This window comes from Panulirus ornatus, chromosome 34 (genome assembly GCF_036320965.1).
Source record: "Panulirus ornatus isolate Po-2019 chromosome 34, ASM3632096v1, whole genome shotgun sequence".
Classification (NCBI taxonomy): Eukaryota; Metazoa; Arthropoda; class Malacostraca; order Decapoda; family Palinuridae; genus Panulirus; species Panulirus ornatus.
In genome coordinates this window covers 19,550,885-19,622,973 of record NC_092257.1, presented here as the reverse complement: position 1 = coordinate 19,622,973, position 72,089 = coordinate 19,550,885, and the positions used below count along the sequence as shown (strand labels likewise).

Genomic DNA, 72,089 nt, shown 5'->3' with positions numbered 1-72,089 from the left:
TTTCCACATCCAGGCTCCACAAAACTTTCCATGGTTTACCCCAGACGCTTCACATGCCCTGATTCAATCCATTGACAGTACGTCTACCCCGGTATATCACATCGTTCCAATTCACTCTATTCCTTGCACGTCTTTCACCCTCCAGCATGTTCAGGCCCCGATCACTCAAAATCTTTTGCACTCCATCTTTCCACCTCCAATTTGGTCTCCCACTTCTCTTTCCCTCCACCTCTGACACATATATCCTCTTTATCAATCTTTCCTCACTCATTCTCTCCATGTGACCAAACCATTTCAAAACACCCTCTTCTGCACTCTCAGCCACACTCTTTTTATTACCACACATCTCTCTTACCCTTTCATTACTCACTCGATCAAACCACCTCACCCCACATATTGTCCTCAAACATCTCATTTCCGGCACATCCACCCTCCTCCGCACAACTCTATCTATAGCCCACGCCTCGCAACCATATAACATTGCTGGAACCACTGTTCCTTCAAACATACCCATTTTTGCATTCTGAGATAACGTTCTCGCCTTCCACACATTTTTCAACGCTCCCAGAACTTTCGCCCCCTCCCCCACCCTATATTTACCCTTCTCCGTTTCCCACGTTAGCAAGGCAACGACATGAAGGGACGAAGAAAGGCCGTATTCACTCACATCCATTCTCTTGCTGCCATATGCAGTAAACTGAAAGGAACAGTCCCCTATCCACAACTAAGCCCAACAGACCTTTCCATGGTTTTCCCCACTCGCTCACACGTCGACCCCTGTATACAACATCGTTCCGATTCACTCTATCCCCTGCACCCCTTTCATCCTCTAGCATGATCAGGTTTCGATTACGCCAAAGCTTTTTCACTCCATCCTTCCATCTCTAAATGGATCTTCCCTTCTTGACCCACCTTCTTCTGACATATATATCCTCATTATTAACCTCTCCTCACTCATTCTCTCTATATATCCACACCACTTAGGCACACCCTCTTCAGCTCTCTCACCCACACTCCTCTTATTACCACACATCTCTCTAACCCCTTTAGAATTTACTTGATCAAACCACCTCACACTACATATTGCTCTTAAGTATTTAATTTCCAACATATCCACCTTCCTCCGCGCATCATCATCTATAGCCCATGCCTCACTTGCATACAACACCGTTAGGACGTTTATACTTTCAAACATATCCATTTTCGCCCTCACAGGTAGCGACCTCTCTTTTCACACATTCCTCAGTGCTTCCAGAGCCTTCGCCCCCTCATCCACCCTATCACTTGCATCCGCTTCCATGGTTTCATTTGCTGCGACGTCCATTTCCACGTATCCAAATACTTCACCTTCTCCAAGTTTTCTCATTTAAAAGAATCGCAGCTAGCCTGTCCCTCTACCCTGATAAACCTGATAACATTGCTTTCATTCACATTTACTCACAACATCTTCCTTTCACACTCTTCTAGACTCTGTTTCAGCTTCTACAGTTTCTCACCTGAATCTGCCACCAGTGTTGTGTCAATGGCAAACAACAACTGACTTACTTTCCGGTCTCCCTCACCACCCTACAGACTACATATACTCACTCCCCTCCCCAAGGCTCTTGCATTTACCCTACCCATAAACAAATTAAGAGCCATATCGGGATCACGCACCCCTGCTGCAGACCAACCGTTTCCTGGAACCACTCATTCTCCTCACTTCCCACTCGAACACATGCCTTATACTCTTGAAAAAATTTTACACTACTTCAGGCAGCTTTGCTCCCACACCAATTATTCTTAACACCTTCCACAAGGCATCTCTATCAACCCTATCATATGCTTTTTCCAGATCCAAAGATGTCATATACAAAACACACACACACACACACACACACACACACACACACACACACACACACACACACACACACACACACACACACACACACACACACACACACACACACAGACACACACACACACACACACACACACACACACACACAGCCGAGAGAAGGGACTAGTACAACGTTAAGAACCTTAATTCGAAGTAGCAGGAGCCACGGGGAATGGGTCCCTGGGTTACATAACCACCAGATGTACTGTAGTACAGCTGCCCTTCCCCCCCCACCAAGAAAACTGACGCAACTATTTTTTTCCAACGAAAGACTGGGATTCAGATGCGACCAACCACCTTATAACCACACTGCCAGTGTTCTCCGGTATCATGTGGCAAGAAATCCTCACATAAATTCACTCATCGTGTGCAACGTTATCTCACACATTACCACACACTCACACACACACACACACACACAGGGGTACGCTTAGAGACCCCAAGTCTCTGAGTTCCTATAGCAACCGAACAGAGGTCCCTTTGCGAATTACCCTCCCCTTAATTATAGCCACATCCCACCTTCCCTAGCGTACCCTGTGCAGTCACCCCAACCAGAACCATCTGTAGGACCATCTGCGCCCCCTCTACCGTAATAGTTTTGCAGCGCAACGATGAAACTCCAGTTAGCTTTTAACGGGTATGTAAGGAGCAAGAAGAGGCCGCCATGGGTGTGATGATTTTATCCCAAGGTCGAGTGTTATATATATAGAGCAGCCTGAGGTTCAGCGGCTCCTGTTGCTGGGGCTACTTAGGGTACGGGGCCGGCCTAAAGGGATGGAGACTACACGCTCACCGTGACCTCATCCTCCTCCTCCTCTGTTAAACCACGGCGACGCGGGCTGGAGGCACCGTTTCGCTACCCTCTCAGTCGCAAGGTTTCGTGAGGGGCTCTTCCGACGCAGCCTTACAACGCGATCGCTAGGCGTGGTGCTTGCGACGCGGTCTGTCGATACGGTGTCATAACACCGTCAAATGAGACACTGTTTTACGTCACTGTCTCACGACATTGTCTTCCGACACTTTCTACCACCTCACAAGACGTGGCGTTTCGTCACGGACGGCCTCATGACACGGCCGTCTGTTCCCTCATGACACGTATTCATGACACGCTCTCCCGACACTGGCCTCACCCAAGGGCGTTCAGACCTAACACAATGGGCACGCCATCACACCAGCAGCTCACTGGTTCTCAAATTTCTTTGAGTCGTTACCACGTTTTTCGTATGGAAAACTATGAGCATAAGATAGAAGAGATATTTTTTTTATTTTTTACATTTTTAGCTGAGACGGAACGGGAAGTTGAAGCCCTAATCAAGGCCATCCCATTAACGCGATAGCCTTGAGCAAGGTATCCATCTTATAGACCTACTTTGGGGGTGGATGAACAGCTGGGTTGACTGTGGACTGACTGCCGTAACCAGGGTTCGAACCTGTGCGCTTGACCCTAGGCGGCCCGCAAATGCGTCGCAATAGGAAAGCTAACTGGAATATATATATATATATATATATATATATATATATATATATATATATATATATATATATATATATATATATATATATATATATATATATATATATATATATATATATATTCGGTTGAAAATACACAGTTGAGGTGTTACAGACTACACAACTGGGAGGTCATAACAGTAGCTAGTTAACTACGCACAGAAGAGTTTAAGATCAAGGTTAAGCTGGGTATATGTGTGTGTGTGTGTGTGTGTGTGTGTGTGTGTGTGTGTGTGTGTGTAATGATATGTTAAGTAGTTCGTTCAAGTTAACATTGGCAGTATCCTGGGGGCACAAACATTACAGTATTTTCTGAAGTCAGTGTGGTGGAAGATGATGAAGTATGGTAGAATCTTGAATCTTGAGTTTATAGACAGCATGATAGTGTCTTTTTGAACGCTTTCTCCTGGCCCACTGAGCCAGCTGATGGACTTAGACTTCTTAACAACTCCACCCTCTCTCTGGACGCCCTCTCCTGGCCCACTGAGCCAGCTGAGGGACTTAGACTTCATAACAACTCCACCCTCTCTCTGGACGCCCTCTCCTGGCCCACTGAGCCAGCTGAGGGACTTTGACTTCTTAACAACTCCACCCTCTCTCTGGACGCCCTCTCCTGGCCCACTGAGCCAGCTGAGGGACTTTGACTTCTTAACAACTCCATCCTCTCTCTGGACGCCCTCTCCTGGCCCACTGAGCCAGCTGAGGGACGTAGACTTCTTAACAACTCCACCCTCTCTCTGGACGCCCTCTCCTGGCCCACTGAGCCAGCTGAGGGACTTAGACTTCTTAACAACTCCACCCTCTCTCTGGACGCCCTCTCCTGGCCCACTGAGCCAGCTGAGGGACTTAGACTTCTTAACAACTCCACCCTCTCTCTGGACGCCCTCTCCTGGCCCACTGAGCCAGCTGAGGGACTTAGACTTCTTAACAACTCCACCCTCTCTCTGGACGCCCTCTCCTGGCCCACTGAGTCAGCTGAGGGACTTTGACTTCTTAACAACTCCATCCTCTCTCTGGACGCCCTCTCCTGGCCCACTGAGCCAGCTGAGGGACTTTGACTTCTTAACAACTCCACCCTCTCTCTGGACGCCCTCTCCTGGCCCACTGAGTCAGCTGAGGGACTTTGACTTCTTAACAACTCCATCCTCTCTCTGCACGCCCTCTCCTGGCCCACTGAGCCAGCTGAGGGACTTAGACTTCTTAACAACTCCACCCTCTCTCTGGACGCCCTCTCCTGGCCCAATGAGCCAGCTGAGGGACTTAGACTTCTTAACAACTCCACCCTCTCTCTGGACGCCCTCTCCTGGCCCACTGAGCCAGCTGAGGGACTTAGACTTCTTAACAACTTCACCCTCTCTCTGGACGCCCTCTCCTGGCCCAGTGAACCAGCTGAGGGACTTTGACTTCTTAACAACTCCACCCCTCTCTCTGGACGCCCTCTCCTGGCCCACTGAGCCAGCTGAGGGACTCTAACTTCTTAACAACTCCACCCCTCTCTCTGGACGCCCTCTCCTGGCCCACTGAGACAGCTGAGGGACTTAGACTTCTTAACAACTCCACCCTCTCTCTGGACGCCCTCTCCTGGCCCACTGAGGCAGCTGAGGGACTAAGACTTCTTAACAACTTACCCCTCTCTCTGGACGCCCTCTCCTGGCCCACTGAGGCAGCTGAGGGACTTAAGACTTCTTAACAACTCCACCCTCTCTCTGGACGCCCTCTCCTGGCCCACTGAGACAGCTGAGGGACTTAGACTTCTTAACAACTCCACCCTCTCTCTGGACGCCCTCTCCTGGCCCACTGAGTCAGCTGAGGGACTTTGACTTCTTAACAACTCCACCCCTCTCTCTGGGGGGACATATTTCAGTATCATTTGTCAGGCCAACCCTAGGACAAACCCCTTCCTAGAAATTGCCAAACGACCCCATCTATCTAAGGGGTGGAGTGAGGGAGGAGGGAGCCACGATTGCCACTTTAGGACACGAGTATTTTAGACGTTCACAGAACACGAACTTAACACATAGTCTGATTGATCTCCAGTTCTCATTAGGATGAGAACGAGTTTGCAGTGAAGCAACAGACGGATGTATCATGAGAGTTCCCCTTTGAAATTTGGAGAGTTTTGGAGATAGAGATGTGATAGTCGTCAACATTTGAGAAATCAAAAAGCTTGAATGAATTCTATACTTCTTTCTGTTTCTTTCTATTCATCATTCTTCTTTCTCTCTCGGTGCTGGTATACTTCATTTCAAATCCCGAGAAATTGATTCTGTATCTGCGCCTCCCACAAACATCCCCAGCGAGATAGAAGTTCCGCCCATTATCTAAGAGTCAGGTCAGGCAGCTGTGTGTGTGTGTGTGTGTGTGTGTGTGTGTGTGTGTGTGTGGATGGGTCTGTGTGTCCTCGAGTGTTGATGTGATTTTGTTTGCGCGTTACGGGGGGGGGGAGGCTTCTACTCTCGTGCTGCGAACCGTTTCTTGTGTTTATGCATCGTGTCCTTGTTTCTTTGTGCGAACACACAAACACACACACACACACACACACACACACACACACACACACACGCAGACAGACAGACAGACAGACAGACACACGCAGACAGACAGACAGACAGACAGACACACACACACACACACACACACACACACACACACACACACACACACACACACACACACACGCACGCATACACACACTAGCCTAAGTTTCTTTGTTTGTGTGGCTTGGAAGTGTATGTGTGTGTGTGTGTGTGTGTGTGTGTGTGTGTGTGTGTGTGTGTAAGAAGGGTGTTTTAATCTCGTATAGCCCTTATCTCTTGAACCTTCTCCACTATCATACAACTTCTTACATCTATGTACGCTGTCTGCCGTAACCATGTTCTCAGTCATCTCATAGAGCCATTTTCCCCCCTTATGCTATAAAAGTATTTCTTAACATCTGTTCTGAACAACTTTCTTGCTTAATTTCATGTTATATCCGATGGTTATTTAATCCTTACATCCTCTGTAGAACTGTTCATTCTTGGCAGTATCGAAATGGTTTCCAAGGAGAAAAAAAAAGTAAGTTTATGATCATACCAACTCTTACTCTTCTCTCTTCCATTCCGGACAGACCTAAGTGCCTCAAACCTTTCGTTGTAACTCAAAGAAAGACAAATTGACGTTGAAGATTCCAGACAGCAACAGACCACAGGGTCTTCTTTGTGAGTGTTTGTGACTGTGGATGAGTTCAGGCACCCAAGGATCAGTGTGGGGGCCAAAACAGGAGAGCATGTAAGACGAGCAATAAGTGTCAGGCGTGGACGCGCAATGAGCATCCTGTAGGCATAAGCTGTATAATTGCTGAGTCTATCATGAGCAACCATCGCTCAGAAAACGTATCTAGTGAAGTGGTGGAACTTAAGTTCAGTTAAGTATTTGTCAAGTCTGTTCTTAAACGTCTCTATGCTGCTGCTTCCATCCGGTCTAATAGGTTAATCATTTCATATGTAGAGACTCTTGTTGAAGAATATGTACTTCGCCTAATCTTGAAGTAAGTCGTCTGTTCCCGAGTGAAATCACGAAAATCTAGCCTTTCAGTAACTTTTATCAATCGAGGTTATAAAAGCCATTGGTGATTTTTGAAGACCTGTATTAAAGCAACTTTTATTAACTTCCTTTTTTTCAAAGACGTATAATAAGCTTGAGTTGTCAAACCGGCTTGTCGTTGGATTTGGTCCATAGTTCGGGCGTTGTTGTGGTTGCTCATCACTGAATTTGTTCTATTTCATGTGTCGTTTTCCTTTTCAGGTCGGATCAACAAAATTGAACCCAGTCTTAAAAAAGTGGGGACAGAAAAATGGTTGTGAAGATACACCGAGTCTTATGTGGATTTCACTTTGGTCATACACAACAGCATGTAGCAGTGTTAGTGTGAATGTTAATTCCTGGAGACCTAGGGCAGGTGGGATAAACTTACTTTTTTGATCCCTGTCAGGTTCAAAAAATGATGGAGTAATTCATAAAGCAAAGAGGGACTTCCCTGGGTAATGGAGAGGCTCTGAAGGTACTTACGCAAAGCCCGTTTGCAGAGGCTGGACAAGGATGGCCGAAGCGTTGGCCGGGAGCTCGAAGTCTGTCGGGGTGGAATCGCGTCTTGACCTGGGCAGCCCTAGGCTGACGCCCGCCATACACACTGGAATATACACACAAGGAGAGCCACTTGAGACGAAGGGTAGATGTTGTGAGTCAATGGCCCTAGTTAGGTGGAGGAAACCTGGCGAACTTAATGATATCATCTGCGACTAATAGTATATTTGTCCAGGTTTAAGGTCATGTGGAAAGGAATTCTCTTGCACGATCTCCACGCGTTATACCTGGGACGATGTAGTTCAGAGGGAATCGTCAGTAATCAGTACCAATTCACGAACGTCTCGCATACAGCAAACAAAGCGTTTCTGTGAGAATGATGGTGAAGGGTATACGTAGGTAGTAAGAGGGAAGAAAGCATATAACATTTACCAGGTCCCCTGACAGACCAAACTGTTGCTAAATATGATATGAACAGCGTTTGCACCTCATCTGGAGAAGTCATGGAGCTCCAGCAGGCTCAGGTTACGTTAAGAAGCTAAAGTTATCAGTAACGAATCTTAGTCAGTGATAAAGGAATATCAATAACACTATAAGTGGAAGGTGTTCATGGCAACACTTTGCAAAATGGTGTTTGGGCAAATCAATAAAAAGAATATTACAAACACAAAAATGAAAACCTTTTTTTTTTCTTTTTTTAGTGAATGGTATATAATCTGTTTGTTGTTGAACAACCTAAACCCGGGTCAAAATAGGATATTACAGCTACATGCTCCAGTACCACGTAACAGCCAATGAGCTTGCTGTTCTAATATGCATGTCCGTCCTCCCTCAGTTTTTCCCCAGCCTCACCAAGCTACCTGTAATCATTCCCCTCACCCGCTGCACTGACTGTCCAACACGTCTCCTGAAGAGGATCGCATAGATGCATATCCATAAGCCGAGACATCCATCTGAGGTACCTTACACAACCATGTTACGGGAGATAGGAGGCAACTTCAAAAGATCAGAAAGAATCTGATGACAATATACAGTTATGTGGCAGTTCGAACACAATTTGTACACAAGAAGAGCTGCTACCAATGCGCGTGCACACACACACACACACACACACACATATATATATATATATATATAACATTCAAGCAAAACTACGAACCTGTTAGAATTAAGCTTTTAACAAACATGTTGACAACAGTTGCGATGACTGGAGGTGAAGGAGATCCAGAGGCTGTGTGATAGTGACCAGGGGCAGAGTGGGAGTGAGACTACCCGGGCTGAACACCTGCCCTCACTTTTATACAGGCAACACCTCCCTGGAGGGAACGGGGCAGGCCACTCTAACTCACTACCTGTCCCTCCACTTTCTTCCCTCCTTGAATTCCATAATAGTTTGCCAATCCCTTTTTTTAAGGTTACTGTAAAACTTTCACATATTTTTCTCATTCACACACACACACACACACACACACACACTATGTATATATATATATATATATATATATATCATATGTATATATATATATATATATATATATATATATATATATATATATATATATATATATATATATATATATATATATATATATATATATATATATATTCCTTTGAGTCCGTGGGGAAAATGAAACACGATAAGTTCCCAGGTGCACTTTCGTGTAATAATCACAAGAGAGAAATATAAGTCAGTTGATATACATCGAAAAGTCGAAGCTAGGACGCCATTTGGTAAACATATATATATATATATATATATATATATATATATATATATATATATATATATATATATATATATATATATATATATATATATATATATATATATATATGTATATATATATATATATATATGTATATATATATATATATATATATATATATATATATATATATATATATATATATATATATATATATATATATATATATGAAGGTGAAATCGCACTTCAGTAGGAGTTCACACAATCTTATTTAACGTAATGTTTCTATACATGTGGCACGACATGTTTCGTGGAGACAATCCACCTCATCAGGTGCTAGTGTTTAAGAAAGTTATTTAAATCCCAACATCACACCAGGTTCCCGATGTCCAACACTAATCTTTCTTTCCATATATCTATCTGTTTATTTATCTATCTATCTATCTATCTATCTATCTATCTTTCTATCTATCTATATATAGGATAGGAGTTATAGGAACAGCTGTAGTGAGAGACTGGGAGACGGAATTCTCCTCAGTTCAAGGTCACGTGGAGACCAGACGTAAAGAGATACTCCACGAGAGAAAGTCCTCTCTCTCTCTCTCTCTCTCTCTCTCTCTCTCTCTCTCTCTCTCTCTCTCTCTCTCTCTCTCTCTCTCTCTCTCTCTCTCTTCTCTTTTTCTTTTTCTCCATATTTCCCCGTCGTTTCCCAATTTGGAATAGAGATGGCGGCAGGAAAAGACGTAGAAAGGCCACACGCGCCCCAGCCCGAGCCCTCGTGTAGGGTAAGCACACTCACTCTTCACTTGGCTCATTCTTCTGTTCGATCTGTAGAAACTGAGATACAAGAATGGGAGGGTTTCCAGTCCTCACTCCCGCCGCCCCTCTTAGTCGCCTTCTGCGGCACCTGAAGTTAAGAGTTGATAAGCAGCTCGTCTTATACTGCGTCAGGAGGAGTCGCATGTGCCTGGTGCCTCGTCCTCTACACCGTCGGGAGGAGTCACATGTGCCTGGCGCCTCGTCTTCTACACCGTCAGGAGGAGTCACATGTGCCTGGCGCCTCGTCTTTGGGCTGTCAGGAGGAGTCACATGTGCCTGGCGCCTCGTCTTCTACACCGTCAGGAGGACGGGCGGAGGAGCTGGGAGGAGCTGATGATAACGGCTGGAGCCAGAGAAGAGGTGGAGCGGGAAGGGAGAGTAGGTCTTAGGAGCCAGAGGACGAGAGGAGCAGACTAGGGGAGGGAGGATGAAGGAGTGGGAGGGAATGAGAGATATTGGAGGAGGAATAGGGTGAAGGAAGAGGCCCTAGAAGATGCAAATGGAAAAGGGACTAACGGAAAGGAAACGTGAGGGGGGGGGGGGGGAACAGAGATGATGGGGACTTTGGATGAGGAGAATATGGAAAGGCAAGGGAAGGGAGAGGGATGGGTCAAAAAATGAAAAAGAAAGATAAAGGAAAAGATAATGAAATGAGAGAGAGAGAGAGAGAGAGAGAGAGAGAGAGAGAGAGAGAGAGAGAGAGAGAGAGAGAGAGAGAGAGAGAGAGAGAGAGAGAGAGAGAGAGAGAGAGAGAGAGAGAGAGAGAGAGAGAGAGAGAGAGAGAGAGAGACACAAAAAAGGAAGAAGTAAAGGTGGTAGTTCGGTGGTGAGGTCAGACACCATAAAGAAGGCCGAACATTCCATCAAGGAAAGTAAAACCATAGATTTATATTCGAGTTACCATCTCTCTCTCTTCTTTTCTTCTTCCGTATTTTCTAAAAGTAGTTGAGGTAATCGCACACCCCGGTGGTGATGTGGTATGTGGGGAATACTGACGCGCTCCAGTACCCATCCTCATAGCTTTAGGACGCATTGTGGAAGGTCGTAAGGGTGTGGTTAAGCTACATGGAGACGAGATGGCACCAGAGGAACACAAGGTTTCTACACTGGAAGGTGAAGATGCGCCACACACACACACACACACACACACACACACGCCCTCGCCTCTCGACCAGACTAGACAAACTTCTCAATGACCTACGCACCCGACCTCTTCCCTTTGACAAGCCATATCTATCCCTCACGAAGACCCAGCAATAGTTATAATCGTACCATGCCTTCAGAGGTAACATATATATTTATTTCCTCCCATACGTGAACTGAGTCTACTCAATCTTACCGATAGAAAAGGAAAATATATTTAGTATACATATAAAAAAAAAGTGATCACTCGTGAACACAGGCCTCCGCGGTGATTGTGGTTAGCGCTACTGACTATGAGTCGCCACAGGCCCTACTTGGGGTCGGGCCCGCATAGGTTCGAATCTAAAGTGCGGCAGACGGCCTCCACTTAATCCAGGTGTTCACCCCCCCCCCCCACACACACACACTCATGGCTCTTCAATGAATGGGTACCTGGCTTAGGCAGGTGTGTATGTATGTGTATGTGTATATAAGTATGCACATAGAAGTGCACATAGAGATAATCAGACGAGCCCAACCTGACCTCAACTTTACATCCGGACAATAACGGTCTAGCCTGGCCCAACTTAGTGTATCTAGTGATGGACTTTCTATACTCCTGTATCGTTTAATATTGTTCTTCAGTGTTTCCTCCACTGTTAATTTTTTCTATGCTTCTGTTTCCATATTTTGTATTTAGATTGTAACTCATACTACCCGTCATGATATTGTCAATTTGTGTCGCTTTGGTGTTTTTCCTTACTTTTATGTGCTATGCACTGTGGGTTTTTAGGACATTTTGTTTGCGTTTTGCATTTCATATCAAAGTTTTGTGACGCACTAAATTTCTCTTGTTTGTAGATTCCTGAAGATGCCTCTGTGAAGGCGGTAGCTTGAGTGAAATAGAATGGATAATTCTAGACAACTGGTGTTTATATACCCACCTGATGGAAGAATGATATTGAGAAAATTAGAGAACACTAGAAAGAAAATCAATAACTCTAGATATGCTGCCGTTTTGAATTCTATGCTCATCATAGAAAACCTGGTCCCAGTTTACATTGATATATCTATATCTGTTTATCCATCTCTCTCTCTCTCTCTCTCTCTCTCTCTCTCTCTCTCTCTCTCTCTCTCTCTCTCTCTCTTTATGTGTGTGTGTGTGTGTGTGTGTGTGTGTGTGTGTGTGTGTGTGTGTGTGTATGTATATGTATGTGTGTGCGTGAGTGGAAGTGTCTTTTTTTGTCTGTTTTGTGGCGCTATCGGTAACGCGAGAAACGGTGATCAAACAGTATATATACATACATATATATAAATATATATATATATATATATATATATATATATATATATATATATATATATATATATATATATATATATATATATATATATAAAGAGAAAGTCTTCATCATGTCAGGTAATGTTTCAGTGAGGAGGGAGAAAGTGTATGGGGTCAGGTGTCTGGAGGGGCAGGTGAGCGGGACAGCCAGGAAAGGATCAAGGGAAAGCCAGGAACATGGGATCATTTACGCTTCGTTAGGAAGTCGCATAGTTCTAACCTAAAGCTAGAAGGATGACACAGCATAAGCTAAAGTTAGGACGATAGAATCCCTTGAGCTCGAGCTAGAAAGATGGGATCTTTTATAAGGTAAAGAAGGAAGGATGGAGTGTGGCTTTTAAGCGGAGCCTGGAACGTAAGCATTGGTTTAAGGTTAGTCTGGGGACTGGATTCGTTTAGGGATACAGCAAGAGAGAGAGAGAGAGAGAGAGAGAGAGAGAGAGAGAGAGAGAGAGAGAGAGAGAGAGAGAGAGAGAGAGAGAGAGAGAGAGAGAGAGAGAGAGAAGTACTTTTATGAGTCTGTCCATACGACCGTATGGGCGAAGCTGATGGGTGTATTACCAGGCTCCCTGAGTGAATGTTTACGTTAGTTATACTACCATTAGCAGAAAAATAGTTTTCCCCCCATTTCTCTTTTCCTCCATAAAGCCAACGATGATAACATTACACTGGGATTTGGTTGCGACATTGATCTGCATTTGAAACCTATAATGTACTTCAGGCACTGAAGCCCAATTCCTGAAACGTTTGTGCAGTCTGTATCCTCTTCTGCGTCGCTGTCCACAAGGTGAGTAGGAGTGCATAGTAAGATTTCCGCTCCCGCGGCCAAAATAGAGGAATGAAAAACGATTCAAATAAAGACATCGATAGCACATTATGAAAAAAGATAACCACATGAAGACTACATGAACACTATACATCAAGGTATTTGAAACTTGGTAATGTTTTATTATGCGATAAATATTGATATATGTCTTGAGTACCCATGGATGGAAGCCGAAATAATGATAATGATTATAGGGGATAGGGGATTAAGAATACTTTCCACGTATTCCCTGCGTGTCGTAGAAGGCGACTAAAAGGGGAGGGAGCGGGGGGCTAGAAATCCTCCCCTCTCGTTTTTTTTTAATTTTCCAAAAGAAGGAACAGAGAATTGGGCCAGGTGAGGGTATTCCCTCAAAGGCCCAGTCCTCTGTTCTTAACGCTACCTCGCTAATGTGGGAAATGGCGAATAGTTTGAAAGAAAGAAGAAAAAAAAAAATGTATTAAGTCTAATTTAGTTGATCCAACATTGTCAAGGTAACGTTTTCTATCAAGTACTCTAGGTCCATAAAAAAGTACACCATATCTAGGACAACTCAAAGTTTACATTCTTGGGTCCCTAGTAAACAAATCGAATTATGTTCTTCTCTCTTCTTTTCTTGCATTCACGTTGGACTATTAGTCTTAATGGTACCCTGCGGTAGGAAGATAAGTACACATGATTTATGCCTAAGATATGAAAGGATCAAAGAGAATAGATGTTATAATGTCTTTAATCATACAACGCTGAGAGGAGAACTTCAGAGAAATGACCCAATGATTCCAGTAGGCCAGAAGACACTGGCCTCAGAGGAGAAACAGCCCATACGACGATGGAAGAAGAAATCAAAGTACAAGTCTAAGGGCATCAAATGACTGCCTCATGGATTTGCACATGTTTATTATGAGTTATTTAGACCTTGAGACCATAAAACATTACTTTTTTATTTCGTAATGGTCGGTGACATGAATACTAGGATGATATGGGAAAATATGAGGTTTGATATATGTAAGACATATTTAGTCATGATGACTCTAGTAGATGGGAGTATCATAGCGTTTTGGAGAGGGACTGCAACAAGTTCATCGGTAACCTCATCCACCCTCAAACCCCACCCTCAAACCCCACCCTCAACCCCACCCTCAACCTCACCCTCAACCTCACCAAGTTACAGCGAAGGGTAAGGTATAAGCACATTAGTCCCGGTCATTGCTCTGGCCTTCAGACTCGCGCACAGCCTAACCCTTATCCTCACCCACAACATTAAACATGAACTGCACCCTGAACCTCACTCTTAGCCTCAACAAGTGGCCGCAAATTATAAGCAGCAAAGCGAGCAGTGCATCCCTCATCTCCCTCATCCTAAGCATTACCTTCAGACACACACACACACACACACACACAACCTCACCTACAATACGACAATCAACCTCACCTCACCTTCCTTAGTAACGGGTGTGACTGCTCTGTGATCGGTCTAATGTGACGGGGACTTTGCTAAAGACCTGCTGATAGAAGGTAAAGGTAGATTCATCATGTGTTATTTCTCTGATTCACACAATGGGTTATCAAGTAGATTGCAGACTTATTGCTCGTGTGGGGGGCCACCTCTAGTGAAATGATAGCTAAGGCTCCAGATTTGGTAGAGACAATGGAGGATGTAACAAGGAAAAATAGATGACTTAGAAGCTAGAATGGGTCACGGTGGAGACGTCTGTGGATAGATGCGGTAGATTTTCTTTTTTCTTCAGAAACGGGACGAGACCCAAGCCAGGTGTCAAAGTTACGGTAACGGAAACAATAGAGTTGGGTTATGATGTTAAATGATGAAAGATGGAAATGGACAAAGGACCTAGCATCATCCTTATCGCTGACTCTTCATTAATGCACTTCGCTAACGGAGTTTCGTGGCAGGAACGGTAATGGAAAGAGGCTTCGCTACACAAGGGATAGGTTGGAAGACACAGTCCCACAAGGTTGAGGATGTAATCAGGGACGTAGCGGTCTGTATTTCTTCAGTCAGTTTGATTTAGTGTTCAAGCTCTGTGACTCCATGAGTCCAATGCTTCATTTCCTCTCCCATTCCCTCACATGCTCATGTTCTTTGATGTCATCGTTCCTTGGTGACACCATCTCCTTCTCTGACTGCGGGTACTTCTGACCCTGCTTTTCAGTCACGTCTTCTGACTACACCAAACTCATGGTTTTAGTTGATTTAGCTTTTAATTCCTTAACTATTTCTATTGCTATCCTTTGCATTACCTTTACTTTCCAGCTTCTGTCTTATGGATCTGATTGCAATGCTTCGACTATGTTGCCTTACATCCCATGTCTGAACCCGCTCTTACTGAAAAATCAAATTCACCCTCTTTTGCATAGCATTTTCTTATGTGTGTGTGTGTGTGTGTGTGTGTGTGTGTGGAGAGAGAGAGAGAGAGAGAGAGAGAGAGAGAGAGAGAGAGAGAGAGAGAGAGAGAGAGAGAGAGAGAGAGAGAGAGAGAGAGAGAGAGAGAGAGAGAGAGAGAGAGAGAGAGAGAGAGAGAGAGAGAGAGAGAGAGAGAGAGAGAGAGAGAGAGAGAGAGAGAGAGAGAGAGATTAAAGGCCTCATTCAAAAGGGCTTCCCCAGATTTTACTCTTAGAAACACACAGACGAGAACTGAGGATGAGATTATAACAACGGAGCCTCCCAGAGATGTAGATCACTCACACTCTTCCCTGTCTCTCTCTCTCCCTCCCTCCCTCCGCCCTCTTTGTGTTATATAGGACTGGGGGAAAACTGAAGACCCTCCAGATCTTGAGAGGGAAAAAACAAAAGCAGGCTCCTGCTACTGCTGCTTCTGCTGCTGCTGTTAGTGTTGTTGCTGACGAGTGTGTGTGTGTGTGTGTGTGTGTGTGTGTGTGTGTGTGTGTGTGAGTGTGTGTGTGCGCGCGCTGCATAAACATACAAGGCTCGGACTGAATATGAATAAGAACAGACGAGATGTTTACAAGAGACAGTGTCGTATCGTATCGCTTATGAAGAAGACAGAGAAAAAGAAAAGATTTCCAAGATTTGAAGAAGACAGCTATCACAAACTGCTGATTTGTGAAATTTGATATACTGTCCAGAGGAAAAGTGAACTATCAACACGCAATAGATAGAATATTTCTATTTTTCTTATACGTATTCCCCGCGTGTCGTTGAAGGCGACTATAGAGGGGGACAGGAGCAGGAGGCTGGAAACCAAACCCCCTTCCTTGCATTTAACTCTCTAAAAAGGGATAGAAAATATATGTGAATGTGTTCGGTAATAAGATGATGCGACGCTTCGTGAAATAGATATACAGTACAGAATTAGACGCCTCAAACGATGCAAGTGTTGATGGCACAAGCAATGATTTGAACAGTCATATAACTATGGTTACTTTTCCCTATCATAAGAAAGATATTCCTTTATAGAAATGGACTGAAATCTGTCATAAGCAACAATGATTCTCATGGAGGAGCTGGTCACTGTATGTGAGGCCACGGATGCGTATGTTTAATGTTAAAGAGGTCCCGACGGTGTCTTATATAGGATGCGAGGCATGGACTCCTAGATGAAGCATTATGGAGAATAGTAGATGTGCTGGAACCTTAAGGAATAAAGAATATACCCTAGTATACCTTAACACCTTGTATGGTATCAGAACACAGCTAGAAGGGGATTGAGTGAGACTGAAACCCGCACTGAAGGAATTGTTTGCCTCCATTTAGTAAGTGGGGTTGAGGCGCGCCTTCAGCAGCACAGGAGTGGCGTTGGATACTCCTCTGGGTGAGGGGAAACCTCTTGGGAGTGGTGGGAGGGTAGTGATGCAGTGATCACTTATGATCACTAACCACAACCCCGTAAAGCGGCCTCTCATACCCTTACCGGCCCCAAACACTGGAGCTGCTTGCCACAAGCAGCTATTTATACATGTACACAGTGCTTGCACTTGAGATAACATCCACGCTCGCCTGATGCCTCGGCTTGCTTCTTCTATTCTGTCAAAAGTTTAATGCAGTATGATCGTTTTCATGGTATAATTACGACGATTTATCACTGTAAGTGATGCAATCAAAAAAAAATGTGTTTGTATATGTATTTTTTTTTTTTTTTTGGTTTATTTTTATAAAACTTGTTCACAGTTTCTCGCGTCAGCGAGGTAGCGCAAGGAAACAGCCGAAGAAACACCCATCCACTCATATACACACTTATCTACATACACGCCCATACACTTACATATATATAATCAACATTTATATATATATATATATATATATATATATATATATATATATATATATATATATATATATATATATATATATATAATTTATTCTATTATACTTTGTCGCTGTCTTCCGCATTAGCGAGGTAGCGCAAGGAAACAGACGAAAGAATGGCCCAACCCACCCACATACACATGTATATACATACACGTCTACACACGCAAATCTCAACGTATACATATATATACACACACAGACATATGCATATATACACACGTGCATAATTCATACTGTCTGCCCTTGTTCATTCTCGTCGCCACCCCGCCACGCAGGAAATAACAACCCCCTCCACCCGCATGTGCGCGAGGTAGCGCTAGGAAAAGACAACAAAGGACACATTCGTTCACACTCAGTCTCTAGCTGTCATGTATAATGCACCGAAACCACAGCTCCCTTTCCACATCCAGGCCTAACAGAACTTTCCATGGTTTACCCGAGACGCTTCACATTCCCTGGTTCAATCCATTGACAGCACGTCGACCCCGGTATACCAAATCGTTCCAATTCACTCTATTCCTTGCACGCCTTTCACCCTCCTGCATGTTCAGGCCCCGATCACTCAAAATCTTTTTCACTTCATCTTTCCAACTCCAATTTGGTCTCCCACTTCTCCTCGTTCCCTCCACCTCTGACACATATATCCTCTTTGTCAATCTTTCCTCACTCATTCTCTCCACGTGACCAAACCATTTCAAAACACCCTCTTCAGCTCTCTCATCCACACTCATTTTATTACCACACATCTTTCTTACCCTTTCATTACTTACTCGATCAAACCACCTCACATCACATATTGCCCTCAAACATCTCATTTCCACCCTCTTCCGCACAACTCTATCTATAGCCCACGCCTCGCAACCATATATCATTGTTGGAACCACTACTACTTCAAACATACCCATTTTTTGCTTTCCAAGATAACGTTCTCGACTTCCACACATTCTTCAACGCTCCCAGAATTTTCGCACCCTCCCCCACCATATCATTCACTTCCGCTTCCATGGTTCAATCCGCTGCCAAATCCACTCCCAGATATCTAAAACACTTCACTTCTTCCAGTTATTCTCCATTCAAACTTACCTCCCAATTGACTTGGAAAGGATCACAATTTTGCGCATGATCAAGATATTCCTATGAGTCCACGGAGTTAATGAAACACGATAAGTTCCCAAGTGCACTTTCGTGTAATAGTCACATCATCAGGGGAGACACAAGAGAGAAATATAACAGTCAGTTGATATACAACGAAGAGACGTAGCTAGGACGCCGCAATTGCACAATCACCACTGGAGAGAGAAAATAAAAACGGTGAGTACTTTCGTTTATTACATCTTCAGACAGATTAGAGGAGATCTTTATTTTTTTCTTTAAGATCGCCGGACCTCTGCTTGGTCCGACACGGGCCTTTGCCTGTTGGCGGCCCATTCCCTGGTTTCTATGCATGGACTTCTGATATGCAGGCAACTTTTTATGGAGATGATGCTGCTAGTTTCATCTGGGAGGTGGGGGGTATTCACCTATGGTCTTGAGCATGTGTTCCATACTGTTCTTTTGCGTCTCTTGAAGTAGTCAGGCCGCTGGTAGTACATGGTCTTCCTCACTGAAGTCAGGGACTCTTGCGTAGAGACTTTGTGCCACTTCGCAGTCCAGCATGTCGTGTACCAATGGACACGATAACGAACGGCTCCTGACAGTAGACGCAGTCTTTGATGACGCCTTCAATTCTATTTTTTGCCAGCTACATTGGTACCCCAGTCGTAGACGATACAGTTTGATCTAGGGTATTCCTGCTCATACCTCTGTGGTTATATGGTGGCACCAATAATGTGGCCACCATGTACCATTTGGCTGACAGGGATCCGGCATTGTAGGCGTCAAGGTGATTGCTCTTGGTCCTGGCCCTTGGTTGCTGCTTCTTATAGCTGGTGCTTGATTTGTTGGAGGCTCACTGGAACATGCACCTGGATGTTGCTAAAACGTGTAGCTGCTTTAGCTGCCTCATTTGCTGTCGCGTTTTCCTCGATCCGCACGTGGCTGGGGATCCAGTGTATGGTGACGGGGGCGTCCCAGTCGCTGTAGCTCTTGAAGGTGAGCGAGGATGGAGGTGACGAGCTCAACGTTGTCCTTTGGGAGGCTGTGTTGCAGCGCTTGGACTGATGACCTGAAGTCCGTGTGTATTATCAAGGCCTTATTGAGGTCCTTAAAAGCACAGAGGTAGCAGTGAGGCGAGGCTTCACTAACCCCCGTGGAGAGCAGGTGAGCACTAATGATGTGACCTGACATCTGACCTTCCTTACCTTAGCTAGGATTCGTCCTAGCTACGTCTCTTCGTTGTGTTTCAGCTAACTTGTGTTTCTTTCTTGTATCTCCCCTAAGGATGTGATTATTACACGAAAGTGCACTTGGGAACTTATCGTGTTTCATTTTCCTCTTGTACTCATAGGAAAATATATATATATATATATATATATATATATATATATATATATATATATATATATATATATATATATATATATATATATATATATATATTCCTATATTTGTATTTCTATATACATCATTTATCATATTTTGTCGCTGGCTCCCACGTTAGCGAGGTAGCGCAAGGAAACAGACGAAAGAATGGCCCAACCCACCCTCATACACATGTATATACATACACATACACGCACATATACATACCTATACATTTTAACGTATACATACATATACATACACAGACATATACATATATACTCATGTACATATTCATACTTGCTTCCTTCATCCATTCCCGTCGCCATCCAGCCACACATGAAATGGCATCGCCCTCCCCCCACACGCGCTAGGGGTAGCGCTAGAAAAAGACAACAAAGGCCACATTCGTTCACTCTCAGTCTCTAGCTGTCATGTGTAATGCACTGAAACCACAGCTCCGTTTCCACATCTAGGCCCAAAAAAACTTTCCATGGTTTACCCCAGACGCTTCACATGCCCTGGTTCAATCCATTGACAGCACGTCAACCCCGGTATACCACATCGTTCCAATTTACTCTATTCCTTGCGCGCCTTTTACCTTCCTGTATGTTCCGGCCCCGATCGCTCAAAATCTTTTTCACTAAATCCTTCTACCTCAAATTTGGTCTCCCACTTCTCCTCGTTCCCTCCACCTCTGACACGTATATCCTCTTTGTCAATCTCTCCTCACTCTTTGTGACCAAACCATTTCAATACACTCTCTTCGGCTCTTGCAACAACACTCTATTACCACACATCTCTCTTACCCTTTCATTACTTACTCGATCAAACTACCTCACACCCCATATTGTCTTCAAATATCTCATTTCCATCACGTCCACTCGCCTCCGCACAACTCTGTCTATAGCCCACGCCTCGCAACCATATAATATTGTTATAACCACTATTCCTTCAAACATACCCATTTTTACTCTCCGAGATAACGTTTTGGCCTTCCACACATTCTTCAACGTTCCCAGAACCTTCGCCCCGTTCCCCACCCTGTGACTCGCTTCCGCTCTCATGGTTCCATCCGCTGCTAAATTCACTCCCAGATATCTAAAACACTTCACTTTCTCCAATTTTCCCCATTCAAACTTACCTCCCAGTTGACTTGTCCCTCGACCGTACTGAACCTAATAACTTTGCTCTTATTCACATTTACTCTCAGCTTTTCTCTTTCACACACTTTACCAAACCCAGTCACCAACTTCTGCAATTTCTCACCCGAATCAGCCACCAACGATGTATCATCAGCGAACAACAACTGACTCACTTCCCAAGCCCTCTCATCCACAACAGACTGCATACTTGCCCCTCTTTCCAAAACTCTTACATTCACCTCCCTTACAACCCCATCCATAAACAAATTAAACAACCATGGAGACATCACGCATCCCTGCCGCAAACCGACATTCACTGGGAACCAGTCACTTTCCTCTCTTCCTACTCGTACACATGCAGTACACTCTTCATAAAAAGTTTCACTGCTTCTAGCAGCTTGCCTCACACACATTCCACAAAGCATCTCTCTGCTCCCTGTCGTATGCCTTCTCCAGATCCATAAATGCAACATACAAATCCATCTGTTTTTCTAAGTGTTTCTTACACACATTCTTCAAAGCAAACACCTGATCGACATCCTACTCTACCACTTCTGAAACCACACTACTCCTCCCTAATCTGATGCTCTGTACATATGTTCACCATCTCAATCAATACCCACCCACACAATTTTCCAGGAATTCTCAACAAACTTATGCCACTGTATTATGAAGAGCCATTACTCGTACATATACTGTGAGTGAACTTCGGATTATTTCCCAACCTCTGCTGCTGTAAACACCTCTGCTATCTGCAAGAGAGGGGAAACCCTTACGACACATACCACGAAGTGTATATAGTCGGCCTTGAGTAGTGGCGGGTTCGGCGAATGACATGAGGCAACCTCTATGTCCTGACAGTATTATAAGCGGTGGGAGCGCATTTTGTTTTTGGGATTTTCGTCGACGCTTGTCAAAAGGTGTTCAAGATTTTTCGCGACTGGACTGATGGCATTTCATGACCTCCCTCCCCCGGGCAGATGATAGGCCTAATACCCAAATGTTCACCAACTCAGCCATCCTGACGCACAACATTACTCATTGTCACTAACGAGAGCTTTGCTTGGAGACAGCACCGTGACGACCCAAGAACTTGTTACCAAGCGGCTGCTGGGGACGCCCCCAGGAGCCTGATGCAGTGTGTTGCGTGCATCCTTTTTTGACCTGTTCTCACCACAACGTGAATAGGTTACGTAGGGCGACACTATGATGAATATTAGCCTGATGCCTTGTCATGTCGTGTCCCCTACAGATACGAACGGGAAAGACGATCTCTTAAGCTATTCAAGTAGATAATAAAGAGGTAGATTTCATGGGCCTGGGGAGCGTCTGAAGCCTGGGCATCATCCCTGGACTGTGGTATATAACAGCCAGCCAACCGCCGGCCCGCCTACTCCCCGTGCGGCATCCCTACACTATACTGGTTTCTCCCGCCACGACCGCCTTACTCCCGGCTCCGCTGTGGATTGTCACCACACCACCAGCATGATGGTGGTCGTCCTCCTTCTTGCACTGGTTGGTGAGTGTCCCGGATAAGCTTAACCCTTCCTCTGCTTTGACGTACGTCCGCTCAAGGCTGACGGTGTCACTGGGTCAAATTGCTCCCCTGTAAAGTGATCAATTTTTTTTTCCTCTTGCTAACTCTCAATTAGGTTGATTTTCCCTATTAGTCTTAGCCTTACTTCACCTGAACTTTAGCCACCTATAAATAACACTTAGGATTATAGTCTACGAAAGAAGAGAGTTGAGAGTAGATGTGTATGAAATCAAATTCAAAAAGGCAGATTACGTGGAGGTGCGAGTTTATATGGATAAACTTAGAGGAAATGAAGTGCTTTGTGTACCTGGAGGTGGACATAGTACTGTATGGAAATATGGAAGTTGAGCTGAATCATAGGTTGGATAGGGGAGGTTCTGGGAGCACTGAGGAATAGGTGGAAATTAAGGTCATTTTCTTTAAGGGCAAAGATGGACATGCTTAATGGTATAGTAGTCCCGACGGTGTTGTATGGGTGCGAGGCACGGATGAATTTATGTTAGAGATGAAATGTTGGAGGATACTATGAGGTGGAGGAGGGTTGGTCGAGGAGATGAGGACAGGGTAAGAGAGAGGTGTGGTAAAGAGAAGAGTGTGGTTGAGAGAGCTGGAGAAGGGTGTGCTGAAATGGTTTGGACGTATGAAAAGCATAGGCAAGCAGAGGTTAACAAAAAGGGTGAATTTGTCAGTAGCGGAGGGGGAATGCAGAAGGGCAAGACCAAACTGGGGGTGGAAGGATGTAGTGAATATGATTTTGAGTGCTTGCAGGAGGGTGAAAGGCGTGCCTGGGAAAGAGTGAATTGGAGAGATGTGGTATACAGGGACTGAACCAGGGCATAAGAAGGCTTTTGTGGCTTGGTTGTGGATAGGGGGTTGTGGCATTGGATATGCTTGTGGTATTTGGTAGAGATGGTGGTCGTCGTGGTTTTGATGGCGGTGGTGGTCGTGGTGGTAGCAATAATGGTGGTGGGAGTGGTAGTGGTGGTAGAGACAGTGGTAGAAGCAGCAGTGGTGGTAGTGACAGTGGTAGCAGTAGTGGTGGTGGTAGTGACAGTGGTAGCAGTGGTGGTGGTGGTAGTGACAGTGGTAGCAGTAGTGGTGGTGGTAGTGACAGTGGTAGCAGTGGTGGTGGTGGTAGTGACAGTGGTAGCAGTAGTGTTGGTGGTAGTGACAGTGGTAGCAGCAGTGGTGGTGGTAGTGACAGTGGTAGCAGCAGTGGTGGTAGTGACAGTGGTAGCAGCAGTGGTGGTGGTAGTGACAGTGGTAGCAGCAGTGGTGGTAGTGACAGTGGTAATGGATGGTATGATCATATACTGTGTTATCATTGCCACAGGTTCCTGCTGGGGACTCCAACCCAAACTGGAGTACCAGTATCGCTACTATGGACGGGTCGCCTCTGGAGTCCCTTCCGTCAAGAACCAGTTCTCTGGTGCTGGCATCCAGGCTGACGTGACGGTACAGATGTCTGAGGTGCCCGTCATCCTCGTCCAGGTGGGTAACATTGACAGGTCCAGGTGGGTAACATTGACAGGTCCAGGTGGGTAACATTGACAGGTCCAGGTGGGTAACATTGACAGGTCCAGGTGGGTAACGTTGACAGGTCCAGGTGGGTAACATTGACAGGTCCAGGTGGGTAACATTGACAGGTCCAGGTGGGCAGGTCTGACCGACCCAAGTGGGTAAGACTGATGACTCAGATGGTCTGGTGTGGTAACGATACGTTATGACAATGTGTATTATGACCACATGGTCAGCAGACGTTGTCCAGGGGCTTGGATCAAAACCTCATTTTTCCCTTAACCATAAAGGTAATGAGAAAGCAAAGGTGACCACAAGAACCATACAGAGACAGGTCTCCCTACCACAACTAGTGAGATACCTGACTGGTCACAGGTTAATTATATCCTAACCCAGATATGTACAGGACTAGAATACTGTCAGGAAAGGTATGTACAGTAGGTCAATTGTATATATATATATATATATACACCAAGGTTACATATGTAGTTAACGAACATTAGGGAGGCTATAGAACAGATCCCATCCCAGTATTACACATTGAGAACAAGTGTGAAGAAGAAAACACTTTATACTGACGTACTTCTCGTACAAACTTAAGCAAAGGAATTATAAACGTATCATCATATTCCTTTGTACGTTATGGGTAGAGTAATCGCCTGCATGTGAGCCAGCAGGGGACAACCCAAGACACACACACACACACACACACACACACACACACACACACACACACACACACACACACATCAAGAACATTTCCTCATTTCTTTCATCATTTGTCACGACAGATCAGCAACGTTCAGGTGGGAGACATGCACGACGAACTCAAATGCGATCTCCGAAATCCCTTACCCATCGAGTACCATCGACTGGTGGAGGGGGTCGAGCTGCTGGAGACGCCCTTCGTGGTCCATCTAAATGACACAGAGGTAAGAAGCGGAGGGAGAGTGTGTGTGTGTGTGTATATGCAAATGGCCTATATGTGTGTATATCCACTCCAGTGGACCTAATGCCAGCCAGTTGCTAGGTTACCATTAAGCCAGCATCTGTACCATAGAGCCAGCCAGACAGACATGATGATAACAGATTTGCCTGACGCTCCTCATTGCCGCAGGAAGCTGACTACATGGAGGCGCCCGTGGAGCCAACCTGGATCACCAACATCAGGAGATCCATTGTGAACATCTTCCGTGTCGCTCCTCTCCGGGTAAGAGCCACACATCTGACTCGTCCATCTGCTGCAGCAAATGTTTCTATTTTCATTTACACTTAATGTCATATGTCGTTCTCGTGTTTGTTTATCTGGACAAAGACAATACTACAGAAGAAAACATAAACATCAGGACAGAAGCTAATCTTATGACACATCTTGATCATTTATTTCTCTTTCCAGGTAAACTTTGGCATCAGGGGTCAGGAATACCAGAGTCCAACGTTTGGTGTTACTGAGACAACGATGTCTGGACACTGCTTTAACTGGTGAGAGAGAGAGAGAGAGAGAGAGAGAGAGAGAGAGAGAGAGAGAGAGAGAGAGAGAGAGAGAGAATTTATCTTCGCGCTATGAAGTATGATTAAGCAAACTTCTTTTCATTTCTGGACATGTTTCAGTATTACGCTTGATTTTTATATATTCTTGAACTCTCTCACTATCTTCAAGCATATTTTATGCATGGTGTTATTTAGGAACATATCAATACACGTCTCTCATTCATCTTGTCATGATGGACACTGTATCAGCTATTACCTGACGTCATATCTATTGTCTCTGAAGTTTTTCTCCAAAAAATATACTAATGATGGTTATAGGCGTAACGATCGCAATGTTTCATACCTCGTTGGTATATATAGAAAGAATATTTGGATAATCCTTTACTAATTTTTGTAATAATTCTAGAGAACAAGAACCACAGAAGTTCCTTATTGAACATATATGATCATATAACCTGAAGGTATATGATCATATAACCTGAAGTTATATGAGGTACCATCAGGGAGACTTTTGATCCTCAACTTCTCTTCCTTGTGTATTTCCTGAAGAAGGAACATTCAGGATCTCTTACAATATTCACCCGTCTACAGGTACTCTCTCCTGCGACTGCCGGAGGAGGAAGCCGCTCAAAAGAACAAAGAGCAGGAGGCACAGATTGAGGACGACATCCAGAGAGACCAACAGGCCGACAGGTAAGGCAGTCACTGAGACGGTTCAGGGATTTCTCAACAACTTTCATCAAGATAGTGTCACACTTGGGATGAGGTCAGACGTATAAGATAAACCTAAGAAATCTAAGTTATGTGAGATGACGACTACAGGCATCTTAGTGGAGTCGGAGCGAAAGGAGTTGATTTCATTATCGACTTTTGTAAGGTCAATATCGCGTATGTGTGTAGGATGAGCCATACAGATGGTGGTCGGCTGGTGCAAAGTAGAGCGACGAACCACCGGGAGGGAAGTGTTCGGACGTCCACCAGTGGTTGAGTGAAGGATGGATGTTGAGGTACACCAAGTAAGAATTATAGGATACGTTTCAAGTACCGTTGGGCTAACAGCGTCGCTACATTAAGATTTGCCATATGATATACATAAGATACATGTATCGTCAGAGTGATGGAAAGTGTGATTATAAACTATGTCCACCAAGTCAGCTATACATGGAAGATTCAACACATAAGTGCAGTAAGATGCTGTTCATGTGATGTGCATTGTGTATGAAGTTTAGGCTACATATACAGTCTGCAAGAACTGTATCTCCCAGGTAAAGTCTATCAAGTAATGAGCACAAGGAATAATCCTCCAGGTTAGAAATAGTTTTATTATGGCTGTAACGGAGTAGGGTATGCGCATTGTCAGGAAACGCGTGTGATTTAGTGACTCCCGATGACGTACCACCGACGTCATCGGTCACGCCACTGAATCACGGCTTGGGATTGGCCGCCGCTGGACTACTCGAGTGGACCAAGGTGTACGTGGCAGGTGAGGGTGGTGCTGGCATGGACTGCGTCGAGCACAGTTGTCACCCGGCCTTGGAAACTGTAAAGTGTAACCTGAGCTTCTTGATCAAGCGTTGTCTGCCGGAGCTCCAGTCTTTATTTAACCCTCGACAGTCTTCTAGTGTTGTGCTGTTGTTTGACTATCTCCAAAAAATTTGCCTGACATGTTAGATCAGTTAGATCGTCCATGTGAGTGGGATAGGACACTTATAAACCAGAGATTTGTAAGAGTTGAGTGAGAAATGGAAGACTCGTTAAGAGCAGCGCACTATCCATTACCCGGCACGGCCATTAACCTACTGAACACGAGAGTATGATAATAATGCAAGAGGGTAGACGGCCCTTGAGCACGACGGTAAGGTCCTGGGGTTATGATGCAGCGACCATCAGCTCAGACCATAATGGGTCATCGTCCCGTCCTCACGTATGGTCAAAGGCCATACCATCGTGCTGCAGGCCCTCACCGTCGTGGTCATCCATGTCTCAATAAGACCCAGTGTCTCCTTAACGTGTAGAAGGTACAGGGGTGAAGGTCGCATCCAATATGTATAACACATACTTTTGGTTCTAGCTACACAGATGGTAGCAAGACTGGTGGCAGCAAATCTGGCAGAAAGAGCGTGCCTAAAGGGAAGACATCTCACGGAAAGACGTCCCAGACATCTGAGCCAGGGCGTCTCCTCGACATACCCGCCATTAATGACGGTCTCTGGACTATGGTTCGCACTGTAGACTTCAACCTGTGTGAAGATCTTGTGGCACTGAAAGTAAGTTTAATTCAAACATTGTTTTTCATATCTATGTCACTGGTCGGTTTCCTCCATCTTCGCGAGGTAGCGTCAGGCTGACTCCATGAGGGGGGGAAACAAATGCACGTTTGGTTCTTTCTAGGTTATAGCTGTAGGTAGTGATGATACAGGAAGGAAGATTTCCAGCCTCCCTCTCCCACCCTAATTCATGATAATGTTTAACACTTTAAATTGTTTTTTGTTTTACCATTTTACAATTTTAGACAAAAGTATTGCAATTTACCTTAAAGGAGAATCATTTGTCTTTGTTCATCGCATGGTATTATAACAAAGAACATGTCATATGAACATTCAAAGGCCTCATTATCAACACATCCATAGACTTATAGCAATGTTGTCCAAACTTGCTTGCCTATCGTACCCCTTCTTACATTCTTCTACCATTAAGTACCACTATGACTGATTAAACTCAATGTTTGGTATGCAAATCATATTCAAAGTTCACGTCATTTGAGTGCTGGACAATGCATTGTCATTCTGTATACGTAAGGAAAAATACTAACAAGAGAACATAAACTGCCTGAAAATTTCTTGCAACCTGATGTGAAATGTAGGGGTTGATGTTCACTTGAGGATTTTTGCCATTCTGGGCGATGGAGAGGTCACTGCAACTAATAAAGATACGGCTAAAGATGCGTCCAGAACTTTGCTCAAAGTTGTGGAAGTTGATACAGTTTGAAAGATGAAATTCTTTTTTTTTTTTTTTTTCATTATCTCTCACGTACCACCCAGTTTGACCAACACAGGACTATAGGATCAACCCATTGTTGGCCTTACGTTGTCAGATGCAGTAAAACAGTTTCCATTTTCCCAGCAACAACGACAAATGGGCAAGAACTGCCATCTAGTGTAAGGCTAAAGTAAGTACATAGTTGTATTTAGCAATAAGATACTACAAGCAGAGAGATGGTGAACAAATCGTCTTGACTGACCCCTAGGGAAGGAAAACATGGATTGTGACTGTATTGTGATTAGGCTTGTGAGTGTATTGTGATTAGGTTGTGAGTGTATTGTGATTGGGTTGACTATTGTGATTAGGTTGTGACTGTATTGTGATTAGATTGTAACTGTATTGTGATTAGGTTGTGACTGTATTGTTATGGGGTTGTGACTGTATTGTGATTAGGTTGTGACTATTGTGATTGGGGTGACTGTATTGTGATTGGGAAATATAAAGAGAAATGAAATGGTCATCACGCATCTTCCAATGGAGAGGAAGGACGGCTCGCTGGGTCCAACCAGCGATTCCCTTCTGAGGACAGACGAGGGAGCTCAGTGTAGCTGCTCTGGCCTCACAGTTTGTGACATCACACCTCGTTAGTTATGTCACAATCTGATTATGAAGCCGAACAGTTTCATCACCTTATCTTTATCACTAAGAATCCTTTATGATAACAATGATAACTGTTTGCATTTCTTTATCACTAAGAATCCTTTATGATAAGAGAATGATTTAGAATTTGCCATTTTATTCTTGCGCAGCTCCACGGTCATAAGAAGACGGACGAGAGGATAAGCAGATCATCTGTGGGCACCTACTTGCTGCGAGGAGACGAGAATGGCTGGCGTATCGAGCGAGCTGTGGTCGAGGGTTCCGTGTCCGTCTTCGCTGACGCTGCCAAGGAAAATCACGTGGACACCTTCACCAACCAGGTATCTCTCTCTCTCTCTCTCTCTCTCTCTCTCTCTCTCTCTCTCTTTACTACCATCTGGTTATGGGGAGGGTTTGTGACGGATGAGCAGTGAACCAGCTCTTCCATTGCTGTCACGTTCCCCTCCTTGCCCCGAGGTGTGCAGTTTTCATTTTTCCTTTTCTACCTCCACCCGTACGTGGGTTGCTGGCATCCACTCCACACACACACACACTCCATCTTACAGGTGAAACCTGACAACACGTAACTCGCACAAGTTCATTATTCTTAACTCTTATGTTTTCCTGGGGTGATGAGCCCCTCGCGCTAGCCCTGCCATTTGGCAATATATCTCCATAGCTACTCGTAGTTCCACTCTTCTCTGATACATGAAGTGATAAGAAAATGATCATCAGAATGACGTGTTGCCTTGTACATCTTCACAGACACTGGAGCTGAGAGCAGTGAGGATATTACGAGAACAGCTACCTATCGACTATGAACCTCACCACGACTACTCCTGGCAGTACGGAGTTGACCACCGTCTTCCAGACACATTGGTAAGCTCACTTCTCATGTAGCAGATAGACAGAGGGATGGATAAACAGAAAGATAGATAGATAAATGGACAAATATAGATATATAGAAAGATAAATAAACAGTCGGCCAGCTTCTTGCAGAGAGATAGATGGACAGTAATTTATAGAGAACAAGGAAGTTAGATAGGCGAATAGTTATACTGTTCTATGTTGAAGGCTCCAGTCATGGACAGAAGTCCACATAGGGCCTTGCCTTATTTGAATTAGAGAGAATTATGAAATGGAATAAAAAACAAAGGAAGGTATAAATACATACACAAATTTGAATATATTAATGGCTGTGAGTATAAGTATAGACCTTTTTGAATAGATATAGATGGACAGAATTGAAAAAAAAATAGGTATTCATAGATATAAACCTATATGTAGAAAGATAAGGAATTGGTGTATGTGGGTGTATATATGTAAGTTTGCGTTCATGTATGTGTGAATGTGTATTGGCTTATATTTGAAATTTCTTTTTTTGGGGGGTAGGGTTTAGTGTATGATTATAATTTCTTACAAGCCTTGTTATTCTTTGCGAACTTCAGGATGACGTGGAAACTCACCCGAGCATCGAGCAGGTGGTGACGGGCGTCACCCTGACGGAGGGCATGGTCAGTCAAGCTAAGGTAAGTACTATGGTCATCTCTGGCCACTCCAGTAGAGGTTTTTGCCTCTTCCAGTGATCATAACAATGATAGGAGAAAATTATTTATTCATTTTTTTTTTTTATTGTACTTGGTCACTTGTCTCCTGCGTTAGCGAGGTAGCGCAAGGAAACGGACGAAAGAATGGCCCAACCCACCCACATACACATGTATATACATAGACGCCCACACACGCACGTATACATACCTATACATATACATACATATATATACACAGACATATACATATATACACATGTATATATCCATACTTGCTGCCTTACTCCATTCCTGTCGCCACCCCGCCACACGTGAAAATATATATTGTTTTTATACTTGTTCGTAGTTTCCTGCGTTAACCAATTGCCTCATCTGTTTACATCTATTCTAGGTGTCATGTATAATGCACCGATATCGCAACCCCCAATCCACAGTTAGGCCACAAAGTCCTTTCCATGGTTTTCTTTGACCTTTTCATATGTCATGGTTCGGTTTTTCACAACATGTCGCTCCCAGTGTGCCACATAGCTCTAATTCACTTTATCCCGTGCACGCCTAACACCCTCCGGCATCTTCAGTCTCCAAGCAATTAAAATCTTTTCTTTACTGTACTTCCATATCTAGTTCTACCCCCCCCCTCCTCCTCTCCATGTCCCCTCCACTTTTTTGTTGACCTCTGCTCACTCCTCCTCTCTCTATGTACACATTATTTCAGTACGATATCATCAGCTCTTTCAAGCGTACTCTCCTTACCACCACACATCTCTTACTCTGATGAGGTGGATTGTCTCCACGAAACACGTAATGCCATGGGGGCTGGAAATCCTCCCCTCCAGTTTTCAATTTTCCAAAAGAAGGGACAGAGAAGGGGGCCAAGTGAGGACATTCCCTCTAAGGCTCAGTCCTCTGTTCTTAACGCTACCTTGCTAGTGCAGGAAATGGCGAATATGTATGTTGTCTTTTCCTAGCGCTACCTCGCGCAGATGCGGGGGGAGGGGGTTCTCATTTCATGTGTGGCGGGGTGGCAACGGGAATGAATAAGGGCTGACAGTATGAATTATGTGCATGCGTATATATGTATATGTCTTTGTGTGTATATATATATATATGTATATATATATATATATATATATATATATATATATATATATATATATATATATATATATATACACGTCCACACACGCAAATATACATACCTATACATCTCAATGTACACATATACATACGCACACAGACACACACACACACATACACATGTACATAATTCACACTGTCTGCCCCTACTCATTCCCATCGCCACCCCGCCACCCCGCCACACACGGAATAACATCCCTCTCCCCCCTCATGTGTGCGAGGTAGCGCTAGGAAAAGACAACAAAGGACACATTCGTTCACACTCAGTCTCCAGCTGTCATGTAATAATGCCCGAAACCACAGCTCCCTCTCCACATCCAGGCCCCACAGAACCTTCTACGGCCTACCCCAGACGCTTCACATACCTTGATTCAATCCATTGACAGCACGTCGACCCCGGTATACCACATCGATCCAATTCACTCTATTCCTTGCACGCCTTTCACCCTCCTGCATGTTCAGGCCCCGATCACTCAAAATCTTTTTCACTCCATCTTTGCACCTCCAATTTGGTCTCCCACTTCTCCTTGTTCCCTCCATCTCTGACAAATATATCCTCATGGTCCATCTTTCCTCACTCATTCTCTCCATGTGACCAAACCATTTCAAAAGCCTCTTCTGCTCTCTCATCCACACTCTTTTTATTACCACACATCTCTTACCCTAATATTACTTAAATCGATCAAACCATCTCACACCACATATTGTCCTCAAACATCTCATTTCCAGCACATCCACCCTCCTGCGCACAACTCTATCCATAGCCCACGCCTCGCAACTATACAACATTGTTGGAACCACTATTCCTTCAAACATAAACATTTTTGCTTTCCGAGATAATGTTCTCGACTTCCACATATTCTTCAAGGCTCCCAGAATTCTCGCCCCCTCCCTCACCCTATGATTCACTTCCGCTTCCATGGTTCCATCCGCTGCCAGATACACTCCCAAATATCTAAAACACTTCACTTCCTCCAGTTTTTCTCCATTCAAACTTACTTCCCAATTGACTTGACCCTCAACCCTACTGTACCTAATAACCTTGCTCTTACATTTACTCTCAACTTTCTTCTTTCACACACTTTACCAAACTCGGTCACCAGCTTCTGCAGTTTCTCACATGAATCAGCCACCAGCGGTGTATCATCAGCGAACAACAACTGACTCACTTCCCCAAGCTCTCTCATCCACAACAGACTGCATACTTTCCCCTCTTTCCAAAACTCTTGCATTCACCTCCCTAACAACCCCATCCATAAACAAATTAAACAACCATGGAGACATCACACACCCCTGCCGCAAACCTACATTCACTGAGAACCAATCACTTTGCTCTCTTCCTACACGTACACATGTCTTACATCCTTGATAAAAACTTTTCACTGCTTCTAACAACTTGCCTCCCACACCATATATATATGTATATGTATATTCTTATGAGTCCATAGGTAAAATGAAAAACGATAAGTCCCCAAGTGCAATTTCGTGTAATAATCACATCATCAGGGGAGACATAAGAGAGAAATATAACAGTCAGTTTATATACAACGAAGAGACGTAGTTAGGACGCCATTTGGTAAACATGCTATTGTCCAAGACAATATATATATATATATATATATATATATATATATATATATATATATATATATATATATATATATATATTATTCTATTTCCATCTTAACATAGTTGATCATCTTTCCAGCTGTATATCACAGAGCAACTTGAATCTACAATCTCGCACCTGACCCCCAAACTCCACATTGGAACTACAGTGTCAGAGAGTATCGGGAGAATCGCCGATGCCGTAGGACTTTTAAGTCTGCAGGAGATCAAGCACCTAGAAGACTTGATACCTCAGGATGACCCACACCATGGAGAGAAGATGTAGGTTAACCTCTCTGTCTCACACACACACACAGACCACACATACCACACACACACAAAAGGTGTACAGAACTTTTATTGTATAAGAGTAGTGAGGCAATGTGAACAGCATACAGAAGTTTAAGAAAATACTATGACAGGAGAAAGTGTAAGAGATGGGGCGGCGGGCAAGAGTGCTGAACTCCCTCTCTCTGCACAGTATGAGTAAGTAATTAAGCACACACATGTACGCTAGGAACCCGGCTCAAAGGCAACCCCCTCTCTTCATCCTTGCCCACTGAGGCTAGCCCTATACGTGGGCACATGGCGTAAGCTGGGGTTAGCTGTAAAAATAAGCTTAAGCTTGGCATGGTTAAGAGACAGAGCAACACAGATGAAAGAGCTTCTCCCCATAAACACAGTGTGTGGTAAATATATACACTAGAATCATACAGTGAACGCTGGGCTGAGCAGATGGGCACAGTCGCCAACGAAGACTCGTTGAAGAAGTCTGGTGTAGAGTACAGTTGAGAGCGTAAGATATATCATATTACAAGTGCGTAACAGTCGTGCTCATTTCGTAGACACTATCCTAAACTTTCCATGAGTAGGGATGCAGTCTTGAGTGGGTCTGTTACGAACGGTTAGGTAGGTTCGTTCGTGTAACTGACGAATGTAAGCAAAGATGACACGTATCAGGGAAATTTGTGGAACGGGATGAGGCTGAGGTACAACGGACTGATGGTAATCATCAAGAGAAACTCTGGAAAGGAAACCATTTAGGAATGGGAGTGAGGGGCCGCAAGCAACAGCTGATACTAAAGAGAAAAGGTAATTAACTAGTGTTTAGTGCGGAGGATGATGAGTAAAGGGAGTTGATGAGAGAGTATAAAATGAGGAGAGAGAGAACGGGTAATAGTGTGGGTAAAGTGAGGAAGATTGAGAGTGAAGTTGTGGAGTAAAGTCCTGCAATGTTAGATAGGTTAAGGTGAGACTCCATAGCAAACTACAAGAGCTGGAGGGAACACTGGGCAGCACACATCATGCAGTGTGGGTGGTGAACAACTGGAGGTCGGACGTCTGCTGCAGCAGAGGAAGGAAGCGGCAACACCAAAAAGTTTAGAAATGACGACGAAGGTGATCCTAACGATCGCGAACATAGTTAGGAATGCCGGTGGCAGATGAAGTCGGGTGGTATTTAGGCTGGAGAAGCAGGAGACGAAAGAGAGGGAGAAGAAAATGGCCAAGATTCTGACACTGTGGAAGGATAACTTGCTTGGCGTCTCGGAAGAGTTGAACTGTGACAAAGATGTTATTGAGAACTAACAAGGTCATAGCTAGGACTAGCATAGGGATACTGAAATAAACTAAGGGACTAGAACAAGGGCAAGACTAGCTAGGTCTATCAAAGTGACACTGCGATCAACTTGTAGAATATAACAAAGGAAAACGTTAGTCCTACTACTGAAGATGATGTTTGGTGTTGACCACGTGGGCAATGTTATGAATTGGGCAGAATTTATGAAAGGCAGTTAGATTTTCGATTTAACCTTCAAGCATCAGGAAATGTTATGGAGAGAATTTTACGACGGTTACATGAGATGATTATGGAGGAGTTGTGTTGTTAACTGTGGTATAGGGGCAGTGCACAGTGTTGATAACTGTGGTATAGGGGCAGTGTACAGTGTTGTTAACTGGTATAGGGGCAGTGCACAGTGTTGTTAACTGGTATAGGGACAGTGCACAGTGTTGTTAACTGTGGTGTGGTATAGGGGCAGTGTACAGTGTTGATAACTGTGGTATAGGGGCAGTGTACAGTGTTGATAACTGTGGTATAGGGGCAGTGTACAGTGTTGATAACTGTGGTATAGGGGCAGTGTACAGTGTTGATAACTGTGGTATAGGGGCATAAGGTGTAAGGTGGTAGTTGTTTGCTAACACGGCACTGGTGGCTTTACTCTCTTGATAATAATGCTTTATCTTTCTACACCATATGTTTCTTCCCATACCATATATTCGTATCGATTTCCAAAAAGCATCTCTGTCAGCTTTATCATGCGCTCCCTGTAGACAAACTCCTTCAATTTCTCAAAGCATCGCTCACGTACGTTCTTCAAAATAAACACCTGACCCACACATTCTCCGCCACTCCTGAAAGCACATTATTCCTCCCCAGTTTGATGTTTTGTCTTTACACCTTCACCCACTCCTCTCCCATCCAACTTAGCAAGTACATTCAATCAACTTCATCCTTCGTCTCTCTTGTCTTCATACAATGTCACGTAAATGCATTCGAGTAGACAATAACCAGACATCATCATTTGCTAACAACACTTTGATCTTTTCAGAAACATCCTTTATCAGGCGTATGTCGTAGCAGGAACCGGGCCTTCGATAACTTACTTAATAGAAAAAATGAGCGACTACCCGTTCAGAGAAAGGCATTCTGACATCCTATCCACGTTGTTCGTTAATGCTGAAGACACCATGAAAAATCCTCTCATCATTCAAAAAATTACGGTGAGCTTTCTTATCATTCCCCTCCTCCTCCTCCCCACTTTCTTTCTTGGACAACCATGACGAGTCTTGTGTATGATATTATGCACATTTATCAGTACAATGTGGAGACGCAGGAAGAAGTGACGTAACGAGAATATATTTTCATGCTTCTTTCGCCACCGTAGGAGCTTGTGCTGAACTTACCTTGGGATGGTGTGGATCAATATCTCAAGCCTCTTGGTCTAATGTCCGTCGCCAAGTTAGCCAACAAGTTTTGCTTGAACGCTGGAAGGCGGGAGACGTTCGGCAGCAACACCTGCGACCCTCACCACGTATGCAACGCAGATCAGATCATCGAAGTCCTCCTCCCAGCGCTCATCCAGGGAGTCCAGGTATGTTGGCTCTGGCTCACGTCTAATCTGCTTCCATCACAAAAGAGACATATTGCACTACAGGATCAAGGAGACCTGTCCTGTCATTGCGTCAGTGTCACGAATTTACATGGGCAGTAAAAGGAAGTCTATATCTGCCCTTGTGCGTAGGTTTCCGTCCAGATGGCTGCAGATAAGGGTATGATAATCAGTTTCATCATTACTTGGAAGGGACAGGTGTTAGGAAGGGAAGACCTAGAGTTGAATGAAGTGTTTTCTGGGGAGAGTTGCCGCAACCATCAAGGGTCATACGTCGTTAAGCCCTTGATCACGAGGTTACGAACCCTTGGGGTATAATGACCTGGCATTCCACATGACTCTTAAAGGGTCAAGACAAAGGCCAGGTCATTGTGGCCAAAGGGTCGTAAGGCAATGCTGGCGCGTCGCAATGTCGTGCTAGAGGCTGATCGGTTAAGCATCTTGCACCAAGCAGGCGGCTGAAGATCAAGGCGTGAATGTGGTCCCTGATGCTTGACTGGGACGACAGTGTCCAAGGAGATAGAAAGGCTTTGGATGGGCGCCTGCTGGAGAGCACTTGGGATGTGGGGAGATGAAGAGTAACTATCATCCGAAGGTAACATCATGTGTTTGGTTATTTCCAGGCTGAGGAGGAGCCCGTGTGGAAACGCATAATGTATCTTCAAGCTCTTGCCAACTTGGGAGCCCCACAGAGCATCGCCACCCTCAAACATATCATTTATGGTGACAGGGAATCGCACATCGGTGTACGGATCAACGCTATAATGGGTTTGAGTCCCACGTACATGCCCAGAACAGTGTACAATACCGTAAGTTTATATAGCCATCTGATTGTCATTTACCTTCAAGTATTGTCATATATATATATATATATATATATATATATATATATATATATATATATATATATATATATTATCCCTGGGGATAGGGGAGAAAGAATACTTCCCACGTATTCTCTGCATGTTGTAGAAGACGACTAAAAGAGGAGGGAGCTGGGGGGCTGGAAATCCTCCCCTCTCGTTTTTAATTTTCCAAAAGAAGGAACAGAGAAGGGCGCCAATCGAGGATATTCCCTCAAAGGCTCAGTCCTTTGTTCTTAATGCTACCTCGCTAATGCGGGAAATGGCGAATAGTATGAAAAAAGATATATATATATATATATATATATATATATATATATATATTTTTTTTTTTTTTTTTCAAAACTCGCCATTTTCCCCGTTAGCGAGGTAGCGTTAAGAAAAGAGAACTGCGCCTAAGAGGGCAAATCCTCACTTGGCGCCCTTCTCTGTTCCTTTTTTTGGAAAAGAAAAGACTGGAGGAGAGGATTAACAGCCCCCCAGCTCCCTCTACCCGAGGATATGATATATATATATATATATATATATATATATATATATATATATATATATATATATATATATATATATATATCATACAAACCTCCAACAGCCAGGCTCGAACCCGGGACCCCTGTATGGCAGGTGGAAGCGCTACAATTACGCTAAGATCGATCATAGCCTAGCCATGCAGGGGGCCCGGATCATAGCCTAGCAGTAGTACTCTCGCCTGCCATGTAGGGGGATCCCGGGTTCGAGCCTGGCTGTTGGAGGTTTGTAACATTCCTCTGTCGTTGTGTGACCATATAATGGAGAGTCATTGCTTAAAGGATGCACAATATTCCTTCCCATAAGATTAAAAGCATTTCGTTTCTTCAGGTGTTCATGCTCTTGAGTCCAATATTTGACAACGTGGCCGAGCACAGTCATATTCGTAATATGGCTTTCTTAGTGATGTCCATGTGGGAATCGCGCATCACTTGGTGGCAACGTGTGGCTACCTCTACCTGGCACGAGCCTTCATCTCAAGTGGCTAGCTTTGTCAGCACTGCTATAACCTCTCTCGCTCGTGGTAAAGGATCCATGTAAGTCCCCCAGCTTATTGAAGTCTTCTTCCTCATCATCAGATCTAAATGGTGCGTGGAACTTAACCTTTTCTATCATCAGTAATTAGTTTTATCTTTCGTTGGTGTGTGATAGATAATTATATATACCAGTTCTCATGCAAGTCAAAGTCTAAGGCAACTCTCTGTTTATGGTAAGGTTCCGTCATCATATTCTGCATCTTTGAGAAGGTTTTCATTTGTCTACCACATCTTTGGTCTGATATCAAAGAACATTGATACCCACATATACACAAGGCATTATACAGTAATGTCCATTATAAATAAGAAATGGAATAATCGTTTGATAATTATAGGAATGATCAATTAATAATTACAGGAGTCAAATGGTACGTGATTAGAGTCTTGATAATGTGTTTTTCAAAAGACCAAATTTCTTCTTCAGGGCAAAAAAAGCCTCCAAGGTAGCCCATTTGGTCAAACCAGCTTCCTCACACTCGCTCACCTACTCCTCTCTGACCTTCCTCCATGAGTACTTCTACAACTGCGAGGTAAGATTATAACAACTATTCTTTAGTAGTTGCCAAGTCTCGACAAGAGACATCACCTCCCGTTCTGAAATTACAAAGTGAAAAATAAAACGTTTAGTGAGGAATATGGATGATATGTTGTGATTGAACATCTGTAGTAAAAGTGCGCTCGCTTCCTGTGATCTAACTATTGCACATTTTGCAGCTGGAAGACAAAATTGCTTTCGCATGGTTGGCCAGCTCACAGAGTCTATTCCCTGCCAACGTTCTTCTCAAAGTGCAATATCACACGATAACTGGATTACCTCTTGACGCAGGAGTAAGTTTCTCCAATATCACTCCTTTTATCTACTTGATTTTTATGTGTTTATATATATATATATATATATATATATATATATATATATATATATATATATGGATTACGTGTTAATTGAAAGGCGTGCAAAAGAGAGACTTTTGGATGTTAACGTGCTGAAAGGGGCAGCTGGAGGGATGTCTGATCACTATCTTGTGGAGGCTGTGAAAAAAAGAGAGAATGTTGGGGAGATGAGTGTGGTGAGGGTAAGTAAGCTTGGAAAGGAAATTTGTGTGTGGAAGTACCAGGAGATATTGAGTGTAGAATGGCGAAAGGTAAAAGCAAATGACATGAGGAGAGTGGGTGAGGGATGGTATGTTTTCAGGGTGGCAGTGATGGCTTGCGCAAAGGATGCATGTGGCATGAGAAAGGTGGGAGGTAGGCAGATTAGTAAGGGTAGTGAGTGATGGGATGAAGAAGTAAGGTTGTTAGTGAAAGAGAAGAGAGTCCCTTCTATCCTTAAGAGGTTCTTGCTGTGCTTATGAAGGTTATGATGGTGTGTGGGAGTGCAAGGCAAGTGAGCAGTGGGTGCTTGGTTATCTTCTTTATGGTAAGTGCATCGTGGGCATGAAAGGTCTTGGAGTATGTGTGTAGCGTTGTCGTGATGGGTGTTGTACAGAGTGTCGGTGGGAGAGTTTGACTCCTATTTGTCTGGAGAGTGTAATTTCTGATGGGTGTATGTCTGAAGGGTTGGAGTTTGAGACTGAGTTGAGAGACCGGCTCCTTAGAGGTATGGTGGTACCCTTAAGTAGAAATTACTATAGAGTGAGGCAGGAGTAATCTTTTTTTTTTGGCATCTACTTGTGGGTTGGTGGATAGTTATAGAATGGTTTGGGTGGATGGAGATTAGTACTATTGCGCAAACAGACACACACCCCAGCCTAAGCCCAAGTACCAGTTTGTTGGCCAGCCCTGAGGGGAGGGTGAACACCTGGGTTGGGTGTGGGTCGACTACCACACCCAGGATTTGAACGCGTCAGGGTTTGACCCCTGTGGTGACTCATCGTCAGTAACGCTCTCCACCACACCACAGGGACCCCTCTGTGTGTGTCTGTGTGTGTCTGTGTGTGTGTGTGTGTGGTAAATAACAGATCTGTATTTACGAATTTGGAGTCCCTATCTTTACGTAGGATTTTCATTTTGCAGATCTTCCTTCACCAGAATGTCCTATCTGACGTCACGAGAATCTTAGGGATATATAAAAGTGCACCAAGCGACGCCAGGCAAGGCGATACCTATGAAATCGTTGCTGGAATGTTTGAACAGGTCAAGGTGAGGCCCTGCTGCTGCTGCTCCTCCTCCTCATGTCAGTGTCACATTAAGAGTAATATTTGATATAGAAATGCAGGTTTGATCTGGACGTTATTATGTAACCATAGTCGTTTGTAACCACACCCAGTGTATAACCACAGCCATTGTATAATGACAGTCCTTATGTTAATACAATAGATGAATGACATCTACATCGGTAATGTCTTTGAATTTATTGTCATAAATGGTTGGAAGGCAGTTTATTATCATTATTATCTCTTATCATCATCATATTGATATCATTATTACTATTACCATTATGATTGTTGTAGTTCACATGTTTTTATCATTATCATTATTATCATTACCGATCTTATTATCATAACCAATTATTATTGTTAATGCTGTTGCTATTAACATTACCATCATTATCACTAGTAATATTATCATCATTACCAGTAGCAATAGCAGTAGCAGTAGAAGTAGCACTAATAGTAGCAATAGAATAGCAATGGTAGCAGCAGCAGTAGTAGTAACTGTATTAATATGAGCTTATGAAATCAATCTGTTTTCAATATGCATCACTGATTATAACTACCCAGTGAATTTTGTCTTTAGTTCTTTTCATATATTCCAAGAGCCCTCAGCATATGAATATCTGCTGAGAGAGGAGAAAAGAAAAAGAAAAATCTACCTTTAATCTTTTTTCTTTCAGGACTCAAGAGATAAGGTATTTACGATTACAAATAGGAAAATGTTCAGTGATGAACTGCGTTGCTTATATATATATATATATATCTTATAACTGGTGACTAACACAGTCTAACCTTCTGTGGTCTTAGGGGCAATTAGGAATCCAGCCGCCGACCAAGGAACACAATCTCTCAGTTTGGCTAAGGATGCAAAACGTCTACATGATCCTTCAAGGCAAAATATTTGATGGTATGTATGAGAGTTGATCACGAGAAAAGATTGATCCTCTTGAGAGTAAGACCCCTCTGGGTTTTCATCATAATCATAAGGTAAATTCTTTTTTTCTTTCCAAAAGAAGGAACAGAGAAGGGGGCCAGGTGAGGGTATTCCCTCAAAGGCCCAGTCCTCTGTTCTTAACGCTACCTCGCTATCGCGGGAAATGGCGAATAGTATGAATATATATATATATATATATATATATATATATATATATATATATATATATATATATATATATATATATATATATATGAGAATATTTTTGTTTTAGGAATGACCTTCCATTGTCCACAATATTCCTTTCAGAGTTGGTTCCTGCCTCCTTTGTCTTATCCTGCTATACTATTTGTTTCTCTCTCTCTCTCTCTCTCTCTCTCTCTCTCTCTCTCCTCGCAACTGCTGGCTGGCTATGCGTGTCACCTGTTTATCCTATTATCACGACTCAGTTCGAGGTTGCCTTTTCGATCCCGGGGCATCTCTCGTTGTACCGTCCTTCTCTGTGGCTAAAGGTTCCTCCGCCTTCCCTTTTGGACCACAAAGACCTTCAACCACTCCTATGGTCCCTGGCTGCTGAATTCTATTTCCCAATGAATGTTGCCACGGAAAATGGGTGAGGTGTGTGTGTGTGTGTCTATAGTAGCACAATATGCGTGATTAAAGCCACCATAATCTTGCAGAAACGGCGACCTACTTCTCCCCCGACACGAGTTTCTACGGCGCTTACCACTCCGAACTGAGTGTTCCAACCTTCTGGCGAGACGTCGACTCTACCATCGCACTACCCACGGACGTCGGTCTCCCCATCTTGATCAAGGTTGGTTGGCGCCCTAACTCCCTCACTCCCTCCCTTCCATGGTTCTCGATTACACAGTACTCGAAAACTATCAAAAATATACCATACGAGTAGCTGCTTCATCTCTTAGATCCGCAGAAGAATAATTTGTCATGTCTTTGTGTATCAGAGAAAAAAAGATGTTCTTGATATATGATAAAGATAAGAATAGATTTTCTGAGCATATATGAAATCAAGGTCATCTGTATTTTTGTCACACTAAGATAATGTTCACGACACACGCGGGTCTCTACTCTCAAACTAATTCATCACAGAAAACTGAACTCTACGATGAACATTGCTAACGAAGGACTTTCTTTCTCAACAGTATGCCGAGCAATACGCCTTTTGGATAAATATGGAGTACAATATCCCTGTCCAACCATCAGCACCGAAGAAGATAAAGAGCAGCTTAAGCCTCACAAATGAGTATGTTGCAATTTCTCTCACACACACACACACACACACATAGACATATATATATATATATATATATATATATATATATATATATATATATATACGTCCCTGGGGACCTATATATATATATATTTTAACACGCCCTCTTCTGCTCTCTCAACTACACACTTTTTATCACACATATTTTACCCTTTCATTACTTACTCGATCAAACCACTTCACACCACATATTGTCCTCAAACATTTCATTTCCAACACATCCACTCTCCTCCGTACAGCCCTATCTATAGCCCATTCCTCGCAACCATGAATGTTAGAACTATTCCTTGAAAAATACCCATTTTCGCTCTCCGAGATAACGTTCTCTCTTTCCACACATTCTTCATGGCTCCCGGAACCTTCGGCACCTCCCCCACCTTATGACTTACTTCCATGGTTCCATTTGCTGCTAAGCCCATTCCAAGAAATCTAAACCGCTTCACTTCCTCCAATTTTCTTCATTTAAACTCTCATCCAAATTAACTAGCCCCTCAACCCTGCTGAACCTAATATCTTGCTCCTATTAACATATACTCTCAACTCTCTCCTTTCATACACTTTTTCAGATTGTTACGAAATTCCACAGTTTCTCGCGCTAATCGGTCACCAGTGCTGTATCATCGGCGAGCAATAACTGACTCGCTTCCTTGGCCCTCTCGTCCCCAACAGACTGCATACTTGCCCCTCTCTCCCAAACTCTTGCATTCACCTCCCTAACCACCCCATCCATAAACAAATTAATCAACCATAGGGACAACACACACCTTTGCCGCAGACCTACCTTAAGTGGGAACCACCTTTATCCCCTACAATGGTACTATACATGCATTCCGCCAATCCTCAGGCACTTCACCATGATCCATACATATAATGAATATCCTTACCAACCAATCAGCAACACAGTCAACTACTTTCTTAATAAATCAAACTGCAGTCCCGCCGCCTTGTCGGATTTCATTTTCCGCAAGGCTTTCACCACCTCTTCTCTCTTCACCAAGCCACTCTCCCTGACTCTCTCACTTCGCATACCACCTCGACCAAAACACACTACATCTGCAACTCTATCATCAAACACTATCAACTAAACTTCAAAATCCTCACTCTATCTCCTCCTCGCTTCATCAATACCTGTTATTTCCCCCCTTGCCCCCTTCACCGATGTTTTCATTTGTTTTGTCTTACACACGTTATCTGCCTCATTCCAAACATCTTTTCTTAGTTTGATGATACTCTTTCACCCCATCTCTCATATATATATATATATATATATATATATATATATATATATATATATATATATATCACTCATTTGTACTTACAAGTCATTAGTCTATTGTCATTCCAATCTTGTAGGCTGACGGCATGACGCTTGAGCACGATGGTACAACTGAAGGGTATGAGTTCATGGCCTTTGACCTGACTGTTAAGGGTCAGGTCAAGTATCACGCTGTCTTACCTGAATTTCGTGCCTTCCAGCACTTGGGGGATGAGTGTATATACCTCATATTGGGCGACCGTACCTAACCTCACTCTTCTCCTCCGTCACCAGCGTGAGCTCTGATAGCATCCTGGAGGCTAGGACGTTACTCCCTTGGTCTCAGAAGTTCGCCGTCGGGGCTGGTACGCACAACATCTTCTCCTTATTGCTGCCTGTCCATCTCCACGGCAGCGTGGATGTGGCCCACAAAGTACTGCGATTTACCGTCGAACCCCTTGCTACACAGACGGTAGGTTGTGAGATGGAGTACAGACGCCAACATTTCACATAGGAATGAAAAATGAGGACATTTGTAAACGAAAAGTGTATATATTTTCTGGAATATTTTCTTGATTTATTTAGGGATTCTGAATTCTTCATTTCATTTATCCGTGTGTTGGTGGTGAGTGGTATAGACACACACACATTCTCCTGATGTACAGTTCTGATAAACGACCCAGCAGCAGCAGCAGCGTCCGCCCCAGTAGACTATATCCCACTGTAGTTTGCCCAATGTGAACATTATAACTTACCCACTGTGAGGAGGCAGGACCCAGCAAGCAACACTTCCCACCCACTGTGAGGGGGCAGGACCCAGCAAGCAACACTTGGAGATCTATCGGATTGGTGACGAGTTTTATAAGTGGATGAACCGTGTGTTTCAGGTGGAGATCCTGAGGAGTCACAACCACCCTTACACCCTCTTGGCTGGGCCCTTCCCTACCTCTATCAACCACGCCCATCATACCTACAAGAAGGTCTTGCTCGCCGACACAGAGCTCTACATGGTGAGGAATGGGACGTATTGGGGGAAGCAGTGATGGCATGTGCAAGAGAAGCATATGGCATGAGAAAGGTGGAAGGTGGGAAACTTAGAAAGGGTAGTGAGTGGTGGAATGAAGGACTAAAGTTGTTCGTGAGAGAGAAAAGCGAGGCGTTTGGATGATACTTGCAAGGAAGGAGCTCAAATGACTGGGAGATGTACAAGATAAAGCGGCAGGAGGTCAAGAGGAAGGTGCAAGAGTTAAAAAAGAGGGCAAATGAGAGTTGGGGTGAGAAAGTATCATTAAACTTTAGGGATAATGAAAAGATGTTTTAGGAGGAGGTAAATAACGTGCGTAAGATGAGAGAACAAATGGGAACATCGGTTAAGGTGGCAGGTAGGTGGGTGGGTTAGGTGTGATAGATGGTAGAGATGAAGTGAGAAGATGGAGTGAGCATATTGAATGTTTATTGAATGTGTGTGATGATAGAGTGGCAGATGTAGGGTGTTTTGGTCAGGGTGGTGTGTGGAGTGAAAGCGTCAGGGAGAATGGTTTGGTGAAGAGAGAAGAGGTAGTGAAAGCCGTGCGGAAGATGAAATCCGGAAGGCGGCGGGTTTAGATGGTATTGCAGTTGAATCTATCGAGAAAATTGGTGATTGTGTTGTTGATTGATTGGTAAGGATATTCAATGTATGTATGAAGCATGAAATGCCTGAAGTTTGACAGAATGCATGTGTAGCACAATTATATAAAGGCAAAGGGAGTAAGGTGAGTGTTCAAACAACAGTCACAAGTTTGCTGAGTATTCCTGGAAAAGTGTATGAAAGGGTATTGATTGAGAGGGTGAAGGCACGTACTGAGCATCAGATTGGGGAGGAGCAGTGTGGTTTCAGAAGTGGCAGAGGTTGTGTGGATCACATGTTTGCTTTGAAGAATGTGTGTAAGGTATACTTAGAGAAACGGATGGATTTGCAAGTGGCATCTATGGATCTGGAGAAGGCATATGACAGGGTGGATAGAGGTGCTTTGTGGAAGGTCTTCAGAGTATATGGTGTGGGAAGTAAGTTGCTAGAAGCAGTGAAAAGTTTTTGTCAAGGGTGTAAAGCATAAGTATATATAGGAAGAGAGGAAAGTGATTGGTTCTCAGTGAATGTCTGTCTGCGGCAGGGGTGCGTGATGTCCCCATGGTTGTTTAATTTCTTTATGGATGGGCTTGTTAGGGAGGTAAATGCAATAGTTTTAAGGGGCGAGTATGCGGTTCGTTGAGAATGAAATGGCCTGGGAAGTGAGTCGGATGTTGTTTCGCCGATGATACAGCAATGATGGCCGATTCAAGTGAGAAATTGTAGAAGTTGGTGACTGAGTTTGGTAAAGTGTGTGAAAGGAGAAATTTGAGAGTAAATGTGAATATGAGCAAGGTTATCAGGTTCAGCAGGGTTGAGAGACAAGTTAGTTGGGAAGTGAGTCTAGAGAAAACTTGGAGGAAGTGAAGTTTTTTGGATATCTGGGAGTGGACTTTGCAGCGAATGGAACCATGGAGATGGAAGTGTGTCATAGGGTAGGAGAGGGAGTGAAGATTCTGGGAGCGATGAAGAATGTGTGAGAAGAGAGGATGTTATCTTGGAAAGCAAAAATAAGTATGTTGGAAGGAATAGTATTTGCAACATCATTACATGGCTGCGAGGCGTGGGCTATAGATAGGGTTGTGCGGAGTAGGGTGTAAGTGTTGGAAATGAAATATTTGAGGACAATATGTGGTGTGAGGTGGTTTGATCGAGTGACTAATGAAAGGGTAAGAGATATGTGTGGTAATAAAAAGAGTGTGGTTGAGAGAACAAAAGAGGGTGTGTTGAAATTGTTTGGACATATGGAGAGAATGATTGAGAATGGGTTGACAGAATGTATGTGTCAGAGGTGGAGGGAACAATGGGAACCCTGCGTGTCGTAGAAGGCGACTAAAAGGGAAGGGAGCGGGGGGCTGGAAATCCTCCCCTCTTGGTTTTTTTTTTTTTTTTTAATTTTCCAAAAGAAGGAACATAGAAGGGGGCTAGGTGAGGGTATTCCCTCAAGGGCCCAGTCCTCTGTTCTTGACGCTACCTCGCTACGCGGGAAATGGCGAATAGTATGAAAATATATATATATATATATATATATATATATATATATATATATATATATATATATATATATATTGTTATGCTTAAGATATATAAATGAATGTAGGAAAAGCCATAGAGTCATTAATAATACCTGTTACTACCACATAACTGATCCCTTGGTCTTCCCTCCCTCGGCAGCGACATAATCGCCCTCTTCCGGCTGTGGTGGGACTTGACGTGGAAACCATCTGGTCAGGCGACATCGATTTCCCTGTTGACATAGATCTATTCCTCGGGTAAGGATACTTGCCGTCACATAGGATGTCTTTATGTCTTTGTCTTTATATATCATCCCTGGGTAGGGGAGAACGAATTCTACCTTCATATTTCCTACATGTCATGGATGGTGACTACAGGAGGCGGGAGCGGGAAGTTGGAAACCCTCCCCTTCTTGTATTTCAATTTTTTGAGAAGAAGAAACAAGGAGTCATGCGGGGAGTGCTCATTCTCCTTGAAGACTCAGCTTGGGGTACTGAATGTATGTGGATGTAGCCATGTTGAGACGAGAGATCATTATTATGTTCGAGGAAAGAAACAAGGAAGTTCTGGTTCTGAGTGAAACGAAACTCAAGGGTGAAGGGAAAGAATGGGTTGGAAATGTCTTGTGAGTAAAGTCAAGGGTTGGTGAGAGGACAAGAGCTAAGGAACGAGTAGCACTACTTCTAAGGCAGGAGTAGTGGGAGTATGTGACAGAATGGAAGAAAGTAAATTCTAGATTGATGCGTGTAAAACTGAAAGTGGGTGGTGAGAGATGGGCGATTACTGGTGCTTATGTACCTGGCTATGAGAAAAAGGATCATGAGACGCAAGTCTTTTGGGAGACCGGGTATTAGTGATGGTTGATCTAAATGCGACGGTGAGTAATGTGGCTGTTGAGGGTATAATTGGTTCGTATGGGGTGTTCAGTGTTGTGAATGGAAAAAGTGAAGAGCTTGTGGAGTTGTGTGCTGAAAAAAAGACTCGTGATTGTGAGTACCTAGTTTAAAAAGAGAGATATACACAAGTGTATGTATGTGAGCAGGAAAGATGGTCAACTAGCGTTATTAGATTAAGTATTGATTGATCAGCGTGTGAAAGAGAGATACTTGAATGTAAATGTGCCGAAGGGCAGCTGATGGGACGTCTGATTCACTATCTTGTGGAGGCAAGGGTGAAGATTTGTAGAGGGTTTCGATAGAGAGGAGACGATGTTGGGGAGAAGAGTGTGTTGAGAATAAATGATCCTGGAAGGACATTTGTGTGAAGTACCAGGAGAGATTGAGTTTAGAATTGGAAGGAGGTAAATGTGGCTGAGGAATGGAAGGTATTCAGGGAAGCAGTGACAGCATGAGCAAGAGATGCATTTGGCATACGAAAGATGGGAGGAGGGCAGATTAGAAAAGATAGTGAGTGGTGGGATGAAGGAAAGCTGTTAGTGAAAGAGAAATAGAAGTAAGAGAGGCGCTTGGGAGGCAATTAGAGGAAAGGAGTGCAAATTATTGAAATATGTATAGGATTAAGTGGCAGGAGGTCAAGAGAAAGGTGCAGGAGTTGAAAAAGTGAGCAAATAAGAGTTGGGTTGAGAGAGTATCATGAAACTTTAGAGAGAATGAACAGACATATTGGAAGGAGGTAAATGTGCGAAAAAACAAGAGAACAAACGGGAACCGGGAGACCAAATTGGAGATGGAAAGATGGAGTGAAAAAGATTTTGAGCGATCGGGGCCTGAACATACAGGAGGGTGAAAGGCGTGCACGGGATATTGAATTGGAACGATATGTTATGCTCGGTTCGACGTGTTGTCAATGGACTGAATCAGGGCTTATGAAACGCGCGAGGTAAACCGTGGGAATATACATGGGGCCTGGATGTGGATAGGGAGCTACGGTTTCGGTGCATTATACAAGACAGCTAGAGAATGAATGTGAGCGGATATTGCCTTTCTTCCTTTGTTTCCGGGCGCTACCTTGCGGATGCAAGAGGCAGCGATCGGGTTTCGAGGGGAAAAGAAGAGAATGTATATGTTATCTTTTTTGTTTCCATTCATGCATTTTTGTAGTTTCCTGTGGGGCGTGGTAGCGTCTATAATAGATGAAGGCAAGCAAATATGAATATGGACATGTATACATATTTATATGTGGTATATCTATATTTTTGTATTTATGCATAAGTTTATATGTAAGTCAGTGGGTGTCTTTCTAAGTCTGTTTCCCGGCGCTTATAGTTACTAACTAATGAGAAATCAATTGAGATTATCGATTTTCAACATCATAATGACAGTGTTTTGATCATGGGCCACGAACTTGCTTACTTTTTTTTTTTTTTTTTTTATTAAGAACGCATCAGAATAAAACGTTTACATTTCAGGGATGTGACATCTCTCTTCATCCCCTCATACAAGACTTGGAATTATCGCATTTTGTTTAACCCACAATCCTCCTCCACCAAGAGCATCACCATCATCATGGCATATGGTAAGCGACAGGTGACTTTCTTACTCGAATAATCACCTCCTTGATAACTATGTAATTATATATATATATATATATATACACACACAAGTGAGTGGGAGATGCATAAAAGAAAGAGGCAGGAGGTCAAGAGAAAGGTGCAAGAGGTGAAAAACAGGGCAAATGAGGGTTGGGGTGAGAGAGTATCATTAAATTTTAGGGAGAATAAAAAGATGTTCTGGAAGGAGGTAAATAAAGTGCGTAAGACAAGGGAGCAAATGGGAACTTCAGTGAAGGGGGCTAATGGGGAGGTGATAACAAGTAGTGGTGATGTGAGAAGGAGATGGAGTGAGTATTTTGAAGGTTTGTTGAATGTGTTTGATGATAGAAGTGGCAGATATAGGGTGTTTTGGTCGAGGTGGTGTGCAAAGTGAGAGGGTTAGGGAAAATGATTTGGTAAACAGAGAAGAGGTAGTAAAAGCTTTGCGGAAGATGAAAGCCGGCAGGGCAGTAGGTTTGGATGGTATTGCAGTGGAATTAATTAAAAAAGGGGGTGACTGTATTGTTGACTGGTTGGTAAGGTTATTTAATGTATGTATGACTCATGGTGAGGTGCCTGAGGATTGGCGGAATGCTTGCATAGTGCCATTGTACAAAGGCAAAGGGGATAAGAGTGAGTGCTCAAATTACAGAGGTATAAGTTTGTTGAGTATTGCTGGTAAATTGTATGGGAGGTGTATTGGTTGAGAGGGTGAAGGCATGTACAGAGCATCAGATTGGGGAAGAGCAGTGTGGTTTCAGAAGTGGTAGAGGATGTGTGGATCAGGTGTTTGCTTTGAAGAATGTATATGAGAAATACTTAGAAAAGCAAATGGATTTGAATGTAGTATTTATGGATCTGGAGAAGGCATATGATAGAGTTGATAGAGATGCTCTGTGGAAGGTACTAAGGATATATGGTGTGGGGGGCAAGTTGTTAGAAGCAGTGAAAAGTTTTTATCGAGGATGTAAGGCATGTGTACGTGTAGGAAGAGAGGAAGTGATTGGTTCTCAGTGAATGCAGGTTTGCGGCAGGGGTGTGTGATGTCTCCATGGTTGTTTAATTTGTTTATGGATGGGGTTGTTAGGGAGGTGAATGCAAGAGTTTTGGAAAGAGGGGCAAGTATGCAGTCTGTTGTGGATGAGAGAGCTTGGGAAGTGAGTCAGTTGCTGTTCGCTGATGATACAGCGCTGGTGGCTGATTCATGTGAGAAACTGCAGAAGCTGGTGACTGAGTTTGGTGAAGTGTGTGAAAGAAGAAAGTTAAGAGTAAATGTGAATAAGAGCAAGGTTATTAGGTACAGTAGGGTTGAGGGTCAAGTCAATTGGGAGGTAAGTTTGAATGGAGAAAAACTGGAGGAAGTGAAGTGTTTTAGATATCTGGGAGTGGATCTGGCATCGGATGGAACCATGGAAGCGGAAGTGAATCATAGGGTGGGGGAGGGGGCGAAAATCCTGGAAGTCTTGAGAATGTGTGGAAGTCGAGAACATTATCTCGGAAAGCAAAAATGGGTATGTTTGAAGGAATAGTTGTTCCAACAATGATGTATGGTTGCGAGGCGTGGTCTATGGATAGAGTTGTGCGCAGGAGGGTGGATGTGCTGGAAATGAGATGTTTGAGGACAACATGTGGTGTGAGGTGGTTTGATCGAGTAAGTAATGTAACGGTAAGAGAGATGTGTGGAAATAAAAAGAGCGTGGTTGAGAGAGCAGAAGAGGGTGTTTTGAAATGGTTTGGTCACATGGAGAGAATGAGTGAGGAAAGATTGACCAAGAGGATATATGTGTCGGAGGTGGAGGGAACGAGGAGAAGTGGGAGACCAAATTGGAGGTGGAAAGATGGAGTGAAAAAGATTTTGTGTGATCGGGGCCTGAACATGCAGGAGGGTGAAAGGAGGGCAAGGAATAGAGTGAATTGGATCGATGTGGTATACCGGGCTTGACGTGCTGTCAGTGGATTCAATCAGGGCATGTGAAGCGTCTGGGGAAAACCATGGAAAGCTGTGTAGGTATGTATATTTGCGTGTGTGGACGTACGTATATACATGTGTATGGGGGTGGGTTGGGCCATTTCTTTCGTCTGTTTCCTTGCGCTACCTCGCAAACGCGGGAGACAGCGACAAAGCAATATATATATATATATATATATATATATATATATATATATATATATATATATATATATATATATAATACACGGTTGAGAGAGTAGGAGAGGATGTGTTGATATCTTTTGGAAATATGGAGAGCATGAGTGAAGAAAGCATGACAAGGAAGGCATATGTGTCAGAGGTGAAGGGTTACAAGAACAACTGGGTGATCCAATTGGAGCTGGATGGCTGGAGTGAAGAAGAATATTTACTGATCAAGGCTGGTGGATAGGTACACCTGGAGAGCTGGTGTGACAGCGCTATATAACTATATTCTATTCTTTTTGTTTTAACCCGACAGAGACGCTGAAGAAATCGGCAAATATTGAGGTAGAGCAGACCTTCCAAGACCTGGGCCAGGAGACCCAGGGGAAGGCGGATGTCGACTTTTCTGATTTCTCCCAGATATCATCGAGCGGCCAGGTGGGTTCCTGAGTCCTAGCTCATGTAGGATATACCAGGAGGGTTCCTGAGTCCTAGCTCATGTAGGATATACCAGGTGGGTTCCTGAGTCTTAGCTCATGTAGGATATACCAGGTGGGTTCCTGAGTCCTAGCTCATGTAGGATATACCAGGTGGGTTCCTGAGTCCTAGCTCATGTAGGATATACCAGGTTGGTTCCCAAGTCCTGGTTCATGAAGGTTATAGGATCTATTCATAAGGTTTGTTTTATATGAAGGAACCAGAACATAAGGATGAGCTGGTAATATGAAACTCAGGTGGTGGAGGAAGGGAAATGTTTTAGATATCTGGGAGAAGACATGGCTACGAATGAAACCATTGAAGTAAGTCATAGGGTGGGGAAGGGGGCGAAGATTCTTGGAGTTTAGAAAAATGTGTGGAAAATGAGAACGTTATCTCGGAGTGCAACAATGGGTATGTTTGAAGGGTCAGTTTTCTCAACTTTCATGTGGATGCGAGGCATGGGTAACAGATAAGGTTGTGCGGAGGAGAGTGGATATGTTGGGAGCGAAATGTTTGAGGAGAATTTGTGGTGTGAGGTGATTTGATCGAGTAAGTAATGAAAGCGTAAGAGAGATGTGTGGTAATAAGAGAGTGATTGAGAGAGCAGAAGAGGGTGTGTTGAAATGGTTAGGGCATATGGAGACTGAGTGAGGAAAGGTTGACAAAGATATGTGTCAGAGGTGGAGGGAACAAGGAGAACGAGGTGGTCAAATTGGAGATGAAAGGATGAAGTGAAAAAGATTTTAATGATCGGGGCCTGAACATACCGGAGCTTGAGAGACGTGTACGGGGTAGAGTGAGTTGGAATGATGTGGTATACTGGGATCGACGTGTTGTCAATGGACTGAACCAGAGCACGTGAAGCGTCAGGAATAAGCCATGAAAAGGTGTGTGGGGCCTGGTTGTGGATAGGGAGATATGGTTTTCGGTGCATTACACATGACAGCTAGAGAATGGATGTGAGCGGATGTGTCCATTCTTCTTCCGTCCCTGCCACTACTTGGTTAACGATGGAAACGGCGATCATACATAGAGGACAAGGAGCTGTGGTTTCGGAGCATTGCACGCGACAACTGGGGAATGGGTATAAGCGAGAGTGGCCTTTGTCTGTTCTTGGAGCTAATGCGCTAATGCGGGGAACGATCAAGATATATATATATATATATATAATATATATATGTGTGTGTGTGTCGGAGGTGGAGGGAACGAGGAGAAGTCGGAGACCAAATTGGAGGTGGAAAGATGGAGTGAAAAAGATTTTGTGTGATCGGGGCCTGAACATGCAGGAGGGTTAAAGGAGGGCAAGGAATAGAGTGAATTGGATCGATGTGGTATACCGGGGTTGACGTGCTGTCAGTGGATTGAATCAGGGCATGTGAAGCGTCTGGGGTAAACCATGGAAAGCTGTGTAGGTATGTATATTTGCGTGTGTGGACGTATGTATATACATGTGTATGGGGGTGGGTTGTGCCATTTCTTTCGTCTGTTTCCTTGCGTTACCTCGCAAACGCGGGAGACAGCGGAAATATATATATGTATATATATATATATATATATATATATATATATATATATATATATATATATATACATGAGTCCACGGGGAAATGAAAGACGATAAGTTCCCAAGAGTACTTTCGTGTAATGATCACATCATCAGGGGAGACACAAGAATGAAATATGTCAGCTGATATGCACCCTCACAAGTATTACTTATTACGTACCTGACATCTAAGATTCTTGACTATCCACACAGCAAGAGTTCCACGAAGTAGACACGTTCCAAGTAGAACAGACCAGCCAGAGCCGAGCAATCATCTCCAAACTGCAACAGGAGTTCCTACCTGGTAAGTGTGATGCACATTTCTTCCTCAGTTCTATGGGTCATGGTTGTCCTCGGCTTCCCATGACCGACCCGTTTCGTAGATTGTTGTATTCTACTTTATTACCAAAAACTCGAGGGATTCAAATTTGTGTCAGTCTCATTCATCATTCCTCTTGTGTTCAGTTGTTCCCCAACTCTCGTGTTATCATTCCCGTCCGTCCGTTGCTCTTTGTCCCTAGTATACTAAACTCAATTTTTTGCTGTTATGCTTTCTTTTATTCTCTCTCTCTCTCTCTCTCTCTCTCTCTCTCTCTCTCTCTCTCTCTCTCTCTCTCTCTCTCTCTCTCCAAAAGCTGTTGTGGTATAAGACTTGGTTCTCCTTTCGTGGCATCTCTCCAAGAACTCGCTGCGTTGACGTCTCACTGGTTGTGATAACCTCTGGATCTTCCTGCTTGCGCTATTCTTTCTCCTCGCGATGTGGTCTCTACATGATCCGGGTTTGTTAGAACCCTCGTACGTCAAAATACTCCCTTTCTGCCGATCTCATTGGAATGTCTTATTCATGTGAACCCTCTTTCACGTGATCCCTATCGGCATTGCACTTTTGTCTCGCCCATGAGCAACACAAGCTTAAGCAATGGAAATGCACTCTTATGAACTTTATATACCTTGTTCAAAGTATATCCTCCTCTCCAGAGGTTTCATTCTGTCAATTGACTAAGTGTCTCACAATTAGGGTTTCCAGTCATCAGTCTGGACTCGTGTTAACATTTCACTTGAACTTACAGTCTCAGGAGGGTCGGTGGAGACAGTTAGCGTCAGGGTGGAAGTGCATGGCGAACCAACCAGGAGCTATGAGACCGTGCTGACCTGGATCATAGGGACGACACCAGCTCACGACGATGAACAGGCGCAGTCCTTCGCCAAGCTGCAGCTCACCCTGTTGGAGAACGTACCCGAGGGTTTCCTGGGACAGCCTCAAGTGGTAAGATGTCTTGTCTTCGTTAGAAACAGACAACACAGACTGAAACACAGATATAGAGACTACAAGTGAATATATATATATGTGTGTGTGTATTTTTCTATTTTTTCTTATTTTGCTTTGTCGCTGTCTCCCTCTGACACGTATATCCTCTTTGTCAATCTTTCCTCACTCATTCTCTCCATGTAACCAAACCATTTCAAAACGCCCTCTTCTACTCTCTCAACCACACTCGTTTTATTACCAACATATCTCTCTTACCCTTACATTACTTACTCGATCAAACCACCTCACACCACATGTTCTCAAACATCTCATTTCCAACACATCCACCCTCCTCCACACAACTCTATAGCCCACGCCTCGCAACCATACAACATTGTTGGAAGCACTATTCCTTCAAACATACCCATTTTTGCTTTCCGAGATAATGTTCTTGCCTTCCACACATTTTTCAACGCTCCCAGAACTTTCGCCCCCTCCTCCACCCAATGATTCACCTCCGCTTCCATGGTTCCATCCGCTGCCAAATCCACTCCCAGATATTTAAAACACTTTACTTCCTCCAGTTTTTCTCCATTCAAACTTACCTCCCAATTGACTTGTCCCTCAACCCTACTGTACCTAATAACCATGATCTTATTCACATTTACTCTCGGCTTTCTTCTTTCACGCACTTTACCAAACTCAGTCATCAGCTTCTGCAGTTTCTCACCCGAATCAGCCACCAGCGCTGTATCATCAGCGAACAACAACTGACTCACTTCCCAAGCTCTCTCATCCACAACAGACTGCATACTTGCCCCTCTCCCCAAACCTCTTGCATTCACCTCCCTAACAACTCCATCCATAAACAAATTAAACAACCATGGAGACATCACGCACCCCTGCTACAAACCGACATTCACTGAGAACCAATCACTTTCCTCTCTTCCTACTCGCAAACATGCCTTACATCCTCGATAAAAACTTTTCACTGCTTCTAACAACTTGACCCACACCATATATCCTTAATACCTTCCACATAGCATCTCTATCAACTCTATCATATGCCTTCTCCAGATCCATAAATGCTACACACAAATCCATTTGCTTTACTAGGTATTTCTCACATACATTCTACAAAGCAAACACCTGATGCACACATCCTCTACCGCTTCTGAAACCACACTGCTCTTCCCCAATCTGATGCTCTCTGCATGCCTTCACCCTCTCAATCAATATCCTCCCATCTAATATTCCAGGAATACTCAACAAACTTATACCTCTGTAATTTGAGCACTCACTCTTATCCCCTTTGCCTTTGTACAAAGGCACTATGCATGCATTTCGCCAATCCTCAGGCACCTCACCATGAGTCATGCATACATTAAATATCCTTACTAACCAGTCAACAACACAGTCACCCCCTTTTTTAATAAATTCCACTGCAATACCATCCAAACCCGCTGCCTTGCCAGCTTTAATCTTCCGCAAAGCTTTTACTACCTCTTCTCTGTTTACCAAATCATTCCCTCTAGCTCTCTCACTTCGCACAACACCTTGACCAAAACACCCTATATCTGCCACGCTATCATCTAACACATTCAAGAAACCTTCAAAATACTCACTCCATCTCCTCATATCACCACTACTTGTTATTACCTCCCCATTTGCCCCCCTTCACGGATGTTCCCATTTGTTCTCTGTTCTTAGGCACTTTATTTACCTCCAAAACATTTTATTCTCCCTAAAATTTAATGATACTCTCTCACCCCAACTCTCATTTGCCCTCTTTTTCACCTCTTGCACCTTTCTCTTGACCTCCTGCCGCTTTTTTATACATCTCCCAGTCATTAGCACTATTTCCATGCAAAACTCGTCCAAATGCCTCCCTCTTCTCTTTCACTAATAATCTTACCTCTTCATCCCACCACTTACTAACCTTTCTAATCTGCCCACCTCCCACGCTTCTCATTCCACAAGCATCTTTTGAGCAAGCCATCACTACTTACCTAAGTACATCCCATTCCTCCCCCACTCCCCTTTGCTCTCACCTTTTTCCATTCTTCACTCAGTCTCTCCTGGTACTTCCTCACACAAGCCTCCTTCCCAAGCTCACTTACTCTCACCACTCCTTTCACCCCAACATTCTCCCTTCTTTTCTGGAAACCTCTACAAATCTTCACCTCGCCTCGTCAAGATAATGATCAGATATACCTCCAGTTGCACCTCTCTGCACATTAACATCCAAAAGTCTCTTTCGAGCGCCTATCAATTAACACGTAAGCCAGTAACGCTCTTTGGCCATCTCTCCTACTTACATACATATACTTATGTATATCTCTCTTTTTAAACCAGGTATTCCCAATCACCAGTCCTTTTTCAACACACAAATCTACAAGCTCCTCACCATTTCCATCACTGAACACCCCATGTACACCAATTATTCCCTCAACTGCCACATTTCTCCTTGCATTCACATCACCCCTCACTATAACCCGGTCTCGTGCATCAAAACTACTAACACACTCACTCAGCTGCTCCCAAAACATTTGCCTCTCATGATCTTTCTTCTCATGCCCAGGTGCATATGCACCAATAATCACCCATCTCTCAACGTCCACTTTCAGTTTTACCCATATCAGTCTAGAGTTTACTTTTTTACACTATCACATACTCCCACCACTCCTGTTTCAGGTGTAGTGCTACTCCTTCCCTTGCTCTTGTCCTCTCACCAACCCCTGACTTTACTCCCAAAACATTCCCAAACCACTCTTCCCATTTACCCTTGAGCTTCGTTTCACTCGGAGCCAAAACATCCAGGTTCCTTTCCTCAAACATACTCTTTTCTTCTCATCTTGGTTACATCCACACACATTTAGACACCCTAATCTGAGCCTTCGAGGAGGATGAGCACTCCCCGCGTGACTCCTCCTTCTGTTTCCCCTTTTAGAAAGTTGAAATACAAGGAGGGGAGGGTTTCTAGCCCCCCCCCCCCCGCTCCCGTCCCCTTTAGTCGCCTTCTACGACACGTGAGGAATGCGTGGGAAGTATTCTTTCTCCCCTATCCCCAGGGATAAGAATTTCTCTCATACATATTTACCCTTTTCTGCATCAGTGAGGTAATAAGATAGACAAAAGAATGACCTCATTTACTCTCATAGATAATGCACTGAAACTAGAGCCCCCTATCCACAACCAGGTCCTACATAACATTTAATACTTTTGAAGGATCATCCACTAATCATTCACTAATATACTTTGTTTTACTTAACCACTGTTTTCAGATCCCTTCTCCTATCAAGGCACCACCTTATGATCTTATGTTCTTCATCTTCCTCTTGTTCTTTTTCACAGCAATTCCCTTGAGTGTCTTATGATACTGACTCTGGAAGGTCTGGAGGAGCCGTAAGCCAAAGACTGGTCTGTATTTTTCTTAAAGATGACACGCAATTTCACCTAAGTCTCCTTGTGGCATTGAAGGATAACTAGCATTTGTGTTTTTGGTAAAGGGATCCCCCGCATTCTCAAATAGGTTCCAGTGAAAGAGGCTTTGATTGAAGGCTTTGATATATATATATATATATATATATATATATATATATATATATATATATATATATATATATATATATATATATATACATATGATATAACCCTGTTAGTCTATACCTAAGAATCAATGATCTAAACTACTCATATGAGAGTTGCATTTCATGATTTATCGTCTCCAAATCCCGTCCTTGCCCAGACCTGTGTGAAACTGCAAGTGCAGAGGCCAGGTTTCCTGCCACTGGCCAGCCTACAGGAAGTGTTGAGGACAAACTTCCAGACACTGATCAACGGAGATGTTTACACTGGCGTCTCCTGTGAGGAAACTCCAATTCTTACAATCAAGGTGAGAGAGATTTTGTAACCTTAACTTGTTTGATCTATTCATGATAGAGTGTCTTCTGTAGCCCAAGGGCTGCGCTACTTCCAGTAGCAGAGGAATGTAGACCCCTTTGATGAGAGCTAAAGATAATGGTGTTACTTCTCAGGGTAGCATGTCGGTGAGCGAGGAAGGTCTTAGATATGTACGGGATCATATCACACCAGAAGGCCCAGGCTGCGACGGGGAGCCCGTCCTTCATCCCCTTGACGTCATCACCAGACCCATCTACGACAGAGCCCACCTCAACATCACCTGGACTGAGGTCAGTAGATCTGGCGTTCTCTGTATATGTGTGTGTGTGTGTGTGTGTGTCTGTGTTCCACTTTCCTTCTCCAGAATCTATTACCCTTGCTACATGTTCTCTCCATCAGTTTCATCTTTACGTTTTACTCGTGCAGTAAATGGACTTCAGCACCGATTCCACGAAGCTCTACCACTACGAGGGAACCTATATTACCGTTTCTCTAGGTCTCTCCCCTGGAGTAAAGACATTGATGTGTCATGACAAGAACACACTTGCATTACCTCCAATCTATTCATGAACAATGCTTGATATTTCTTGTATTCAGTGTTCATGAATCGAAAAACCCTTACAGTTCTTTATATATATATATATATATATATATATATATATATATATATATATATATGTGTGTGTGTGTGTGTACATATTGCATGACTGTGCCAATAACACCTTTCTGTTGCAGTTTTTTCTGCCTGGCTCATATAGAAATACTGTAACGGAGAGGTGTTATTGCACAGTCATTCAGTACGCAGGGATGACCACAAAAAATGCGATCTCTAAACATTGTCATGAAAATGATCAGCCCATAGATCTTGAAAATCCCGGTATCTTATACCCCTCTGCTGATTATGCCACACGTAACGTCATTGAATCTGTCTGAAATGCTAATGCTAAGAACTATAATTTGTCCCTCCAATCAGTTTTAAAGCACAAGCCTAGCACAAACCAAATTATTGAGAGAATTGACAAAACACGAAAACATGAAAAAAGTTACTCAAGACCCACCCAGGTGCCCTAGTCAACCCCCTGCCACGTTACATCCTCCTTACCCCACTTTAATTAATCTTGCTTACAACGGACAGTGGTTGGTCTGTATTAATTGGTGCTGGACGGCGGGAATCAAGTGTGATGTTGGGATTTGAATAACTTTAAGTACTGGCACCTGATGAAGGGGACTGTCTCCACGAAATATGTCGTGCCACATGTATAGAAAAAATATGTTAAATGAAATTGTAAGAACTCCCACTGAAGTGCGATTTCGACTTCATATCTATCATCACGGACTTGTGTGATCATTATATCTATCTGTATACAATTATAATACTAGTGAAACTGCTTCATTTGAATTAGTCATGACTTTGATATATTTGTAAAGTATTTGCCATAATGTAGGTAAAAAATTCCATTTTGACTTGGTGTGTCTGTATCTTGCCCGGCTCTTATGTCTACACAGGACTTCTCTGAATCCATCGTGAACCTGACCTACTACGCGGACGACCTCCTGCACTGCGCCCTCTTTTCACACGCGTCAGTCGACCACACAGCCAGGCACCCAGGCCACCTGGTTGATATTGATGCCACGAAGTGAGTAAGACCTGAGCGTCCTATGTAGCCAGTCATGCCATGTAGCCAGTCATCCCACGTAGTCATTTATCCTACGTAGCCAGTCATTCCATGTAGCCAGTCATCCCACGTAGCCAGTTATCCCATGTAACTAGTCTTTCCTGTTCAAGAATGACTTAATAAACATTATATCACCTTCCTTCCCCTGGCCATAATGTAGGCCATGTTGTCATATGACCAATGCTCCAACATCCAAGTGAACCAAACACGCTCATTGACTGTCATGATTCCCTCATGATCACACTAGACCTCACCAGTACACCCAACCTCCCGTCATGATCACACTAGAACTCACCAGTACACCCAACCTCCCGTCATGATCACACTAGACCTCACCAGTACACCCAACCTCCCGTCATGATCACACTAGACCTCACCAGTACACCCAACCTCCCGTCATGATCACACTAGACCTCACCAGTACACCCAACCTCCCGTTATGATCACACTAGACCTCACCAGTACACCCAACCTCCCGTCATGATCACACTAGACCTCACCAGTACACCCAACCTCCCGTCATGAGCTGTACCTCGGCAGGCTTCCCCTCATCACCTTCCCATCCTGCTTACCTCCAGAGGGGCAAAACACGATCCCTGACTGGCATGGTGAGAGCTGTCCAAATCTTCACCAACTGCTTAACCTTCTCCCTAAGGAATCCTACGACCAACCACTGGACGGTGAGGACTACGAGGCCACAGGAGGTCTCCGTCATCCATGACCTGGTGATCCCACCACCGCTGGAGCCGTTCTTCAGCCCCGCTGGCGTGACACTGACCGTCGACAATGAGGAAGCGGCCTGCGTCATTGAGAGGACTCAGGTAAGGCACGAGACGCACACAGTCTGGTTTCAGACATCGCTATATGCAGCGGCAGTAGAGGAGGATGTGCCCAGAATGTGCATAAAAAGAAGTCATCACGTCAGCTTCGATCGCCACGCCCTCACGACAGCAGCTGACCTCGCCGTGAAAAGACGAGAACACGTTCTCTATATCCTCCTATTTTTTTTTCTATTTTCTTCGTTTTATTCATCATTTCAGGCATCGTTCTCATACACTTTCCGATAGATAACGTGACCAATGAGTGTATCGTTAACCTAAATGTTGATCTGATTTTTCGATTCTTGATACAGTGGCATTTTCTACTTTTGCTTTGTGGTACTTTCCAAACCACAGAAATTTTGTGCTATTTTTTTCCCTTTCGAACCGGTCGCTGGACTAAAGACATTTCATTATATATATATATATATATATATATATATATATATATATATATATATATATATATATATATCAAGATATTCTCATGAGTAAACGAAGAAAATGAAACGCAATAAGTTCCCAAGTGCACTTTCGTCTCTTCTATGTATATCAACTGACTGTTATATTTCTCTCTTGTGTCTCCCTGATAATGTGATTATTACACGAAAGTGCACTTGGGAACTTACCATATTTCATTTTCCCCGTGGACTCGTGAGAATATATATATATATATATATATATATATATATATATATATATATATATATATATATATATATATATATATGACATGAAATGTTAATGTAGCTTCTTATCTCTCATTTGTTGCAGCTGCTACTGGTGTAGGTTTACCCTGACAACGAAGGAATATGTTGGTAGCGTTTTGTCGTCTTCCATAACAACACTGTTCCTTCCAGATCTCCGCCACTTACATCCCTTCATCGAATTGTTTTGGTCGTCCTCACATTTCATACGAAAGAAAAATGATGAATGTCATTTGAAATCATATGCGATAAACTGCTGGTGATGGCTTTGTGAGTGGTTGAGAGGGACGAAGATCTGCTGGTGATGGCTTTATGAGTGGTTGAGAGGGATGAAGATCTGCCTGGTGATGGCTTCGTGAGTGGTTGAGAGGGATGAAGATACACTGATGATGGCTTTATGAGTGGTTGAGAGGGATGAAGATCTACTGGTGATGGCTTTGTGAGTGGTTGAGAGGGATGAAGATATATTGATGATGGCTTTGTGAGTGGTTGAGAGGGATGAAAATCTGCTGATGATGGCTTTGTGAGTGGTTGAGAGGGACGAAGATATACTGATGATGGCTTTGTGAGTGGTTGAGAGGGACGAAGATCTGCTGGTGATGGCTTTGTCAGTGGTTGAGAGGGACGAAGCTCTGCTGGTGATGGCTTTGTGAATGGTTGAGAGGGACGAAGCTCTGCTGATGATGGCTTTATGAGTGGTTGAGAGGAATGAAGATCTACTAATGAATACATCTACTTGAGGAAGAACCATGGACTCCTTTTCCATCAAAGGCATGAATGAAAACTGTTTAACAGGAGGAGAAGACAGACGCTGTAGATCTTGGACGGTCCCATGATAATCACTTTCTTCTTCCTGTAATTCTGTACCGTAATAACAAGTTGCACATGACTCATCTCTCTTATCTGAAATCCCTGGATGAAATGCGTCCCTCGGAGTCATCTTGATACTTAAAGGTTATCATTTTTCTTGAATGTCACATTAAGGGTTATTACCCCGACTGCCAGTCCCTGTTGCTGAAGATGTAGTCTACTTTGTCCTACAAAATGCAGACGGTGACTGGAGAAAACATAGAACTGGTTTTCTTTTCCCCCTCGATTCCTGTGACATCCCTTGATATCATTCCTTAACATATGGTTCTCTTAACTTCCAGGTTAGGACTTTTGATGGAGTAGTGATGCCCTTCGAACCTTCCAACTGCTGGGTCACCGCCTCAATTTACGTAGACGACCCAAGTCACGGAGGTGACTTCTTAGAAGGTCTTGTACAAGTTCGCTTCACTGACAGTTGGGACGTTCGCATTATCTGGCCGGCAAAAAGCGTGATGATGGAATTCAACCACTTAAATGTGCTGGTAGGTCATTGATACTAGATATGAGTGTCATATTCTAATCCCGAAAAGATAGATGTACCCGAGTGTGATCAAGAGCCACTATCGGATGCTCTTTGTTTCCCGTGTAAGTATTGTTGCCAAATCCATCATATGATATCATGATATAGAACTACTTTGGTGATTGACTTGTCCATGATATAAAGTGTTCACATTAGCCTCCTCAGTCCGATCTAAGATAAATATTATATTGCGATTATTGTTAAGTATGATGGAGTAATTATTTTCAAAACCCCTCTATTTTTCTTTTACTTACGCTATAGCATTTTAAAAAGCATCTAAAATGTACCTCTTTTTTTTTTTTTTTTCAAATTGATCAGAGTTCTCCCGCGTCAGCGAGGTAGCGCCAGGGAGAAGACGAATGAACGGCCCATCCACACACACACACACACATATATATATATATATATATATATATATATATATATATATATATATATATATATATATATATATATTCTTTTTTCTCTTTACTATATTTATTTATTATACTTTGTCGCTGTCTCCCGCGTTAGCGAGGTAGCGCGAGGAAAGAGACGAAAGTATGGCCCAACCTACCCACATACACATGTATATACATACACGTCCACACACGCACATGTACATACCTATACATTTCAACACATTTATATACATACACAGACGTATGCATATATACACATGTACATAGTTTATACTTGCTACCTTTATTTATTCCCGTCGCCACCCCGCCACACATGAAATGACAACCCCTTCCCCCCCGCACGTGCTCAAGGTAGCGCTAGGAGAAGGCAACAAAGGCCACATTCGTTCACACTGTCTCTAGCTGTCATGTATAATGCACCGAAACCACAGCTCCCTTTCCACATCCAGGCCCCACAAAACTTTCCATGGTTTACCCCAGACGCTTCACATGCCCCGGTTCAATCCATTGACAGCACGTCGAATCTTTCCTCACTCATTCTCTCCATGTGACAAAACCATTCCAACAAACTGTCTTCTGCTCTTTCAACCACACTCTTTCTATTACCACACATGTCTTACCCTTTTATTACTTACTCGATCAAACCACCTCACACCACATATTGTCCTCAAACATCTCATTTCCAACACATCCACCCTCCTTCGCATAACCCTATCTGTAGCCCACGCCTCGCAACCATATAACATTGTTGGAACACTATTCCTTCAAACACCCATTTTTGCTTTCCGAGATAATGGTCTCGCCTTCAACACATTTTTCATAGCTACCAGAACCTTCGCCCCCTTCCCCACCCTGTGACTCACTTCCGCTTCCATGGTTCCATCCGCTGCTAAATCCATTCCTAGATATCTAAATGACACTTCACTTCCTCCAGTTTTTCTCCATTCAAACTTACCTCCCAGTTAACTTTTCCCTTACTCCTACTGAACGTAACCTTGCTCTTATTCACCTTTACTCTGAGCTTTCTTCTTTCACACACTTTACCAAACTGTCACCAACTGCTGCAGTTTCTCACCCGAATCAGCCACCAGCGATGTATCATCAGCAAACAGCTGACTCACTTCCCATGGCTTCTCATCCACAACAGACTGCATACTTGTCCCTCTCTCAAAAACTTTTGCATTCACCTCCCTAACCACCCCATCCATAAACAATTTAAACAACCATGGCGACATCACGCACCTATGCCGCAAACCGACATTCACTGGGAACCAATCACTTTCCTCTCTTCCTATTCGTACACATGCCATACATCCTTGGTAAAAACTTTTCACTGCTTCTAACAACTTATCTCCACACCATATAATCCTAATACCTTCCACAAAACATCTCTATCAGCCCTGTCGTATGCCTTCTCCAGATCAATAAATGCTACATACAAATCCATCTGTTTTTCTAAGTATTTCTCGCATACATTCTTCAAAGCAAACACCTGGTCCACACAGCCTCTACCGCTTCTGAAACCACACTGCTCCTCACCCTCTCGATCAACCCCCCCCCTTCCCCCCATTAAATTTTCCAGGAATACTCAACAAGCTTGTGTCTTTGTAGTTTGAAGACTCACCTTTACCCCTTTGCCTTTGTACAGTGGCACGATGCATGCATCCCGCCAATCCTTAGGCACCTCACCATTATCCATACATACAGTGAATATCCTTTCCAACCAATCGACAACACAATCACCCCTTTCTTGATATATCTAACTGCAATACGATCCAAACAGGCCGTCTTGCCGGATTTTGTCTTCCGCAAAGCTTTCAATACCTCTTCTCTCCTAACCAAACCATTTTCTCTGACCCTCTCACTTCGTACACCACCCCGACCAAATCACCCTACGTATATCTGCCTCTCTGTCATCAAACACGTTCAATAAGCCTTCAAAATACTCACTCTATCTCCTTATCATTTCATCACTACCTATTCACCGTTGTTTCCATTTGTTCTCTTGTCTTACGTACGTTATTTACCTCCTTCCAAAACATCTTTCTATTCTCCCCAAAATTTAATGATACTCTTACCCCAACCCTCATTTGCCCTCTTTTTCAACCCTTTCACCTTCCTCTTGAGTTCCTGCCGCTTTCTTTTATACATCTCCCAGTCATTTGCACTCGTTCCTTGTAAGTATCGTCCAAAAGTCTCTATTTTCTCTTTCATAAGCAACTTTACTTCTTCATCCCATCACTCACTTTCCTTTCTAATTTGCCCACTTCCCACATTTCTCATGCCACATGCATCTTTTGCACAAGCCATCACTGCTTACCTAAATACATCCCTTTCCTCACCCACTACCCTCATGTCATTTACTCTCTACCTTTTGCCACTTTTCACTCAATCTCTCCTGGTATTTCCTCACATAAATCTCCTTTCCAAGCCCACTTATTCTCGCCACTTTCTTCTCTCTAACATTTTCTCTTCTTTTTTTGAAAACCCCTACAAACCGTCCCCTTCGCCTCCACAAGATAGTGATCAGATATCCCTCCAGCTGCCCCTCTCAGCACATTAACATCCAAAAGTCTCCCTTTTACACGCCTATCAATTAACACGTAATCTAATAATGCCCTTTGAACATCTCTCCTACTCACTTATACTTATGTATACCCACACAGAGGTTCTACATATGACAAAAGTAGTGCTTGTGTATATGACCAAACGTTTGGTAATCGAACTCACAGCTCTTGTGTTCAGGATCTGAATCCATTAACGGGATCCTTCGCCTCCAGGTGAATGGTGTGGAATTCGAAGGGGCGGACGACGACTTCCAAGTCCACCGCACACAAGATGGCATACTGATCACTTTCATCGAAGGAATTGCGATCAGAGTTTCGGATAAGGTGGAATTTGTGGTAAGTTTGTCCCTGAAGAAAGTGCATATTGATAAGACGTGACTCGTTTGACACCAAAGGACAAACGATAAGTGGGAGAGTTGGCACGATAACTGGGAGAGTTATCAGGATAACTGGGTGAGTTATCAGGATAACTGGGTGAGTTATCTCGATAACTGGGAGAGCGTCAGGCGCATTGATCACCAGCATCATCACATACGCCTCGATCTTTGCATATTGCTGGAAGTATCTTTTCTTCAATGTGTCTCCGTTTTCCCTCCCTCCTTCTCATATCGCTCATCCCTCAACTTGCCTATTTTTCTATACTTGTTCAAAAGTTCTCGTGGTCGTTCTAACCACATGAATTCTTTCTAAGTGTTTGCATCACCTCTCATTTCTACCCTGGCCTTTATGGACGATCCTCTCTGTACCGTATCTCACGGCACTGTTTCACTTCCTTTAGCCCACCGATTTCACTGCGAATTCAGATCTTGAAAATGAATTCCACTGCCCTTGTCCATATGCTCTATTTTCATCACCGTCAATAGATCTTAGAACCAAGAATAAATGACTTGCACACTGGTTCAGGTCAAGGCGGGTTCAGGGCACTCAAGGTAAGTGTTTGGTACTTGTGTTTTCATCAGTGTGGAAGAACGTACCTCAAAGCTGATGATTCCAGTGACACGTTTAGTGAATGTTCTCGCATGTACCGTTCGGTCGTGTCCCCGTTCACATTGAAAGTATAGGATAATAACATTTGCCAATATAATGACTATCTGCTATCTATACACTCCCAGGAAAAAAACAGATGGAAACAGTTTCACAAAAGGGATCATCCCTTTCCTGTATGTTTGGTTACCACCATCAGACATGCCCCGTTGCATTTCCACTAACAGCTTGACGAGATGAAGTAGTGTAGAGAATTCTGCTCTGGTGTACTGTATCGTCTGTGATATAACTTAAGCCTCTCTACAGTAGAGCTGAATGAACGGATGTATATTCCACAGGAAGCCAAGAGGCTCAGGTCTAAAGTGCAGGGTCTCTGCGGTAATTTGGACGGAGAGACGTCCGCTGAGATGGTCGGGCCGCTCGGCTGCCTCTACACAGACCCGACTCTGTATGCCTTGGCCTGGACCACACCGGGAGATGTTTGCAACTCCTTCAGCTTAACGAGGGCGAAGTCGAAGGTGGAGCGGTTCCAGGAGACTTGCCAGAAGAGAACCCATATCCCAACTGGTGTCTCGCACCTAAATGGTGAGTATATGTCAGTGTTTTTTTTTTTTTTTTTTACTTTTATTTTCTTGTTTTGAGAAAGAGACGTTCTAATATAAGTCTCGCGTTATCATTTGTGAAGTGCTTAATAGTATCTGTTGAGATGATGAAGAGCAACCTATCATTTCGTTGCAGCTCTGCATGACTGTTCGATATGGATCTACCAAGAGCGTACTTACGATAACTACGTCTGCAAAGCCTTGGTCCCCACCCCAGTCTGCAAACCTGGTTTCAAAGCAAGGAATACAATCACTGGACCCGTAAGTATGATACTTGCTTATGTAAACACTGTCATTCTAGGTGACTATACCATAATTGCCTCTCGCTTCCCTGTTCGGAAACCTTGCCACCATAAAGGGTATTGTCTTCCATGTACCTAGTTTAGTGGACGTAGCTAATGGGTGTTTATGAGTCTACAAATAATATAATTTGTGATGTGGATACGAACGAAGTGCCGACGAGGCAAGGTGGGAGGATCACCTGGAGAGACCTCACCACCTTTCTTCAGTGGGGCGTCCAGTCATAGCGATCACCTGACCAGATCTTGTCCTACAGGACGGAACGAGCATCTTGAACACGTAGCAGCACTTAACATGCGACTCAACACGTTAGCGAAGGAAGGGGCCTGTATCTTAACATTGCAGGCAATCCGCCTCAGTGAACCTGTTCAGGTGTTTCCCATAAGAATATAAGACTTGGATCGTCAGCAGCAGCAGGAGCACCATGAACCTCCACTGTATACATGCCTCCATGTGACAATGGAACTCTGGCAGTATGCTCGAACGCTTACAACAATTCACATTCTTTAACTGCTGTACTTTTTATATAAACATACGTAATGTACTCGCTAAGATTACTGAATTTCAAAGGAGGATCTGAATTATGCAGCTACTGTTCATAAAGCTCTCATAAGTACAGCTATCGTACGTGCAGCTATGGTACGCGCAGCTCTCGTAAGTACAGCTATGGTACGTGCAGCTATCGTAACCAAGAGAAGACAGCAACCCAATCTGGAAAGTCCTGGGACGCGATACCTCATCAAACATAAACAGTTGCTCACAGATGGGGTTGAGCGGGACGAGGGTTAACCGAGACTGATTTTCTGTTTCGGTAAATGTTTTCGCCCACATCACCTGGCGATTCCTCCACTACCATACTGGTGTTGACACACACGTACGTCAAACGTCGAACCCGTGTCTTTAAGCAGCAGACGAGCGAGAGAACCAGCCGGTGTTATTATATTGAGCTTCAAATTTCCCTCCCTATCGTCACTTAGAGGCAAGACTGGCCATTGTCACCGTAGCAAACTGATGTGTACTGACGCTAACGAGGTATGGTGACTTGCTGCAGGAGACGAGGAGAGAAGAACATAGAGTTAACGAATGACGTTTATATAGAGAACCAACGTTTATGTAGAGGACCAACGTTTATGTAGAGGACAAACGTTTATGTAGAGGACCAACGTTTACGTAGAGGACCAATGTTTACGTAGAGGACCAACGTTTACGTAGAGGACCAACGTTTACGTAGAGGACCAACGTTTACATAGAGGACCAACGTTTATGTAGAGGACCAACGTTTATGTAGAGGATCAACGTTTATGTAGAGGACCAATGTTTATGGACACTTCCATTATTATTTCTCTACCGTAGCCTGTGGTCACATGTATGACTAGACTGGGAAATGAAAACGAATTTAACTCTTTATTTATGGTAGAAACATCTTGGAATATTTTCCTGTTAATGGATGTATGTTAACTTCTTGCATCTACATTCTCGAAGATATTTTTTGGAGAATTCTTAGGGTGTTAATGTTAATAATATCTTGATACTAGTTTATTGTGAACTGTTCAGTTCACGTTTTTTTCAGTTCACATTTCCTTCAGTGCATTTTCTTCTTCACTTCACGTTTTCTTCTTCAGTTCACGTTTTCTTCTTCAGTTCACGTTTTCTTCATTGTTGTGGTATAACTTTTGTAATTTTTTTCCCCTCAGATTGAGTACGACTGTGAGGTGTTAGTACATTACCACCAAGGGGCAGCTGTACCCAAGAAGTGTTACAGCCACACCCTCTCCACCACCTACCCGTCCACCTGCGTGCCATCCTATGGCTAACCACAAATCTGAAAGCCAAATCTTTGCTTCAGTAAGCCTTTCACGCCGCCACCTTCAAGCATTTTCTCGTAAGACATGTGAAGTGTACCTTCTCCCCTGCCTCACCAGTGAGCATTGCACCTTACACCTTCCCTCTTCCCTGCCATGTGTATATCTTGCCCCAGGAGGAGGCGGCACACACTATGACAAACACAGGTTCTCTTATTACTATAGAGAGTTGAAGTGTTTCCTCGTGTTCTCTGCCTTCCCCACTGAATCTATGATCCCTTACATAACATGGGACTCGATCCTACTCTCTTTTTTTTTCCTTTGTATTTCTCATAAGATGATATACCACACTACATATGTAGTGGGCCACAATAGGTGATCCAAACACCTTCCACTGTGGTTTCTATCCCCTTTTGTTGGACTTGTTAATTTTGGCATAGTGATAGGAAGTCTCCAGAGATGTGAAGTAAGTCGGGAAAATAAATATACAAAATGAAAAGTTGTCTTGTTTTTATCTTGTGTAACGGGATTCTCTACTTACCAGTGGTTACTTACCAGTGGTCACATACTAATGGTTACTTACCAGTGGTTACTTAATGGTTACTTACCAGTGGTTACATTACAAGTAATTACCTTGATTACCTTACCAGTGGTTACCTTACCTGTGGTTACCTTACCAGTGGGCAGTCTAACTAGTAGTTGTCATTACCAAATGTATCCTCAACTTCAAACTTAGTCTCACACTTGGGAAATAATCAAGTGTATGTATTTTCAGTACTCTACTCTTTTTCTTCCCTTTAAAAGGAAAGACAAAGTATCTAAGATGTTCTTGATGTCCAACATGGTGATGCACTGACCCAAATTGATCTGTAGAGGTGCAGGGAGTGACCTGAGATGACCCCTGGTGACTGGTTATGACTGTGGGGACTGGAGGAAGTGACCTGGGGTGACCCCTGAGGACTGTTTATGACCATGAGAGACTGGGGCGACGTCTGAGACCTCGGCCTAAGCTGACCTGACCTTAGAACTACAAACCCGAACATGGGTGACAAATATCAGAGAAGCGGGGAAGGCAATTGCAATATTTAGCCATTGCATGACAAGTGGCTTCGATTTCAGGTTATGTGAGGGCATTCGAGTCAGTCAGGGTCAGACGATGTCAAGGACAAGCACTTCACGGGTCCATATTCAATACCAGAACCACACGACGACACTGTATACCTATAAACCTTGGATGACAGAATGGTGATTAACATGTGCTAAATAGACGTGTCATTAATTGTGGTCTCGTGGTCTTTTCCTGACAAAAAGAACTGTGGACTGCCGTGGTCTAAAGCCAGTAAAGTAACCCAAGTTACATTCTGTAACACGTCTTAACTAATAGGAAATTAGTTGAAGATAGGAACTCTCAATAAAAGTTTTCTTGGTTGAGTTATCCTTAAAATAAGCTATTATCATTTTCTTCCATGTATCTTTGATAGAAAATAGTAAGTATTAGGCCTAACTAAAGTAAATCTATATTATTCATTTACATAAGTAAACGTATCTTGAGAAGTTCTTAGTTTCAAGCCTCTCTTTAT

General features: G+C 43.5%; 2 protein-coding genes across 2 annotated transcripts in view; one reads left to right on the top strand and one right to left on the bottom strand.

Annotated features, from left to right (window-relative positions):
- Window positions 1–8,753, bottom strand: part of LOC139759974 (uncharacterized) — a 13,358-nt gene extending 4,605 nt beyond the window's left edge. The window contains exons 1-2 of the mRNA XM_071682694.1: window positions 8,619–8,753; window positions 7,445–7,565 (exon numbers count right to left, since the gene is read on the bottom strand). Coding sequence (XP_071538795.1) covers window positions 7,445–7,565; window positions 8,619–8,646 — 149 coding nt within the window. The 5' untranslated portion in view covers window positions 8,647–8,753. The remainder of the gene's footprint in view (window positions 1–7,444; window positions 7,566–8,618) is intronic.
- A 13,787-nt stretch (window positions 8,754–22,540) lies between these two features.
- LOC139759973 (hemolymph clottable protein-like) lies at window positions 22,541–71,008 on the top strand. Its single transcript, XM_071682693.1, has 37 exons — window positions 22,541–22,665; window positions 24,017–24,174; window positions 24,993–25,133; window positions 25,319–25,411; window positions 25,598–25,683; window positions 26,284–26,385; window positions 27,764–27,959; window positions 29,484–29,654; window positions 30,079–30,192; window positions 30,762–30,842; window positions 33,706–33,887; window positions 36,215–36,386; window positions 36,551–36,757; window positions 37,399–37,584; window positions 38,497–38,702; window positions 39,127–39,232; window positions 39,417–39,530; window positions 40,716–40,841; window positions 41,663–41,762; window positions 42,470–42,606; window positions 42,953–43,053; window positions 44,633–44,810; window positions 45,226–45,348; window positions 47,622–47,719; window positions 49,831–49,937; window positions 52,404–52,525; window positions 54,324–54,414; window positions 55,181–55,377; window positions 59,108–59,254; window positions 59,397–59,552; window positions 60,769–60,899; window positions 61,594–61,759; window positions 63,615–63,815; window positions 67,035–67,157; window positions 68,144–68,390; window positions 68,544–68,668; window positions 70,402–71,008. Exons 1-37 carry the CDS (start codon window positions 22,632–22,634, stop codon window positions 70,519–70,521), a joined length of 5,145 nt encoding a protein of 1,714 aa, XP_071538794.1. The 5' UTR covers window positions 22,541–22,631; the 3' UTR covers window positions 70,522–71,008.
- Window positions 71,009–72,089: the final 1,081 nt, after the last annotated feature.

Excerpts from the sequence above, each read along its gene's own strand:
- LOC139759973 (XM_071682693.1), top strand. The coding sequence starts at position 22,632 with ATGATGGTGGTCGTCCTCCTTCTTGCACTGGTTG. Across the intron at positions 55,378-59,107 it reads TCCTGGGACAGCCTCAAGTG|ACCTGTGTGAAACTGCAAGT; the intron begins GTAAGATGTCTT and ends GTCCTTGCCCAG. Across the intron at positions 67,158-68,143 it reads CGGATAAGGTGGAATTTGTG|GAAGCCAAGAGGCTCAGGTC; the intron begins GTAAGTTTGTCC and ends TATATTCCACAG.